The sequence below is a fragment of the Schistocerca serialis genome, chromosome 2, assembly GCF_023864345.2.
Source record: "Schistocerca serialis cubense isolate TAMUIC-IGC-003099 chromosome 2, iqSchSeri2.2, whole genome shotgun sequence".
Lineage (NCBI taxonomy): Eukaryota > Metazoa > Arthropoda > Insecta > Orthoptera > Acrididae > Schistocerca > Schistocerca serialis.
In genome coordinates this window covers 395,725,117-395,797,205 of record NC_064639.1, presented here as the reverse complement: position 1 = coordinate 395,797,205, position 72,089 = coordinate 395,725,117, and positions in this window count along the sequence as shown.

Genomic DNA, 72,089 nt, shown 5'->3' with positions numbered 1-72,089 from the left:
TGGGGCCAGTGTGTCGTAGACAAATGCACAGCACCCACTAGGACTAGATCGTACACACAGAGGGCCATTACTTGCCTGCAGATTAATCTGCTTTCGTCGTTGAGGACTATGGTGCGCCATTGTACCTTTCAAGTGGTCCTCTGACGGAACCAGTCGATCCGTGCACGTCGATTCTGTGGCGTGAGTGGGTGAGTGGCTAGAGATGTGCATGGCCATACTTCCACTGCTAATAACCGTTTCACAGCAGTTCGTGTCGACCCGTCTGGGCTCACAAGCACTCTTATCTGCGATATGAGAGCTGTATTATCTGCCACTGCTGCCTTACAATACGACGATCCTGGCGTGAGTCTGTGCTGTGTGGACGTCCAGAACCTCCTCTACGGATGTGAGAATGTTCACCTGACGACTGATACCAATAGTAGGGAGATGCTGGGTTATCAAACTGATATGTAAACTAATTAAATTATCAGTTAATTACCGCCAACCACGGTCAACCTCAACCCCCCCTCACCCTCGCCCAGATGATGTAATATCTTTTCCTCACACAGCTCGGGGGTCCCCGCGCCCTCCCCCCTCCCCGACCCTTCCCTTCCCCCACCTACATACGGGGATTTCGAATTTTTGACGGAATTTCTTTTCCCCAGGGCTGTGCTGATGTCCCTCCCCACCTCCCAATCGGGGACCGGCAGCAAATAAAAAATAGCGGTACTCTTTCCGGGACTCGAACCCTGGTCCTTCTCGATGGAAAGACCAGGTGCGCCCCCTAACGCTTGGAAAATGCTCAGATGCAGGAGAGGTAGGCTGGCTTAGTGTACTTTATTTATTTTGGTCTTGAAACTGAAGTAAAGATCGGCCCTAATTACGTAATTGATCATACAGATCTGTCCTAATTACGTAACTATATGTATAATGCTACACAAGGACTGCCTAAAATCGAAATACAGTTCAAAAATTAACGGTGCCAAACAACCCCGGTTAACATGCTTGGAATAAATTTCACAATACCAGTCAAAACTAGCGGCAGAGCACTGAAACTCTACCCCTCATCTACAAGCTGGCGCGAAAAATAAAATCGCTACGGTGTAAGGTGCTATCTTTCATTTTTTGGCGGGAGTGTATTCATGTAGGTAAGAAAAGGGAGTTGCCACGCTTTCAAGTATCTAGTTCCAACTACTTTTCAAGGTCATCCATGCACCCACTCTCACATCCGGAATATATGCACATAAACCGTTGGACGTACGAAATGTCTTCGGATTTTTGGTTGTCGTTGTAGTTGTGGTCTTCAGTCCTGAGACTGGTTTGATGCAGCTCTCCATGCTACTCTATCCTGCGCAAGCTTCTTCACCTCCCAGTACCTACTGCAACCTACATCTTTCTGAATCTGCTTGGTGTATTCATCTCTTGGTCTCCCTCTACGATTTTTACCCTCTGCGCTGCCCTCCAATACTAAATTGGTGATCCCTTGATGCCTCAGAACATGTCCTACCAACCGATCCCTTCTTCTAGTCAAGTTGTGCCACAAACTTCTCTTCTCCCCAATCCTTTTCAACACCTCCTCATTAGTTATGTGATCTACCCATCTAATCTTCAGCATTCTTTTGTAGCACCACATTTCGAAGGCTTCTATTCTCTTCTTGTCTAAACTATTTATCGTCCATGTTTCACTTCCATACATGGCTACACTCCATACAAATACTTTAAGAAACGACTTCCTGACATTTAAATCTATACTCGATGTTAACAAATTTCTCTTCTTCAGAAACGCTTTCTTTCCCATTGCCAGTCTATATTTTATATCCTTACTTCGACCATCATCAATTATTTTGCTCCCTAAATAGCAAAACTCCTTTACTACTTTAAGTGTCTCATTTCCTAATCTAATTCCCTCAGCATCACCCGACTTAATTTGACTACATTCCATTATCCTCGTTTTGCTTTTGTTGATGTTCATCTTATATCCTCCTTTCAAGACACTATCCATTCTGTTCAACTGCTCTTCCGAGTCCTTTGCTGTCTCTGACAGAATTATAATGTCATCGGCGAACCTCAAAGTTTTTATTTCTTCTCCATGGATTTTAATACCTACTCCAAACTTTTCTTGTTTCCTTCACTGCTTGCTCAATGTACAGATTGAATAACATCGGGGAGAGGCTACAACCCTGTCTCACTCCCTTCCCAACCACTGCTTCCCTTTCATGCCCCTCAACTCCTATAACTGCCATCTGGTTTCTATACAAATTGTAAATAGCCTTTCGCTCCCTGTATTTTACCCCTGCCACCTTCAGAATTTGAAAGAGAGTATTCCAGTCAACATTGTCAAAAGCTTTCTCTAAATCTACAAATGCTAGAAACGTAGGTTTGCCTTTCCTAAATCTAGCTTCTAAGATAAGTCGTAGGGACAGTATTGCCTCACGTCCCTAGGTCGGCTTCTACTAGTTTTTCCATTCGTCTGTATTCGCGTTAGTATTTTGCAGCCGTGACTTATTAATCTGATAGTTCTGTAATTTTCACATCTGTCAACACCTGCTTTCTTTGGGATTGGAATTATTATATTCTTCTTGAAGTCTGAGGGTATTTCGCCTGTCTCATACATCATGCTCACCAGATGGTAGAGTTTTGTCAGGACTGGCTCTCCCAAGGCCGTCAGTAGTTCTAATGGAATGTTGTCTACTCCCGAGGCATTGTTTCGACTCAGGTCTTTCAATGCTCTGTCAAACTCTTCACGCGGTATCATATCTCCCATTTTATCTTCATCTACATCCTCTTCCCTTTCCATAATATTGTCCTCAAGTACATCGCCCTTGTAAAGACCCTCTATATACTCCTTCCACCTTTCTGCTTTCCCTTCTTTGCTTAGAACTGGGTTTCCATCTGAGCTCTTAATATTCATACAAGTGGTTCTCTTTTCTCCAAAGGTCTCTTTAATTTTCCTGTAGGCAGTATCTATCTTACCCCTAGTAAGATAAGGCTCTACATCCTTACATTTATCCTCTAGCCATCCCTGCTTAGCCGTTTTGCACTTCCTGTCGATCTCATTTTTGAGATGTTTGTATTCCTTTTTGCCTGCTTCATTTACTGCATTTTTATATTTTCTCCTTTCATCAATTAAATTCTGTTACCCAAGGATTTCTACTAGCCCTCGTCTTTTTACCTACTTGATCCACTGCTGCCTTCACTATTTCATTCCTCAAAGCTACCCATTCTTCTTCTACTATATTTCTTTCCCCCATTCCTGTCAATTGTTCTCTTACGCTCTCCTTGAAACTCTGTACAACCTCTGGTTCTTTCAGTTTATCCAGATCCCATCTCCTTAAATTCCCACCTTTTTTCCGTTTCTTCAGTTTTTATCTACAGTTCATAACCAATAGATTGTGGTCAGAGTCTACATCTGCCCCTGGAAATGTCTTACAATTTAAAACCTGGTTCCTGAATCTCTGTCTTACCATTATATAATCTATCTGAAATCTGTCAGTATCTCCAGGCTTCTTCCATGTATACAACCTTCTTTTATGATTCTTGAACCAAGTGTTAGCTATGATTAAGTTGTGCTCTGCGCAAAATTCTACCAGGCGGCTTCCTCTTTCATTTCTTAGCCCAAATCCATATTCACCTACTACGTTTCCTTCTCTCCCTTTTCCTAGTACTGAATTCGAGTCACCCATGACTATTAAATTTTCGGCTCCCTTCACTATCTGAATAATTTCTTTTATTTCGTCATATATTTCTACAATTTCTTCGTCATCTGCAGAGCTAGTTGCATATAAACTTGTACTACTGTAGTAGGCGTGGGCGTCGTGCCTATCTTGGCCACAATAACGCGTTCACTATGCTGTTGGTAGTAGCTTACCCGCATTCCTACTTTATTATTCATTATTAAACCTGTTGTGTCTAGGCAAGACAGCCTAGACACAATGAGAGGAAGCCGAAAGGCACGCGCCTAAACTCACGCAGGCTGGCGTGAGGTCTGAAACAGGATACGTAATGAATGCTATAAAGAAAAGAACGTAGCTTCTGGAATACTTAACTTTAATCCATAATTGGTGAACATTTATCTTGTTGATACAGTATTATCATCATAATATAACTTGGTGATGGCGCCTTGCTAGGTCGTAGCAATTGACTTCGCTGAAGGCTATGCTAACTATCGTCTCGGCAAATGAGAGCGTATTTGTCAGTGTGGCGTCGCTAGCAAAGTCAGCTGTACGACTGGGGCGAGTGCTAGTACGTCTCTCTAGACCTGCCGTGTGGTGGCGCTCGGTCTGCGATCACTGACAGTGGCGACACGCAGGTCCGACGTATACTAACGGACCGCGGCCGATTTAAAAGCTACCACCTAGGAAGTGTGGTGTCTGGCGGTGACACCACAAAACCTACTCCTGCATTACCCCTATTTGACTTTGTATTTATTTTTGGTATGTTAGCAAATAAGACATGTTAGCAAATAAGACAGATAAATACTCTTGTAAAAAACCGTTTTAACCTTTGCATAAACATTTAACAAAGAAAACAAGTTTTTCCTTATTTTTGTTAGCTACAGTTTTAATATAGTCTAATTTAATTTTTAGCTAATAAATTAAATCCGCATCTGAATCATCTATTTCTTTCTACAACCAGTAACTTGACAATACAAAAAAGGTATATTCTCGAATTCTAAGACATATCTAATTTTCTGTCTGTAAAATAGATGTTTTATGGCTTTAACTATTAGCTCAGGTCCTTCCTGCAGTTCTTCTACGCTAGGGCATTCGGGAATTTTAATTTTACCTCTAATATTCTCCATGACGCAATTGTTAAAGCGTTGCACATCTTCCTGTGTGTACGTCGGCAACTCTTCCGCTGCACATTTACAACTTCTGCAAACAAGTGTCCATTAAACGCAGTTATCCATCAGTTTTAAACTCGGCAAATGGCTGTTCTGTTGCTAGGTGGACAACATCCAGCTCGCCTCAATCAGATAGACAGACAGAATATAACTATTCTTTTTAAGCCGATCCAAATGGGAATAGAGCTTAATAAACACATTTTACGTGTGCTTAATTACATTGATTTCCACCAGTACTCCAAATCGTGCCCAGTTTCCATTGCTGTTTACTGTAAATGCCAATATTTTGTATTCTCTCTTCGTAGCCAAATTTTTATATGTACTGTGTTTACACCCATATGTAAACCTGGTCTGCATATCCCTAATAGCTTCTTCCTTTTCCAATTGCAACTTACATTCCTATTTTATGGCAATTTTCTTCATATACTCCAATTTTATTTTCTTTACTTCGAGGTCCTCCATTTCCAGTTTTCTTTTACCTACAATTAGTATATTAACTACATTTAAACGAGTATTTTCTTTAATGGGGAATGGTTTCAGCCTGTTTGATACATTGGCTCTTTTTCTTAAGAATTGTTGTGTATTGCGGAGAACAATCTTCTAGACTAAGAAATAAATTTCTCCTGCTTTAACACAACACTTCTGTGTAGTACTTATATTGGCTTTGTTGGAGTCAGAGTTAAGAGCCTCCGTGTAGTTTACAGGTAGATAATTAAAACTGTATGGAGTCAGAGCATAACTTTTAATCTTTTCTCGGTCTTGAGAGCCCAGCAAACTTACGTGCACACCAGTCTTATTTCGGGTGGTCTTATTACCCCAGCAGACAAATTGCAGAACTTTGTTAAACTCTACACAGCAACTGTTCTGTAAACTACTAGTTAGCTGACACTACATGGACGCATTTGGCACAGAGTAAAGTGGAGCACATTGTGAATACTGCTTGTTAGCCTTGCACTAGGCCGAACACACGATCCATTCTGTAGTTGTATGTTGTAGCCTCCACCCTGGTAATGCCATGCTCCTTACACAAAGTAGATTTAAAAGTTTCCTGCAGTCGCGTGTCTGGACACTTTACAAAGTCTTTAAATTGGTTACCAATAACTTTGTTTATTTCCTGAATTGTGAATTGCCATATAAATTTGTTATATATCTTTACTCTGCAATTGGAGCTCATACACGTTAAACAGTCTATTCCAACTGTCTTACCGGTGTCGAGAATCATATTGCTGCTTCTCTGGCGGTCTCCTTCCAGGAGGAAGTCGTTGGTCGATATCAGGTAGTCGCATATCTCCATTTTATTAATAATTCCGGCAAAGTCTTGCGTTTTGTCTAAATCCGAAAGTTAACAATCGTTTATAAGTAGCTGCTGCAATATTCCAGGCAACTCTTCGATTAGAACATCCAATTTAACGTCGGCTAATTCCACTCTATATGGTATAGCCACGGGATTTTTATACTTCTTTGAAATCGTTTCCAGTGCATCCTTACCGATTTTATCCAATATTCTTCTTGCTGTCATACTGTCGCTTCCATGTAGGAGAAATGATAGCTTCGCCTTGACACCATGTCTTGCGGTGACGAACTTCGAGAATTTACTACGCCGCGCGGGATTGGCCGAGCGGTCTCGGGCGCTGCAGTCATGGACTGAGCGGTTGATCACGGCGGAGGTTCGAGTCCTCCCTCGGGCATGGGTGTATGTGTTTGTCCTTAGGATAATTTAGGTTAAGTATTGTGTAAGCTTAGGGACTGATGACCTTAGCAGTTTAGTCCGATAAGATTTCACACACATTTTTGAGAATTTACTACGTTGATAATAGTTAAACGAGCCACACACCTCCTTCTTTTACATTACAGATGTCCTTTCTCTAGCTGCTTCTGACAGACCCCTTGATCACGGATTTTCACTACCATAAAGTTATCGCAAAACAGTTATGTTATAGGAATAAGCACAGTTAAATTATTATTGCTAGGAAGTGTACCATTTTCGGTGTAATTTATGTTCCCGACGTCAGAAACAATATTGTCCAGTTTCTCCATTAGTAACCATAACCCAAAGCGTTCGTCGGTAGGTCTCGTCCTCCTCCCTAATAGCTGAGGCATATTAAGCACTTTGGAGGAATCCATGTTGAGACCTTCAACTACCACAGATGAATGATCGGTTGCGGCTGCCACGTCTACTTTTATACTCTAAAGATCTACGATGGTCACGGTCACGTGATCACGTGATCATCCGGTCAAACACGCTAAATCTAAAAAATGGTTCAAATGGCTCTGAGCACTATGGGACTTAACGTCTATGGTCATCAGTCCCCTAGAACTCAGAACAACTTAAACCTAACTAACCTAAGGACATTACACAACACCCAGTCATCACGAGGCAGAAAAAATCTCTGACCCCGCTGGGAATCGAACCCGGGAACCCGGGCGCGTGAAGCGAGAACGCTACCGCACGACCATTAGCTGCGGACCACGCTAAATCTGAATGTCTTTGCAATCCAATTGAAACTCCTAGCGTAATTGAGCTATTTTGTATGCAAGGTGTCCTTGGAAAGGATAATATCTGCCCCTTGCGACTAGCGTGTATTGTCTTCGATGATCTGGATTGCACGGTGATTGTCGAGCAGGTGCCTGTAGCGAACTCTGACGTCAAACAGCGATAGATACAGTCTTTGATGTATGCTTACAGGTAATAAACTTATCAAACTCCTCTCCCTCCCACACAAGCATCTCGTCAGTTGAAAATATTTCAGTAAAAAATTAGGAAATTAAATACAACAAAAAATAAAAATATTAAAGGAGTAAAAAAAGCCTTTTTCCTGCCAGCTTGTAGGTAAAGGGTAGAGTCTGAGTATGTCTGCCACTAGTTTCGAGTGATATTGTGAAATTCTTTCCCAGCAGGGTAACACCAGTTGTATGGTATCGTAGAGTTTTGAGCTGTATTGCGATTTCATGCTTCCCTGTGTAGCGCAATGCACATAGTTGTGTAATTAGGACCGATCTTTACTTCAATTTACCAGCAAAAATAAATAAAGTACATTAACCTTATCTTCCTCTCCGACATTTCGACAGTTTTCATGTGTTGGGTGGGTGGAGGTGTAGGGTGCACTTCGGCTGTCGATCCAGAAGGACCAGGGTTCGAGTCCCAGAAAGAGCAACCCACCAATTCTCAGGTTGTGGGTGGCGGGGAGTCAGCATTGCCACCTCTGAGTGTACTTCCTTTTCGCTTTCAGTGTAGTAACTATATTATTATACATGAGAGTTTTTTATCTTCTACAATAAAAATAGTCGCAGTATGTAATACACTGAAATTCACTTAAGCTTATAAACTGAATGAATGTATTATTCAGAGTCACTGTTCACATATGCATGATCGGGACATTTATTGTTGTTGTTCCCTATTCAACAGCATTGGTGTCGCTTTGTGAACTTCATCATTAATTAATTCAAAATATCTAATTGGAATAAGACATTCTCCATTTAATGTAACCTAACTGTGTTTGAAAACATTGCAGAGCCTTGGGAAAGCTGCGACGGTCTAATAGAAACAGTAAATTCACACACTGAAGACTAGCACTGTTCTCCACAGTTAACTGAAACTAGTATTTGCCCAGGAAAATTAGAGCACCAAACATTTATGGCCTGTCGTAGTATCACACCCAAAGAAAAACTGTATTCCATTTATTTCACATCGCTACGTCCAGCATTCATTATTACGTTTTTCCAATCATCCATAATACCGCCTCCTTATCACGTGACTCTCCTCTGACGATTCATGCACCCTCCTCCGTAAATCCACATATACATCGATGAGTCGATATTTGCGGCTCAGTCGAGCCTGTCCGTTACCAGATACAACGCTCTAATGAAAGAAAATGGAAACCATCCGGGCGCGTAATCCAAACATGTCAATCTATTACAGGGCAGTTTGACATTGCGCTCCTTTATTTTTTTTACTTAATTGTATTGTAATGTTGCTCTTACTGTTAACCCAACTTGTGCTGTTAAATGGTGTTTGACCCAAACCTCTCACTTGTATACTTTTAACAGGAACTTGAGATGTTACATAATGTCATTTTGAAAACATAAGCGCTTTCATTAAACTGTCCTTTGAGACGTGTGCCCACTCTCATCCTTTTCCAAACATCCATAGTCCGCTATTTGGTGATTACCATACACAGTGCTAGGTTAAATTCTGTGCAGAACGTTTAAAAGACAATAAATCCTACCGCATGGAGACAGTCACCGCGGCACTAAATCGCTCGCGAATTCCTTCCCCGCAGTTATGAGGGAAGTGGGAAGAGTAGTGTAGCCACCGACCGGCGAGCGACCAGCCGTAGCCCTCCAAAATCCAGGCCCCCGGCCCCAGTATTGATAGTTAATGCGCTGCCGATGGCGTGCCTAACGAAGTGCGAGCCCAATAAACTGGCCACCCGATAGCCCCATCTGGTCCCGGCGCGGCGCCACGCATTACGCTGTTACCGCCAGTAGTCTCCCCATCCACTCTACAACTTACACTTCTTTCCTTTTTTTTCTTTTCAGAAGGTGGACGGTCGATTGCTCATACATTCTCGCCCTCATGGAGTCTGTTTCGTGTACGGACGTTTGTGCTTCGTATTTGCCAACACCTTTTGCTTTAGGTAATTACTTGGTCTACTGTGAAGTTTCAGAGTTCTTACGTAACGAGGAGAAAGTTGGAAAAATCATTGAAGTTCAGAAGGAATTAAAAAATTTGAAGTGCGCCAGAGACATTGTGATTCGGTCAGAGACGCAAAGGACCTAGGAGACCAGTCCAATGGAGTGGTTAGTTATTCTTTTTACAAATTTACAGTTTCTGTTCTTGCTACAATACACTATTTACGTTCCAGACACGTATCACATTTTAGTATAAAGACGTCTTCAGTGGATTTTTTAGTTACTTACCTTCTCTGCCCAAAAAAAAGTAATCGCGTCGTCAGAATGTTGCACTAAAAAAATACATTTGTTTTCATAACATGAATATTTATAAACTTACTACAGAAAATAATCACACCAAAATACCTGAAATGGATAGCGTCATGAAAAGAAGTAATAAGATGAATATGAACAACAGTGAAACAATTGTAATAGATTGTAGACGGTTCTCAGGGAATTAGATTTGGAAATGGCACACTAAAGATAACAGAAGAGGTACGATTTTTCGGCAGCGAAATAGGCTACTACGGCCGAAGCAGAGAGAATGTAGGAGCCAAACTGGCAATAGAAAGAAAAGCATTTCTGAAAAAAGCTGTTAACGTCGAATATGAAGTGAAGTGTGAGGAAGTCTTTTCTAAAGGTATTTCTATGGAGTGCAGTCTTGTACAGAAATAAAACATGGGCGACAAACAGCCCATCCCAGAAGAGAATAGAGACTTTTGAAATGCGGTGCTACAGAAGACTGAAGGTTAGATGGGTATTTCGAATAAAAAATGAGAAAGTACTGATTCGAGTTGTGAAGCAAAGACTTTTATAGCACTGCTAGAAAGAAAGATGGAGTAAGTTGGTAACAGATATCTTCAAGTATTATGAAACTGCCAGTTAGGTAATTGATGCAAGTGTGGAGGGATAGAAATTATAGTAGAATGAGACCAATGTTTGAATAGAAGAAGCAAATTCGTATTGATGTAGGTTACTGTAGTTTCGCAGAGATGAAGAGGCTTGCACACGAGAGACTGGCGTAGATAGGTGCATCGAACACAGCAGCATTTACGCTCTTAGAGAATTTACGCATTTCTTTTCAGGCGTCTGTACTGGAAAGCTAATTAAAAGTTTCCAAATCATCCTACCGGGTACCTTCCTGTTTGTAGTTCCCTCTTTTCACTTTATAGCCTTCTTCTTCTTCTTGATGGAGACGCCATTCGCTATGATCTTCGGCAGTCCCTTAAGCCTTCCACATCTTCATCATCTTAGTTATGAGTAAGCACTGTTGTCCTTCTGTTGGCTTGTTTGTCATGGGAATCTGTAATGCGGTTACCTGTTACACTTGAATTATAGATGTAATAATCTCGTAACTTCGCTTTGTAACCGGTATTTAAATGCAGAATTGTTATAGAGGAACCGATAGTGTTTTCCATCCCAACATCTTTCTGGTTTATACCTTCTAAATAACAGCAACAGTGCGTATCATAAGCGTGACTTTTTAATATTATAACACATTTCTTGTTAAATAGTGACGGCACACAAAACAAAACACCTTTCTGTGGCTTGTTGAAGCAAACTAAAACTACGAGTTCTGTAAGTGAAGGAAACAATTTTTGATCAGTACTCTTACTGACACGAGTTACACGCTCAGTCCCTGAGGATTGTTCGATACCGACCGGCTGTCGTGTCTTCCTCTGCCAAAATGCGCATAGCACTCTGCCAGCCGTTGTCAGTTTTCCAGATCTTGCAGCCAGTACTTCTCAGTCAAGAAGCTCCTTAGTTGGCACCACAAAGCTGAATGCAACCAGTTTTCCATCTAACCATTACAGAAAACATTTCACTATAGATGAAACATATTGTTTGATCCACACACAAAACCAATAGCCATGATTGAGACGCGTCTAGAGACTACTACATCCAACCCACAAGATAAAAGCGCCTCTCCGAAGTCATGGATTCCATGAAAGCCTTTCACCCCTTTATATCTTTCTATATATTTATAGTTATGTGGTTTTTCCCCATAAAATACTGATTTTGGGATAGCGTTATCTGTAAACTGTAATAGGGTGCTAGCTGGCGCTATTGTATGGGAAACTGACAATTACTTTTTGATACGCAGCAAGAAGGAATCATTTAGGGCCGTCCTACCTGTCGGTTGTACAGACAAAACCTAGAGCCGATTCCAATGTAGCAGTATATATATACTTATCTTATTGCTATATCTGGGGCTAGAACGGTAAACCAAACAAAAATTTTGATAAATGAATGCGACATGAACGTTTTATTTTTATTTTCTTTCTCTACAGCAAGAAGGCGAGCAGGATGTCTGAGATCCCGTCCTTTTTAGAGTCGAGTTTTTGTGAGCCAGTCATCAGACGATCTGGTAGTGAGGCAGTCGGGCAGTTAGATTTTTCACCTGGGTATAAAAGGTAAAGCGTCAGCTGTGGCATCTGCCTTAGAGTCAAAGCAAACCTCCCAAAACCGTTGTTAAGAGCCAGAGGGAGTGGAGCTAATTTTAATCTATTTCGCTGATACTTGAGTGTATTTTTAATTCCCAAAGTAGAGCGGGCTGTTCTTCATAACCCACGGTAAGGTCATGGCATTTTAGATGAATACTAAGCGAACTGTTGGTGATGTAGAACGAGTCCGTGTTAGGAGTATTTGGGAGGGAATCTTAAATCTCAGCATTTACCTTGCAACCAAGAGAATTTTCCCGAAAACCTACATCTACATCTCCAAGACTACTCTGCAGTTCGTAGTTAAGCGCCTGGCAGGAAGTCATAGAATAGTGGGAATGGGTGCGACTTCTAATTTAATTCCCTAACATGGAACGATCACACAGATAATGTTGCAGGTAGAGCAAACCAAAGACTGCGATTCATTGGGAGAACACTTAGAAGGTGTAACAGGTCTACTAAAGAGACTGCTTACACCATCCTTGTCCGCCCTATTCTGGAGTATTGCTGTGCGGTGTGGGATCCGCACCAGGTGGGACTGACGGATGACATCGGAAAAGTATAAAGAAGGGCGGATCGTTTTGTATTATGGCGAAATAGGGGAAACAGTGCCACAGACATGATACGTGAATTGAAGTGGCAATCATTAAAACAAAGGCATTTTTCGTTGCGACAGGATCTTGTCATGAAATTTCTATCACCAATTTTCTCTTCCGATTGCGAAAACATCCTGTTGGCTCCCACCTACATTGGGAGAAATAATCATCACGATAAAATAAGAGAAATCAGGGCTCGAATCGAAAAATCGAAGTGCTCATTTCTCCCGCGCGCCGTTCGAGAGTGGAACGGTAGAGAGACAGCTTGCAGTCGGTTCATGGAACCCTCTGCCAGGCACTTTATTGTGAATACCAGAGTAATCACGTCGATGTAGCTGTAGATTACGTACGAGACAGAAACATGAAAGCCAAATGTATGTCAAAGTAATCAAAATATCCACGGGAATGCTGCCGGTCTATAGTGTCCAACAGGCACAATATTTCGGCGATCATACATGTCGCCATCATCAGGTGAACTGACGGACTGAGCTCCTGTGAACGTGCCGGCACGGAGATCCGTACGCTATGGCTGCTCAAAGGGAACTGGGTTCGGTCGCGGCGGCGGCCGATTTAAATACCCTCCGCCCGCGGCGCGCTCCCTCCGCCGTCCGCGCCCCGCGCCACGGTCGCGCGGTGGAACAGATTGCGACGGCGTCTGAGATGAGGTCGGTGTGTGTGATGGCTCTGTCCGCCGTGGTCGTCACAACTATACGTTTGCTCGATTTACTCGGTTGCTGGTGCGCGCGCTGCTAGGAAGCTGGTGCCCCATATTGGAGACTGGAACAAACGGCATATAAACATACTGTTTGTATATAGAAGCATTCGCTACCTGAGATGCCCGTCCATTATGAATTGCTCAGTCGCCGTAGGAGAGACACTTGCGGGCGACTGGCAGGCAACTCACCGAGCGATGTGGCGCAATGGTTAGCACACTGGGCTCGCATTCGGGAGGACGACAGTCAAAACCGCGTCCGCCGATCCAGATTTAGGTTTTCCGTTATTTCTCAAAATCGCTCTAGGCAAAAGCCGGGATGGTATCTTTGAAAGGGAACAGCCCATTTCCTTCACATCCTTGACGCAATCCGAGCTTGTGCTCCGTTTCTAATGACCTCGATGTCGACAGGACGTTGAACCCAATCTTCCTTCCTTGGTTGGCAAGAAGTCGGACTGGCAGTGGACGTATGCGGCCTGCCGGTATACAACAAAACGAGGCTGCTTTCCGCCTCGTATCACTGACGAGTTAACGAGACATTGCCCTGTATATATATTTGTTTTGTAAATAAAACCGCCTTTTCTTGCTACAACTGTAGTTTATTTTTCCGATACGCTTTTCACCTTTTTCTTACTGTAAGGCATCTTCAATGGGATTTACAGTTTGTTGGCGTCTGCGTTTCCTGTCATCTTGTCTGGAGGTCGCACTACTACTTCATCGCTGTATATGTTTTAAAGACGTAAACATTGGGAGTTCATTATGTGTTTCCCCCGTTTGCGAAACATAAGCACAATTTTATCTTCCGAACCTTCTGTTTCCAGGATGAAACACATAATGAACTCACTATATTTACGTCTTCAAAAGCACAATTTTCGAACAAATAGCTATAACTAGTGGCAAAAGAGTAATAGTGCACCACAAAAATAAAGAGAAACAATGTGAATAGTGTGAAAGAAAAAGTTCTGAACATAAATTTGTGCTTATGTTTCGGAAATGAAGTGGTAGTGTGACCTTCATACCACATGAGACGAAAACGCAGATGTCAACAAACTTGACAAGTCCCATTGAAGATGCCTTAGAGTAAGAAAAAGGCGAAATGCGTCTGGGAAAAATAAACTACAGTTAAAGCAAGAAAAGGTGATTTTATTCACAAAGCAAATATTTCTGTGCTTGCTACGGAGGATGGCCACGCAAACAAACCTGATATACACATGTGTCGGTACTGAACTGTCTCGAGCTAGTTGGACGTAGCAGGACGACTGACGTGCTTCGTGTGAGGCTCCTTGGTTGAGGCAGTCAATCAGATGTTTCGCCATAAGGGTTTGGTCTGATGCAGCTGCATTTCGCCATTTTGTTATATTCATTCTCTTACTTCTGTCTGTGTTATTGTCGACCACGTGCTCATCATTTGCTGGTCGCTGTGCAGTTTTCACTTTAAAATTCGAAACTGTTGGCGAGATCGCTACGCGCTTTTGGCTTAAGTAACGCTTTGCGTGCTCGCTTTTCTTTGGTGTCCTACTTGGAATTGCAACTTAGTTTTTGTGTATGGATTAGAGTCGTGTACCCACGTGAACAGGGATATCCAAGAGTTCTATAGGCATCCATGTTCACAGTCATACTAAACCACCTCCTCAGTCGGTAACAGATTACTACGACACCTTTACGCCATTATTTTAAGTATACTGTGAAATAAATTATTTTTAACACTTAGTTTCGTTTTGATGATGATCAGTGACCTTCAACGCACCAGTCTGTAAAAGGAGCGGTATTGCCAATAGAGCAAGTTATTACCAAATCTGGCATCAATATCTATTCACCGAAACTTCCTTCCTCAACCATGTGCTTATGCTACGATCTCACGCCCCATTTAAATGTACCACTAACCGCAAATAGATTGCGCATACCCAGTCGTTTCAAGTATTAATCTACAGAGAAGCGCCAAAGAAACTGGTAAAGGCATGCGTATTCAATACAGAGATATGTAAACAGGAAGAATATGGTGCTACGGTCGGAAACGCCTATATAAGACAAAAGTCTGGCGCAGTTGTTAGATCGGTTACTGTTGCTACAATGACAGGTTATCAAGATTTAAGTGATTTTGAACGTGGTGTTACAGTCGGCGCATGAGCGATCCCTGAGGTAGTGTTGAAGTAGAGATTTTTCCATACGACCATTTCACGAATGTGCAGTGAATATCAGGAATCTCGTAAAACATCAGTCTCCGACATCGCTGTGGCCGGAAAAAGATCTTGCAAGAACGGGACCAACGACGACTGAACAAAATCGTTCAACATGACAGAAGTGCAACCATTCCGCATATTCCAATGATGGGCCATCAACAAGTGTCAGCGTGGGAACCATTCAAAGAAACATCATCGATATGGGCTTCCGGAGCCGAAGGCCCGCTCGTGTACCCTTGATAACTGGGCCTGGGCCCGTCGACACCGACATTGGACTGTTGATGAGTGGAATCATGGTGCATGTCGAATGAGTCTCGTTTCAGATTGTGTCGAGTGGATGGACGGGTACGGGTATGGAGACAACCTCACGAATCCAGGGACACTGTATGTCAGCAGGGGACGGTTCAAGTTGGTGGAGGGCTCTATAATGGTGTGGGGTTGTGCAGTTGGAGGCGTTGGAGGCGTATAGGACCCCTGATATGCCTAGATACGACTCTGACAGGTGACTTGTACGTAAGCATCCTGTCTGATCACCTGCGTCCATTCATGTCCATTGTGCATTCCGAAGGACAATGCGACACCCCACACGTCCATAATTGCTACGTACTGGCTCATGAACATTCTTCTGAGTTTAAACACCTCCGCTGACCACCTAACCCCCCAGACATGAACATTATTCAGTATATTTGGGATGCCTTGTAACGTGCTGTTCAGAAAGGATCTCCACCCCTTCGTACTCTTATATATTTGTGGACAGCCCTGCAGGATTCATGGTGTCAGTTCCCTCCAGCACTACTTGAAACATTAGTCGAGTCAATGCCACGTTGTTGCGGAACTTCTGCGTGCTCACTGGTGCCCTACAAGATATTAGGCAGGTGTATCAGTTTCTTTGGCTCCTCATTGTATATTATGTCACGTTCTGTATGTTTATGTATGTAACCATTCAGGAGACTGGTTGCAAATAGGACAGGAAACACAGCCAGCATTCTCCACAAATCGGCTCTCACAAAACGCTGTGTAAAGTTTTGTTTTGTTTTCAGAGATTATTTTTGTCTACTTAAGTAATACTAAGGGTGGTTACAAATTACAGAAATTACGCAAACATTTATGTGACATCGACAGTTTTCTATAAGTAAATCTGCATTACACCAAGAGTAGTAGTTCACTTATCTTGGTTATGGTACCAAATAAGCGTTTCATGAGTAATTATTTCCTTCTCCTATTCAGCAGCCTGTTTTCCATTCCTCCTGTGAAAACGAACTGTTGCCGGAAGATGAAATTAATTCAGGTGCGTATTCACACGAACTTTTCGGAGAGACGACTGCAAAAAGTTTGCAAACTATACTGGTTTACGTTACGACATACAAAAGACAACAATTGTCTTTCAAATGTCACAACGACAGTAGCAGAAAATGGTGTAACGCGTGAACAACACGTCATAGGAGAAGGAAATCTTATAATCATTACGGATTGGACTCGTGTAGTAAATAAAGGATCAGAAGAAAGAGTTATAGGAGTAGAAGCTTTCGGTGGTCGGAAAGGGAGAGGATAAAGAATGAGTTCTGCAATAAATTTCAGCTTGTAATAGGGAATAAACTGTTGAAAAAACGCAAAAGAGGGAGGTATACTTGGAAACGCCCTGGAAACACGCGAATATCTCGGATGAATTATATTCTCGTCAAAGATTCCAAAATGAGACATTAAATTGTAAGACGTACCCGAGAGCAGATATAGAATCAGACCAGAATTTAGAAGAGTAGATTGAAGTTAAAGAGAATCGTCTGGAAGAATCAGTGTGAAAAGAATTTGGATATTAAAGTATTATGATATGATCACGTGAGTTTGAAGTTCTCTGATGCAGCAGATACAGCGATAGCGATAATGAATACTGATGTAGGCAGTTAGATTGAATAGGGGTGTACTTCTCCAAAAAGGGGAATCACAGAGGAAGGAGACACAAATATAGTTGACTCAGAAGAAAGCTTGGGCAACAGAAGAGAAACTTCAATTGATCAATTAAAGAAGTAAGAACAAAAATGTGTGAAAAAAAAAGGAATAGCACAGTCATATGTCACTAAGGAACGATGGTCGTCGGAAGGATTGATTCAGTACGTTGAACGTCGAAACAGCCTTCGGTGAATTAAAAGCAAATACGTCAGCATCAAGAGTAGACGACTAATTCCACTGTTAAACGCATAGGAAAGAGCAGATGTGTGGAAACAGTACACCGAAAGCCTCTACGAGGGGGAGAAACTTTCTGATGATGTGACAGAATAAGTAAGTTACTAAGTAAAGTATAGTGGAGGAAATGGAAGAGTCAAACTAAGACTGAGATGAAACAATCAGTTATGGTGGAAGACTTCGATAACGTTTCATCGAAATTTATAAACTCATAGTGGGGGGGGAGTGGCAACGAAAGGATCATTCACGTTGGTGTATGGGATGTATGGCACTCGAGAAAAATCATCAGACTTTCGGGAAAATACACTGTAAAAAGGAATTGACCAGATGGGACGGAAATCAATAGATGCTATGTATGTGTACAAACAAGAAAATGATTACGATTTCAGAAAAACTGGAAGATTCGTTCAGTAGAAAGAGCTACACAAATTGTGCGGGTCGACCTTATGTTGGTCCACCTGTATGCGAACAGTTAGTTGTTCGGCTTGACATTTATTAGTAGGGTTGTTGGATGTCCTCATGAGCGATATCGTGCTGAATTCTGTCCAATTCTCGCATTAAATCGTCAGAACCCCAAGATTATTGGAAGCCTGATGGATACTTTGCCAAATTCTGTCCAACTGCGCGTTAGATCGTTAATATACCAAGATCGTTGAAAGCCCCAGCCCATAATCCTGCAAACATTCTCAATGTGGAAGATATCCGATGTAGGCACGAGGTGGAGCAGCAGGAACTCTGGCCGTGTGCGGGCTGGTTATCTTGCTGAAATGCAAGCCATGAAGGCAATAAAATGGGACGTAGAATATCGTCAACGTACCGCTGTGCTGTAAGGGTGCTGCGATTGACAACCAAAGGTGTTCTACTATGAAAAGAAACTATCCCCAGACCATCTATTTGGTTGTCGGGCCACATGGCGGATGACAGTCTGGTTGGTATCCGACCGCCGTGACGGGCCGTCTCTACGCACGTCGTCGGTATGGAATCTTACTGACAGAAGCAGAATTGTCTCAGTGATGAGTCCCGCGTCGAATTGGCCCAGTTGACCAGCGAAAATGTGTCTGGAGACGCCTCGGGCACGATTGTAGCCCTCCATACGGTTTAACAATCAGGAGCGATGCTCTGGGGTGCCATTTTTTTTGCGTAGCAGGACCTCTTTATCTGTCGTCCGCTGCATCGTTACACACGGGGATACGTCGACGATATTTACTCCTCGATCTGTTGCCCTTCGTGTCAAGCAATCGTGACTCTCATTTCAGCGAAATAATGCCCGCCCGCTCTCGGCGATCTTTTCTACTGCTTGTCTCTTTGCTTACCAGACCCTGTTGTCCCCAGAAACATCGCCTCTCTCCAATTTAGAATTTTCTCATTGTGAAAATATTGAAGGGCGATGTTTTAATTGTTAGAAACCATTCAAAAGCACAAAATATTTGTATTCAAGACATCCGGTTTCAACAGTCTTAGCTGTCGTCTTCATCTCTTAAACATTTTTGTAAGACCTCAAGATGGCAGCTAACACTGTTGAAACCGGATATCTTGAATAAAAAATATTTTGTGCGATCTTGACTTTTGGATGGTTTATAACAAGGTTTGGAGCATTGTGGGCAGCGTCCTGCAACCATCTCGAGATTTTGACGATCTAACGTGCCAATTGGACATAATTTGGCCCAATATCCCTCAGGTGGACATCCAACTCTACGAAACAATGCCAAGCGAAATAACTGCTTGCATAAGAGCCAGAGGGGGACTAAAGTGTTATTGAATATCTCAGTTTGTGAAGCTCTTTTCTTTGAATAAATCATCCAGTTTTTCTGGAGTTGGAATAATTTATTTGTCTGTAGGAGTACAACTACCAATTTCCTCCCCATTCGGATAATTCCTTCGTGGTGTGACTTTATTTTCCTTTTTTTTCTTATTTCTGTTCGCTTAAAGTGTATCATCGAAAAACCTCCGTACATACCAAGAGCAGATAATTGCGAAGACTGTTGTACCGTCAGCTCAACACTTCATGCATCGAAGTTTCTGGCACAAAAATGATAAACACAGCAATGGAAAGAAATATGAGGATCTGTTGGATGACGACACTTTCACTTTAGGAATAGTAATTGTAACGCCTCTTTTGTTAATGGAAGCAAGATACAAGCAAAACTTAGAAATGTTAATAAAATTTTTCTACGTGGAATAAACTTCCGTGCGTTTGGCTGGTTCAAATGGGTCTGAGCACTACGGGACATAACATCTGAGGTCATCAGTCCCCTAGAACTTAGAACTATTTAAACCTAACTAAACTAAGGCCATCACACACATCCATGCCCGAGACAGGATTCGAACCTGCGACCGTAGCGGTCGCGCCGTTCCAGACTGAAGCGCCTATAACCGCTCGGCCACACCGGCCGGCTTTCGTGCGTTTAAAATGGTAAAATAATCTTCGAAAGTTTTAGAAAAAAGGTATGACACCTGTAAGAAAAGACGGACTTTGTACACTACGCGCAAAATCAAGACTGAAAATAACAATGAAAGAACAAGAAACGGAAATGGGTATAAGACAAGGATGCAGTTTTACAGCCCTGCCGATCAATTTGTACATCAAAGAAGCAAAGTTGGAAAAAATTTGTGTTTAGGAGTCGGATTTAAATTCAGGATGAAAGAATATCAACGATAAGATTCGTTGACGACATTGAAACTACCAAAGAAAATGAAGAAGAAATAAAGGACCTGTTTAATAGAATGAACAGTCTGATGAGTACAAAATATGGTTTGAAAGTAAACTAAATAAGACGAAAGTTGTGAAGGGTAGATGAAATAAGATAAACGGTAAACTTAACAGTAAAACAGCCTCCGAGAAATAGATGATGTCAAAAAGTTATGCTAACTTGGAAGCAAAATAACGCATGATGAATGAAGCAAGGACATGAGATTCTGTCTAGAACAGGGGAATGGGTCATCCCTGGCCAAAAGATGTCTCTTAACAGAAAATATTGCCTTTCATTTGAGCAAGAAATATTTGAGAATGGAATTTGAGAATGGTTGTATGGAGCAAAGACATGTGGTAAACGCGGTCTGCCAATCCACTAAAGAGATGTGCCACATGGCTTCAATAAAACGAGAAAAATGAGTTCCTGGTATAATGAAAGGAGAAGAAAGTAACCTAAATTAAAATTACTCAGTCACATGCCGTACTCTGAGGTGCGAAAGGCATCTTTGATCATCCAGCCACTTACACTGATCATCCAGAACAGTTTGACCAACTACCTGATAGCTGACAAGTCCAATACTGGGACTATTCGTCGTGGCATGGAAGCAATGAGGCCTTGGTATGTCTCGGGAGGGAGTTGGTACCACATCCGCATACATGTCACCTAGGTCCATAAGTGACGGGGAAAGGGACCATGTGCTCTGACGCCACGTTCAATCACATCCCAGGTGTGTTCGATCGGGTTCAGGTCTGGCGAGTTGGAGGACCAGCATATGAATAGGAACTCCCTGCTGTGTTCATTGAACCACAATATCACACACATGGCCTTCTGACACGGCGCATTATCTTATTGAAAAATGTCACTACCATCGGGAAACATGATCGTCATGAAGGGGTGTACGTGGTCTGTAACCAGTGTACGATAAATCTTGACCGTCATAGTGCCTTGCGTGAGCTCCACTGCACTCATGGATGCCCACGTGAATGTTTCCCAGACCATAACCGAGCCGCCACCAGTTTGTCTCCATCACGCATTACAGGGGTCAAGGAGCTATTCACCTGGAAGAAGACGGATTTGCGCCCTCCCACTGGCATAATGAAGAAGGTATCACGATTCATCAGACCATGGAACGCTGTGCCATTGCCGCAACGTCCATTGTCGATGGTTAAGTGCCCATTTCAGTTGTAGTTCCCAATGTCGTGGTGTTAAATTTGTCTCACGCATGGGTCTTCGGCTATGTGTTCGGTGCACTGTTTGTTCAGACACACCTCTGCTCTCCCCAGCATTAAAGTCTGGTGTCAGTTCTGCCATAGTTCGTCGCCTGTCCTGGTTTACCAGCCTGCCCAGCTTACGACGTCCATCTGTAACGAGGGGTGGATGCCCAAACCCACGACGTCTGAACGGGGTGTCACCTTAGTTTCGCCACATCTGGAAGACACTCACCGTAGCATTTCTCGAACAGCCGAAAAGTCGTGCAGTTTCTGAAATGCTCGTGGCGAGCCCTTGTTCACACTCAGATACATACAACGCCATGCCCATTCTACATGCAGACAGCACGCTCACTGATAACACGTGGACGGTGAGTATGCCTAAGTAGCAGTCATTCCTCGCCTGGTCAAGCTGCGATCGCCTGGTCGGGTTATATCGATAGTAGGTCGGTAATAATTTTCTTGGTGATCAGCGTACCTTAATGAAGTAATTCGTCTCGACATTGATGTAGACTATATCGAAGAATAGGACTGACTCCCAGACAATGTGCTTCTTCAATGTTGAACAAATACAACGCTGATAGTTAACTAAAAACAAAACGTGACAACGTTTGAGGACGCTTTGCCTACTTTGAGCGCCTGATGGCTATGGATGAATGTCAGTATAATACCCCGAGACCAATCAGCAGGCTACGATGCTTTTGTCTTCTCTGGGGGGTGATATTTTGTTCTATTTTTCACATTACACGACATAGCAATCAATACCTTATCCATTTCATCTTAACGTGAAGAACCAGCAGCAAAGAAGGAATTTCCAGGCCGATTCCTAGGAGTTTTGGTAGCCAAAACAAGGAATTCTTCACACAGTTTAGCAGCTTTTTATTTTTATTATTTTTTTTAATAAGAGGTGGAGCCCCTCCACGCCCATACCAGCATGATGATCAAACAAAAGGTCTACTGCCCTCTCTACATAAGGGTTAATTTTCAATACAGTGAGGTCTCGCAGGATGTGGGTACTGCGATGTTTGCGTACGTCTGGTTATGGTTAACCATTAATACGCGATCATCTGGAGATAGATTGGGTCGAAAGTCGAACAAAGGGTAGCGGTTTGAAGGGTAGAGGGGGGGGGGGGGGGGAAGTGCCAAGGAAAGAGCCAAGGGGAAAAACCTCTACGATAGCTGGGTCGGGTTGTAAGAGCAGTAGCCTGCCTGCGACGCCTTTGACGTTGTGCGATGCTGTTACTCGGCTGCTGCCGCTGGGTGCCGGTGTGGATTTCTTGGTCAGCGTCAGTATACCTATAACAGTTAGGTTTATCATCGTTTTATGTCCGATAGGTCATCTATCAGATTCACAGTGTAGGGTAACGTTGGCGATTCGTTTGTGCGTCAGTGTGCGAGCTTGTCGGTCTCCCTGCTGTAGCATGTTGGTCGGTTTTAATAGCAGCTGCCATATCCAGTCGACGTTGTTTATACGCAGGGGCTTGTCGACATTTGTCGCTTGTTGGTGTATGTTAACTTGCCATACGTGGTTATGCCCTAGGTAGTAGCTACCTGGTCACTTTCTGCCGCGATTACATACAGAAGGAAAAAATCCTGGATCGACTGTATCACCTTCCAAGAAGATATTACGGATTTTTAACTACCTATCGTACTGTTGGCAGAGCTGACAAACCTCAGTTATTGTCACCTTGTGTGAAAACCATGGTTGGCTCTAAAATCGAATCAATTTTTCTCCCAGTATGCCGCTCTAAACTTCACCCTGAACCGACTCATGTAACGTTGACACCTGAGATGTCGTGTGGACTTACCAATGGTACATGTAGAAACCGAAACAGTTCAGAAAATGTTTCTTTCGCCTCCTTTACAAATGCAGCCATTTGTACATTGACTAGTGTGATGGTAGAGCTTACAGATAGTTGTGGCATACTAGACAAATGATAAAGTCGACCGTCTGGACTGCTTTGGACATAATTATCAACTTTTGTTAATATAGCATTTCAACACAATAGCACATGACCAACCCTTGCTGAGAATGACGATGGTTTGTCACTAAAGGAGAAGCGCCGTTTCCTCTGTCATAAGTTACTGGCTTAACATGCTCTCGAGCACAACGACTTTCTTTCTTCCTTGGTCCATACTGGGATTCATCCCATCACACAGTATTGCAGTTGTTTGCCATTCATAACTGACAAGTATATACAGAATTTGGCGAAGCGTTCAAGTTGTCGACGCTGGTTGACTGAATCTATCATGGAGTCAGAACCAGTGAGAAACAGAGTAGAGCTGTAATTTCCGGGAACACTACATCTCATGAACTCGTAAAAACTTTCTTGATCTGGTGAACAGTGAATATTGTCAGCAGTAATAAATCTAACTTCAGCAGCGTCAGTGTAGTAGAAATATTTGTAAATTAATAATAATAATAAAAGCCCAAATTTTATATTCAGGCTGTCGTTAAAATTGATTCTTTGCCAGGTGCACCAAACTGGCGTGTGTACTATAAGTTGGAAATATTTAAGAAATGGCGTGTGCAGGACTTGAAATTAGAGACGAGCACTTCTACGTGGTGAGTACTGTGTGAGTCTCAATCTGTGTATGAGACAAAGGATAAAGAGAAGTACTCATCCAAGGTATCAGTTGAGGACTCGCGTGTGTGACGAATATGATCTTAATATTACTTTGCGTGTTATGTTTCCGTGTGACGCTTGATTCAAACTCTAAAACTCTGAGAGAGAAGCAAGGTGAGTCGTCCGTCTATCCAGCAACGCCACCTGGCTTGAATTGCACAGGAAGACGTGCATATATCCTCCAGAGTTCGTAGTAGGAAAGAAAAGTTACGAAGTGGGCTAGTGTCGTGTGAAACTGGGATGAATACTAATTGAAGTGGAGAAACTGAAAGTAAAGTGATTCTAACTTTGTGACTATTTTTTGTGATTGTATTCTATGTTGCCAGTGTGATGTATTTCACGTAATTATGTGTGGTTTGCTTGGGAGAGTAGCAAGACAGGTTCAGAGGCAGTGGGTTATGCATGTTCCTTTTTGTTCCGCTCGGTCTAGAGGAAATTTTCGTGATGATGAGTGTGCGAGTCGAAGTGTGAGATATAGCAAAAGATCCGCCATCCTATCCAGAAAGTGCACTGTAGCGTTAGATCATTACGAAACCATAAGATAGAGAATCACCAATGTAAAGACATGCCCACTGGGCGGAGATTCTCATGTGTAATTGTTGTATAAAATGTAATAGTGTGTTTAGGTTATCTTTGAACCATAATAGAATTTATTGGAATAAAAAAATATAGTGAAAAGAAAAAGATTGGTGGCCTTGTTCTTCGAATAGTGTGTAGTCACGATATCCAGAATTTATAATGCGTGCGCCATTTATATTCAATGCGATGGCCACGTGTTGATCAAAGCCGTTGGGTAAGAAAGAAAATGTGGTATTGCCAATGCATAGTGAACAATCAGTGTTGTGTAAATTACTAATAGTCAGATGTGCATTATCCGTTTCCGTTGCGTAATATTCAAACAGGGGAATAATTTGTAGATTAATTGTGAGTACTAGAGCTCATAATCATTGATGTTACTCGATAAATAAGAATTAATCCAATCGCTTGGCAGACCACTCATCTTGCAGGCCTGACTGCTCGATGCCACAGTATGAGCAAAGCATGTGGGTGCCTCTCAACAGAATTTCATGAACACGGAAGCAGAGTGAGTATAAAAGTGACTGCGGGTAGTCTCCCAGGAAGATGGCTTAGAAGCAACTTGTCGGCAGTAGGCGGTGGGCTGGTGGAAGTTTATGTGGGCCACAACAAGTTGGTGGGAACTGGAGCAGCCGCCTTCACGCGACTATTGGCGGCTGCAACACACAGGGCTCGGTGCGTGTTAGCCGCCAAGCTCACTTGACAAGAAAACGTTTGGTTACAAATCTTCTTTAGCCCTCTGTTACTACCTTACAGCATGATACGTTTTGCTGTGGTGTCTGCAAGATAAATGGGACTCTTCTGACTATAGAATCTCTGGCTCCCGCTGCTTCCCGACAGTGTGTCTGATATACGCGATGTAATCTCACATTTTCATGTTAACTGCTAACGAGAACACTTTCAGTATCTTCTCCAGTGAACTCTTTGGCACAGTTGTTAAGATTCTCCCATTCAGTAGTGGGATTCCGAAATCCCTGGCGACCAGGATTTCCAAAGTGTCCTTAAATTATTACCGTCCTTCCCTCCTTTTACTGATGTTTCGAAACTTGTCATACTAATCACAAAAGCGAAAGAAAATGTTGCATCAGAAATTTAAACAGTAGATTATTTTGCTACTGATAGTAATATTTTTACAATCAGTTGGTAAGTGGGTATACTGCTGTTAACACATGTAGGTTTCTTGACTTAATCTAGTGTTTATAATATTAATAATTGTTATTTGTAAATTATATCAGTCAGATACAGGACGACTTACCGTTAGTTATTGCTGTAATGATAAATGGATGTAAAGTTTTGATGATGATACATGCCCGTCGGTGAAATAGCACAAAAAAATTAGAATTAACGTACATATTCCTGTCAAAAGTTGCACATTAAGTGAAGTAATAGTGTTCTTAAATAATTATCGTCCTTCCTTCCTTTTACTAATTTTCGAAACTTGTCATGCTAATCACAAAAGCGAATAAAAATGTTGCGACAGAAATTTAAATAATAGATTATTTTGCTATTGATAGTACTATTCTTACAATCAGGTGGTAAGTGGGTATACTGCTATTAACACATTTAGGTTTCTTGACTTAATCTAGTTTTATAATAATAATAATTGTTCTTTCAAATAAATTATATCAGACAGTTACAGGAAGACTTACGGTTAATTATTGCTGTCATGATAAATGGATGTACAATTTGGATGATGATACATGCCCGTTGGTGGAACAGCACAAAAAATTTAGAATTAACGTAAATATTACTGTCAAAAGTTGCACAGTAAGTGAAGTCATCGTGTCGTAAAAACATCAGATAGGCCTTTGTCCTTTCAAGTATTATAACGAAACGAACACAGTCGTCCCGAGTTCAGAGTGAATAACTTAGATTCCTGTATCATTTCGATTACGTGGGTGCTCTGCTGGTTTACTTTTATTGTTTTTTAACTATAGACAATTTATGGTACCATCATCAGTATCCGCTCATAGCATACATTCACTCCTTTTCCTTCAGTCTTTTTCACGTGTGACATCCATTCTTCCTTGCAATATTACCAGTGATAAACCATTCTTCCCCTTTTCTTGTCGGTGAAAGTGGACTGAAACGATGGTATGGCATTGCTGGCCGAGAGTCCCCACATAGGGAAGTTCGACAGACGAGTTGAAAGTCTTTTCAGCTGACGCCACATTGCGCGACTTGCGTGTCGATGACGTTGCAATAATGAGGACAACACAACATTCACTTTCCGAGCGGAGAAAATCTCCGACCCGGCCGGGCATCGAACTTGGGCCCGTTGCATGGCAATCAGTCGCGCTGACGGCGCTCAAACGGCACGCTTCTTAGCGACATTTCTTTATTTTAAACGTGGAAGTTGAGTACTCTTATAATGGTCGGACAACGTAAAATGAACACTCGCTGAATACTGTGCAGGACCACAACTTTTTCCAGAAACATAAAGCCGTCAACGTGTTTCTGTCATGGGAACAAAGTGGAACAAAGTTCTTGACTCGCGAGAAGTCTGATACTGTAGAGATATTTCCAGTTGATTTCTGTCAAAAGAAACACAATGATTCGGCTTATGCAAATTACGGAAACCGTGTCATTTCATCCTCGTGCTTCTCAAACCAGTCGAGGACATGGACATAAGTGTAAGAATACGTTTTAGCATCTCAGATGCCTTCTGAACGATAATACTCACCATTTCCTTGGCGTTTGACAAAACACGCACCTCCTTGATCGCACCAAATGGCAAAAGCATCACGGATGTCAGTCTTTGTTGACTGGGTAGGGATTATGAGAACCAGAAGATCCTGAACTGTGGACTGGTAAATGTCGCGGCCTCTGGTCATGCATCAGAGACCACGGTGCCCAGATGGTTATGATGGTACAGACCACCATAAAAAACCTTAACTTCAATTTGTGCTACATGCACTAGAGACACATGTCTGCTGACGGGAAAGGACTACTGGTGGGCAACGCCTATCCAGATAAGTGGGGCTCTGCCTGAACAAACGTATAATTTCCTACCTCATGGAATGTTTATGGTTCTAACTCATTTATACACGTACCTAAGGGTTTTGATGTGCCTTTTGTCATTAATCACATCCAAACAGGTGAATTCATGTAAGTAGTCAACCAAGAGGTCTTCGAAAGCTACCTGAAATATTGTTACTAACAGCTCATTTACTACAGCGAACGATTTATGTGTTATTACTACAGAAGAAGAAAGATCATTAGAAAAGCTGTCGACTTCTATACAGCTACAGAGGCAACTGTGGGTCATCAAAACCAATTAATAATCTGTGAAATGATACACTTCTAACGATAATATAGAGGTAATCAATCACAGAAACACAACTCACCAGGGCAAAATAGTTCCGAAACTGCAGTGGATGGATGAAGGTGCTATTGAAGTTAAATGTGTTATGAAAGCAGTAAACGGTGAAAGAATTTATCCTGACATGCAATCTACGTGGGGCGTTCGATAATTGACGCAACACATATTTCTCTGGTAATTTCGGTTGAAAAGATTCGGAATTTGTTATGGGACATAGTAGAAAGTAGAGGGAATAGCGGGGCGTCGCCCCAAAGTACCGTTAGCCAAGATGGTGTCGATGACGTCATCCAAGATAACAGCCACGTCGTCATCTGATGACGTCATCAAAGATGGCGGCTTTTGTCATGAATTTTGAATTTTAGCGGGAAGTTAGAATTTTGGCCAGAAGATAGGTCAATTGGGCTACCTCCACTAATCTAACCCCTTCCCCTCCCCTTCCCCCCAGAAAATGGTGGGATGTTCAAATTCTATCAGGGCAATGCAACACACCTCTACTAACCTAAGAAAGTGGTAGGAAGATAGGTCACTTGGGCTACCTCCGCTAACCAGTCATCCGACCGCCACCTCTTCCTGGGAACTGCTGGGAAGTTTGAATTTAGGTAGTAAAGAAAGGTCACTTGTGCTACCTCTACTAAACTAAGAAAATGGCAGTTAGGAAACGGCACTTGGACTACCTCCACTAATCTAAGTCATCCGACCGCCACCTCATTTTAGGAAATGGCGGGAAGAGAATTCGACCTATGCTGGACATAAGTCTTTATTTCGCACGCACTATTAAAACAAGTAAAGGCAGTACCACCATCAAGATTAGCCGCCATGGGGTCCGAAGTCCAGCTGACCTAGTACACAGTACTACCACAAGAGGGTGCTGTCATCTGTTCTGTGACATAATCCAAGATGGCGGCCTAGGGTGGGAGACATGGCAGGAAACAGTGTGGTCACCATGGGGCCCAGAGTCCAACTAACCTAGTACACAGTACTGCCACCAGAGGGTGCTGTCGTCTGTTCCATGACATGACCTAAGATGACCGTCTGGAGGGGAAAATTACTCAGCCTGTGCTGGGCTGCTGGAGACAGGAAGGAGTGTACTTCATTTATTTTGGAACAATTTATTTGAGGATGGATTTTAGGTAGTATGTTTATCACACTGATATAAAACACACATTCTTAAATGCTTGGGTTCAAGCCACCCAGCCTACAGACCTGTAACCTACTCATAAATTTCCGAAATAATGCTCTCTGACACGTAAACAACTCCTAAATTACTGAAATAATTTTAGTAAACAGCACACAGACATGCAAACCCCTCCTAAATAATGCAGTACATTGATGTGCAGACACTAAATCAACTCATAAACTGTCCAATTAACGCATAGCACAGCCCACAGACCTGCTCGGAAAATAAAGCAACAGACATTCAAGCAAAGTGCGCAGGCACCACCCGCCACTCCCTGTCCACTGGATCACACAGGATGCTACCGCATCACCTTCTGGATGCACTGGCAGCCCCTGCGAAGTGATGTGGCTGACAGCTGCCAAGCCACACATAGGTGACAGTTTGGGTCCCTTTCATACTTGACACATAAGAAATTCCTCTTCAAATACATCATCACCTAGGCACGATTGATAATGCGATCAGGCAAGTGCGAGTAACTGTTTTCTGAGTGCAGACGCTCTAAGATCGCATGCCTTTCGACGCCGCTGCGGGCTGCCTCGCCAGATGCAAGTCAGTGCGAGCCATCAGTCTCATGCCACTGCTGCCTACAGCGAGCAGGTGAACATTGAGTCTTTTTTTTATGTATACAGTTAGAGTTTTTCGAGTGTTATACTGACTTCACAGAACTCCAAGGCATGCTCGCTCTTGTCCCATACATGAGACGCCTCTGGACAGCATCTGTTTTTACTGTTGCTGATGCAGTACCTGCAGATACTGACATGACAGAATAGCACAGGGTGCATTGTTCCTAGGGAGCCTAATTGGACATGCGAGCTGTATCGAACCGTGCACATGTATCCAACTTGCCCGATGCATTGTGTGAAATGCTCATCCTGATATCAGTATATGTCACATTCCCATTAAAGTTCTCGCCGTTAAAAACCCGTGCACACACGGGAAAACACCATCAATCAGAAAAGGATTCTTGTTGATTGGAAAGAGAGCACTCTCTAACCACACATGGGGGGAAGCAAACATCTGTCTTACAGAAGAGAAAAAAATAGCCGGAATTTTTGGTATCCTACTGCTGCAGGTTGGAGATGTCCTAATGCCACAGGTGCGGATGAGTGACGGCATCCCCACCAGAGATCGATGGCCTGCTTCAACTTTTCTTTGAACACTTGCTGCCTCTGAACTTCCATACGTATTTTGCCTCCATCTTGTACCAAACAGTTTGTAGATGCTCCTACGTTCCAGCACAAAGGATGTCTTGTGAATGGATAGAGCATTATGATTGTATTTTGTACAGATCACCATATTGCACCGACAATTAAACCCTGCAAAGTGGCCTGCAGATCGTCAAATACGGTAAGACCCTAACTCAGTCACTTCATACCGTGTCGATGTAGTAAAAATACAATTCGTATCCTGCACCATACAAAATCAGCCCTTTTACATCATTCATACATGTTCCGTAAAGACAAGCACCACCAGATATTTCCCTGCGAAGTCGGCGGGTGGCCAGAACACCCTCAGTGGACCGAAGTCACTGTCAGAACTGTTCTACAAATTCGGACTCGGTCACCCTCGGTACAAACGCGTTATTGTTTCTGGTGTGGACCTGCTTGCTTGCTTGCTTTCTTTTCTACAACCATCTCCAGACTCTGCGATTACAAGGGCACATGTATTTTGGCGTGGTTTGCCATAATATTATACCATTTTGGTGGTATAATATCAAGCACACAGCAGGATCCTACCGATCACTCGTGAAACATAATTCTGAATATATACACTGGAGATTATTTCTCTACAAACCCGAAACTTTAGCTAAGTGGGGCGCGCTGTAAACCACTCACAAACTACAAACTTGTCACGCCTGCGAAGACATTTACGCGGAAACTCGAAAAAATAGAGGAAACTGATATTTCCACTCGCGAATACCGATGTCGGTGACGTAGGAGATTTCAAATCATTCCTACAATTTACGAGGTCATCTAAGGTGTTTCTCACTTTCTAGAGAACCGGCAAACGTGTCTTCCACATGTTCGATGCACACATCACAATCGATCGTCTTTCAACTAAATAAAGGAGCGAAATGTGCAGAAGCAGTCAACCAAAGAATTTACATGGGAGGTAATAACTGTCCAGCGATAAACACACCTCCATATTCAATCTCCTCAAATTTCCACGCGATCATGAAAGATATCCATCACATACTAAGCATTAGTTCGCTATTCGGTTGTCCAGAGGACAACACAAGTAAGCCACCTACATTCTGACACTCCAGCAGGCCTCTCCATCCGGACAGCTCCCACCATTATTGGGAAACGTGAATCATCTCCGCACAGGTCACTAGCGCTGCATGCCAATCCCGCACAGGTAGAATCATCATCCTAAGAAATCGGTCACATGCATTTTATCCCTGTACTTACACCTAAATGTTATGTTCCCAGTCTCAGTTGAATGACATTCAACAACGAGTAAAGTATCTGAAATACACCCCGTTGACAGCTGTGCCTCTGGAAATAGAAATATCAGTACCATTTTTATGACTTGACATACTCTTCCCTTTGATATCACAGTACTCGACGTCAAATCTATACCTTGCTTCCGAACGGACATAGTCATTTCCTTTGCACAAGTCGGAACACAAACACATAGTTTGTAAGTCTGATGCTCAAGGCGAATCTACCAAGGACCTCCTACTACTATGTATAATACTTTGTTGCCGGCCGCGGTGGTCTCGCGGTTAAGGCGCTCAGTCCGGAACCACGCGACTGCTACGGTCGCAGGTTCGAATCCTGCCTCGGGCATGGATGTGTGTGATGTCCTTAGGTTAGTTAGGTTTAAGTAGTTCTAAGTTCTAGGGGACTGATGACCACAGATGTTAAGTCACATAGTGCTCAGAGCCACTTGAACCATATTATAATACTTTGTCAATAACTGATCGCTGGCGATACGAAATAATACTGACCGAAAATCAACGATGGGTGGACATGTCTCGTAAGTTTTTCTTGCAGGTGCTACCACCGTGTTTTAGAAAGAGAGGTTTAATCGTCTTACAAACCGCCAAATCTTAAAAAACCCGATCCCAACATGTGCACACAAGTATCCATGTTAAAAGCTATACCCGCTTTATAAATCCATGTATGGCATTACCAACGAATCAAGTGGGTTTTCCAGACAAATACCGAGATGATGATCTTAGGAGTGTATATTATTAGACCAGCAGTCCGGTTACACGTAGCCCACGATGCAACCTCGTCATAAAATCACTGAATTTTTAAAATGATTCGGCTAAGGAACGTGGTATAAAACCGCTACTTGTAACCCCCTCACGCCGCCGCCACTAGATATATCTCCAGTACTTGTAGCGTATTCTGTCTCGATGCTATGTCAGAGGTTCTGCGATATATCCACTGAGTTATAGGCGATTACTGATTGAGAAGGATCACAAACAGTAGTAGTGGTGTGCTGATAAAGGTCGTAAGAAATGTACACTAGCTTTTCAGATCTCCGGTGTTAACGCCACATTCGTCAACAGGGTATATTTCCGATACTTCGCCCATTGTCGAATGTCATTCAACTGAGACCGCGGTCGTAACACTTAGTTGTAAGTACAGGGATAAAATATATATGTGACCGATTTCTTAGGATGATGACTCTGCATGTGTGTGCTTGGCATGTAGCGCCGGTGACCTGTGCGGCGATGATTCACGTTTCCGTTAACAGTGGAAGCTGTCCGAATAGAGAGGCCTGTTGGAGTGTAGGAATGTAGATGACTTAACCGTGTTGTCATCTAGACGACCGAATAGGGAACAAGTTCTTAGTATGTGTTGGATAGCTTTCGTGATCGCGTGGAAATTCGAGAAGATTGAATATGGAGGTGTGTTTATCGCTGGACCGTTATTCCCTCCCATGTAAATTGTTTGGTTGACTACTTCTCCACATTTCGCGCCGTGGAAGACACGTTTGCTGGTTCTCTAGAAAGTGAGGAACACTTCAGATGACCTTTTGAATTATAGGGATGATTTGGAATCCGCTACATCACCAACATCGGTATTCACGAGTGGAAATATCAGTTTTCTCTATTTTTTTGAGTTTCCGCGTTAATGCCTTCGCAGACGTGACAAGTTTCTAGTTAGTCAGTGGTTTACTTCACGCCCCACCTAGCTAATGTTTTGGGTTTGTAGAGAAATAATTTCCAGTGTATATCTTCAGAATTATGTTGCACGAGCGATCGGTAGGATACTGCTGTGTGTTTGATATCGAGAAGTACCGTGAAAGTTGTATAATATTATGGCAAACAATGTGAAACTATGTGTGTTCTTGTAAGCGCAGAGTCTGGAGATGGTTGTAGAAAAGAAAGCAAGCATGCAAGCGGGGCCAAACCAAAAACAGTAACTCTTTTGTTGCCGAGGGGGAACGAGCCCGAATTTGTTGAACAGTTCTGAGAGTGTCTGCAGTCCACTGAGGGCGCTCTGGTCACTCGTTTGGGGTGGATGACAGCCGATATCACAGGGAAATATCCAGTTCTGCTAGGAGTGTATATAGTGCTGTCTGTCTCCTAGGTATATTTACGAATGATGCAAAAGGGCTGATTTTGTGTGGTGCAGGATATGAATAGTATGTTTACTACATAAACATGGTACGCAGTGATATATTGCTGGGTTGGAGATCTGTTTTGCGCTCTAATATTGAAGCACCTGTCCTCAGTGGGAGAGCAACGTAATTGAGTAAGTCTTTCCATATTTGACGACCTGCAGGCCACTTTACAGGGTTTACCTGTCGGGGCAATATGGTGTTATGTACTAAATACATAATGCTCTATTCATTCACAAGACATTCTTTGTGCTTGGATGTAGAAGTGTCTACAAACTAATTCGTACAAGCTGGAGACAAGGTATGTATGGAAAGTTCTGATAAAGCAAGTGTTGAAAGACAAGTCGAAGCAGACTATCCAGCTCTGGCAGGGATGCCGTCACTCATCCGCCACTGTGTCATTAGGACATCTCCAACCTGTAGCTCTAGGATACCGAAAGTTCCGGCCATTTTTTCGCTTCTGTAAGACAGTGCTTCGAATTCCGTTTGTGTAATTGTTCTGAGTCCCCTCTGTCTGTGCATAGAGAGTGTTCTTTTTTTTATTTTAACTATGGGACTTAACATCTATGGTCATCAGTCCCGTAGAACTTAGAACTACTTCAACCTAACTAACCTAAGGACATCACACAACAGCCAGTCATCACGAGGCCGAGAAAATCCCTGACCCCACTGGGAATCGAACCCGGGAACCCGGGCACGGGAAGCGAGAACGCTACCGCACAACCACGAGCTGCGGACAGAGAGTGATCTCTTTCCAAACAAAAAGAATGCTTTCATGATTAACGATGTTTTCGTTATTGTGCAGAGGCTTTCAGCCACGAGAACTTTAATGTTTCTGAGTTGTATATTGATAGCACGACAAACATTTCATACGATGCGTCAGCCAGGCTGGGTATACGTGCATGGCTAGACGCAGCTCGCATCTCCCATTAGGATCACAAGAAATAATGCACCTTGTGCTATTCTGTGAGGTCAGTATCTGCTGGTATCGTGTCGGCAAGGGCAAACACACATGCTGTCCAGAGGCATCTCATGTATGGGACCAGCTTGAGTGCCCCAAGGAGTTCTGTGACATCAGTATAACATTCGAAGAACTCTCACTGTATACCCGAAAGTAGACCCAACTTTCACCTTCACGCTGTAGGCAGCAGTGGCATGAGAGCACTGGCTCGCACTGGCTTGCGTCCAGTGCAGCAGCTCATGGCTGTGTCAACTGCGCATGCCCTTGGAGTGTCTGTGCTCTGCAAATAGGTATTCACTCTCATTCTGTTGCATCAGCAGCGGTGCATACTTGATGTATTTTGAGAGAAATTTCTCAGGTGTCCAGTATGAAAGGGATGCTGCTGCATCATGGATGAGGGACCTGAATAGGCACCTGTGTGCAGCTTCGCAGCTGACAGTTGCGTCACTTTGCGGTGGCTGCCAGTGCATCCCAACTTCTGGGAGCATGTGCAGTAGCCTCTTGTTTGGTACAGTGGACAGGAAGTTGCCTGTGCTCGTTGTTTGCGTGTCTGTTGCATTATTTTGTGAGCAGGTCTGTAGGCTGTGCTATGCGTTATTTGGACAGTTTATGAATTGATTTTGTGTCTGGACATCAGTGTACTGCATTATTTAGGATCAGTTTGCATGTCTGTGTGCTGTGTACTGAAATTATTTCAGTAATTTAGGAGTTGTTTGCGTGCCTGAAGAGCATTATTACGGTAATTTACGAGTAGTTTACAGGTCTGTAGGCTGGGTGGTGTGAATCCAAGCATGTCAGAGCTTGTGTTTTCCATCAGTGTGATAAATGTATTATCTAAAATCCATCTCTAAATAAATTGTTCCAAAATAAATAAAGTACACTCCTTTCTGTCTCCAGCAGCCAAGTGCAGGCTGTGTCACTTTCCTCCAGATGGCAATCTTGGGTTATGTCACGGAACAGATGACAGCGCCATCTGGTGATGGTACTGTGTCCTATGTCAGTTGGTCTCCGGACCCCATGGCGACAACACTGTTTCCTGCCATTTCCCCTGCCATCTTGGAATACATAATAGAATGGACGACAGTGCCCTCTGGTGGCAGTACTGTGTAGTAGATCAGTGGGACTCTGGACCCCATATCAAAAACACTGTTTCCTGCCATTTCCTCCCACCCCAGACAGCCATCTTGGATTACATCATGGAATAAATGACAGCATACACTGGTGGCAGTACTGTGTACTAGGTCAATTGGACTCCAGACCCCATGGTGACTACACTTGATGGTGGTACTACCTCTAATTGTTCATATAAATAGTACTTGAAAAATAAAGACTTATGTCCAGCACAGTTTGAGTGCTCTTCCTGCAATTTCCTACGATGAGGTGGCGGTCGGATGACTTATGTTAGTGGAGGTAGCCCAAGTGACCTATCTTCCCACCAAAATTCAAACTTCCCGTCAAAAGCCGCTATCTTGGATGACGTCATCGCCGCCATCTTGGATAACTGTAGTTTTGGGTGGTGCCCCCCTTCTGGTCCCCCTACTGTAGAATATTCCCTCTTCAGTACCTGCCTGTAGTTTAATGAAGTTCAGTTAGGTGGCACGGTGACTCCATACTTAGCGTTCAAAGTGGCGTCTGTAACGAAATTGTCTTTGAAGCAGAGAGCTGTCACTGAGTTCCTTTTGGATTATGAATATAGAATAGCAGATAATCATAGGCGCTTGTAGTATGTCTACGGAGACATGATGGTGAACAAAAGCATAGCGAGTAGTTGGGCGAGATGTCCGTCATCACCAAAAGGTCGCACAAACGAGCCTAATATCTGGCGTGCCGTCTGATTGCACAGGGGTGTGACTTCTGATATGGTGAAAAATGCAGACACTTTCTTTCGATTTGATTGATGGATCATAGCCAGAACCTCGCTGCACAGCTAGACGTTTCTGTTCGTAGTGCCGACACATTAGTCCACCAGCTGGAGTACTAAAACGCGTTCCGGCCAGAGTGGCCGAGCGGTTCTAGGCGCTACAGTCTGGAACCGCGCGAACGCTATGGTCGCAGGCTCGAATCCTGCCTCGGGCATGGTTGTGTGTGATGTCCTTAGGTTAGTTAGGCTTAAGTAGTTCTAAGTTCTAGGGGACTGATGACCTCAGACGTTAAGTCCCATAGTGCTCAGAGCCATTTGAATTTGAAATAAAACGCGTGTACCCTCTGGGTTCCTTGCCACCTAACGGAAGACCATAAACAGCCTCGAAGGACCATCTCTGCAAAGTTGCCTGCGCGCTAAGGGGCTGATTGTGACAATTTTTTGTCGAACATCGTCAGTTGCGGGAAGCAAAGGTTCATTACTTCTAACAGTAAACTAAACGACAATCCATGAAGTGGTGCACGCCATCTCTCCCCAGCAGCCGACCGGAGTGGCCGAGCAGTTCTAGGTGCTACAGTCTGGAACCGCGCGACCGCTACGGTCGCAGGTTCGAATCCTGCCTTGAGCATGGATGTGTGTGATGTCCTTAGGTTAGTTAGGCTTAAGTAGTTCTAAGTTCTAGGGGACTGATGACCTCAGAAGTTAAGTCCCATAGGGCTCAGAGCCAGTTGAACCAGCAGTTTTCCCAACACCCTTAGCCGGTTAAGTTGTGACGACGATCTTCTGGGTCTCTGATGCCCTCCTTCATAGTCCAAGGATCAACTATGATGTGTACTGCACTAACCTCAGAAAACTGAAGAAACGACTTCACCGCGTCCATCACCAAGAAAATGCAAATGAACTTCTTCTCCAAGACAAGTCAAGGCCTCACACCCAAGGGGTGCTCACAGAACTTAATTGCACTGTTCTTCCTTATCGATCCTACAGAACGAATCCCGCACCTTCGCAATTCTACCTGTTTGGCCGAATGAAGGACGCTCGACGCGGGAAGCAGGACGTGGATGATCAGGTTCTTCAAGCAGCACGGCGTTGGCTCCGACTTCGACCAACAAGTCCTCTCAGTAAGCTGGGTAAGGCAGTCACATTCATCGGAGTTATGTTAAAAACTGTGTTTTGTAGCCAAAGGAGAGGGGAATAACATCATATACTGATATCCTGAATAAAACCAACCTGATTTTACTACTTATTGCACGCCCCTCTTACGTAAGTTACCTGAGTACGTAGCGGTATTTGGGCGTACGTACGTAAACCAACGTAATTGCAACAGTTTTAACAATCATAATCGCAATTAAAGGGTAGGCTGCATGTGAGAGATACAATCTGTCTGACCACAAAGAAAATACATAATGTGTCGCTCTACACATTTGTGTGAATTTCTCCCAGCTACACCTAATGAAGAATAAAGAATTCCCTGTAGTATTAGGGAAGAAAGGCAGGAAACAGGCGTCACTCAGCGTAACCGATAATCTGAGGCCAGAAAGGAATTTGAGGTCATCCGTTGGTGAAGTTATTCACCTCTACAAAGATGCGGCCTATATCGAATACTAGGGTCGGCAACCAGATATTATAGCTTATGGAAGCCAGACAACCAGCATCTATAAATTGAACCGCAAACCTGCAGCACAGACCACGCGAAACTTTTCGAGCTTGGTCTATTATGTCAGTTCTGGAGAAACCGTATATTCCCCTAAACCCCTTACGTCTGCAAGTCGGCAAAGTTTTGCTGTCAGTTGCATTATCGCCTTCTTTGTTTATTGCTGACATGTTAGTGACATATTTTGTGGTCTCCTAGACCGCTCCTCGTGAATTACGTACCTTTTTTTCAGTTTAGTACAAAATGTGCTCGTAGGATCGTGTCAGATTTAACGATCCTAAGTTTGATGAACTCCTTTGTCAGTGGATGGAGGAAGATATCAGTGATATAGATCTCTTTCTTGATCTAGAAAGAGACGGAATAGACGACGATTTTACAACAACCAGTGATCATACAGTAGTTCTGTTAATGGAGTGTCATTCACAGGAAGAGTTTGAGGACAATTGTGATGGGTCCTCTGTTTCTCCAATAAGGTACGTAAAGTGTTGGTTATAATCAAATATGTTCTCCTTGATGACAAAGAAAACTGTAGACTCCAGCACTGAAAGTCACTTTTGTAGACTTTATTTATGATCAAGGGCGATTTTCACGTGTAATTAAGAATTTAGCTTTTTGTGAAAGTTTACTTCCTGCAGAGATAGTATAATTTCTCAGAATATAACATTCAGTTCTCTAGCAGTACTTTTCTGTGTAGTATTTAAAAATCCGTACAAAACGTGTGATTTTTTGTGGTAAAAAGTAAATTACTGCAGTCTTAATTTATTGCGGTAAGGTCAACAATGAGTATTTAGACAACATAGAGGTAATTCTAAAATTAAATGTTATTTATATTAAACATTTCAAATGATTTGTGCCTTAAATCTCGGTTTAAACATGGGGACTCCAGAGACGCCACCTCTTAGTGTACGTTACGGAAAAGTCACTTCTTGAGTTAAGGGCCAACAGTAACAAAAATGGCAGTAGAACACGTTTTTGAGAAGAGCAATGCACTCCTACGATGGGAAACAATGAGAAACAAATAATATTTGTGATATAACAGTCTTAACTCCGGATCATTTTTATTGTTCGTATGACGTCTGTACCAGGGAAGCGGCAATTACTGCAAGTACGAGTACGTTAGTTGGTTAGCTGGTTTCATGTTTCATGGACCACATTCTGCGTTCTAACGCACGTGATCAGGCTACAAGTGGAAGCACAGGGATGACCAATTTGTATCTGTGTGCAGGAGACACGTGACGCTTCTGCACTACTAGCAAAAGCCCCACAAAAAATGTGTCCTTAGTGAGAAGAGAGATACAGGGTCTACGTGAATCTATACTGCTGTTCAGTGCTTAAGGTCAAACTCTTAAGTGCCAGAACGCACGTCTTCAACCATACCATCAACCCCTGCTTCAATAAATATCACAAGTTTCGATTTTTTAAAAAAACTTTTGCAAATATTTACAATGAGAAATCAATGTTTACAAAATACTATTCTCAAATTGAGTTTTGTGAGACATATTCTCTTATAATCAAAACACAAGATTTAATAGGGGCTATGTATCTAAATATAACATCATCCTCACCCTCCCTGCCCCCTCCCCCACCCTTTGGCTTCAATAAATATCACAAGTTTCGATTTTTTAAACTTGTGCAAAATTTTACAATAAGAAATCAATGTTTACAAGATACTGTTCTGAAATTAAGGTTTGTGAGATATAATATCTTACAATCAAAACACAACATTTTGTAATCAAGTGCTACCACCTGTCGCTTCAGCACTTTCACTTTGCTCCCTAGTTCTGCTAGAGACATATAAGCAGAAGTCAGTGGTCTTCGTATCTGTGACGTCATGTTTTCAACTGCAGCCAGCCGCAACGTTCAGTTCCACTGTAGCTGCTCGGTAAACATGCACAAGGGGTGGAGGTGGGGCGTGGTTAAGAGAGTGTACGTGGCCCCCTCCTGGATTGTGGGAAAACGGTTTTTATGTATTACAGAACTCTCTCACTTTCTAGCAATGGTTATCAGCGATTATACTGAACTGTACGTTTAGCATTGTTAGCACGCCGGCAAATACTGTTAGTTTATCCATCACTATGAGTATTGGATTTTGATAGTAGCCAATGGAAACCTCGTAACTCCATTTTCTTAAGTTTTTCAGGTGAGACAAAAACGTTTCGTAAAAAATAATACAAAATGCTACTGAGAGTAGCTACATGTCTAATTGTATGGCAAAAGCCAAGTTATTGACAAATTAGAGAACTTGATTAAAGAATTACGAGTTTTCACATACAGATGGAGTTAACAAGGCTTTCATTGCCTACCATCGACTTTCTTGTTTGCAACTCTGTGAGACGAGAAAATTCCAGAAATGACACCTACTACAAATGCTTATCTACAACCATTCTCCCCATGCGCCATTGGTGAATGTAACAGGGAAGGGGGAATTAATTGGTTTCAGAAGTATCCCCCACCGCACACCGTCAGTTCGCTTGCGGAGTGTTGATGTAGAAGTATATGTTAACGGCAAATTATGGTGGTGGTAAGTTCCTGTGGGACCAAACTGCTGAGGTCATCAGTCCCTATTCTTACACCCTACTTACGATAAGCTAAGCTAACTTACGCTAAGGACAACACACACACACGTCCTAGACCTACGGCTGAATAAAGCTACTACTACTACTACTACTACTACTACAACCATGCCCTCCGACGAGGGGAGCCGCGCGAACCGTGGCAAGACGCCCTGACCGCGGTGCTACCACGAGCGCCGGCAAATTTTGACGACCACAAGCGTCAGCAGGGGTTTCTCTTTAGACAACGTAACACTAGCCATTCGGTTATGGAACACTGGCTTCATTCGTTTTTTAGTCGCTCTGTTTTCCATAACAATAAGTATGCTGCTGTTCCGCGGATTAAAAGAAGGTGGAAAAAGCTACTCTTGTGCACCGTGCCGAGTTCCTTTATTGCCTTCTTCGAAGTATTTTTGTCCAGTGTTACGAGGAGTTTCCCCGTCACAGTCTTCTTAACGTAATCAACAATAACGGAATATGTGGTACGGTGTCCACTCCGCTGCGCGTTAGGAGTTTATAACGGATCTTTTACGTTGGGATAAATTTATTTTATTTTTTGTTAGATGTTTTCCTTAAACAGCTGAATAAATTGGAATTAGAAATAATTTAATTTAGCAGAGTAGAGAAGATAAAGCCAAAGAGATGTCCATTCGGCGGACATTGTCGTAACGTAACGTCATTGCGTTGATCGGTTGTTAAAAAAATGGTTCAATTGGTTCTGAGTACTATGGGACTTAACATCTAAGGTCATCAGTCCCCTAGAACTTAGAACTACTTAAACCTAACTAACCTAAGGACATCACACACACCCATGCCAGAGGCAGGATTCGAACCTGCGACCGTAGCAGTCGCGCGATTCCGGACTGAAGCGCCTGGAACCGCTTGGCCACTACGGCCGGCCATAATAGTTACGAAAAAAGGGGTTAACGTCAGTGTTAATTTCAATTGTCGGCGACAGGATTAGTTTTGAAGGATACGTGAAAACGGACGTAACGAAAGTTGTTCGCATATCATCCTTCAACGTGACTTTTTATTTAATTAACGATTGCGAGCTCATTAAAAGCTATAATCTCATGATTGGGATCAATCCCTCTTTTCTCCGAGATAGTGATGACTCATTAACATTTACTTCATAAGAAAAAGGATTATTAATAAAAGTGATGTTAAATGACAATTACGTGTTATTCCATTAGTGTGGAACCGACTTAATATCTCTGAAATGACATTGATATATGATTTGTGTTAAATACGAAACTGAGCTAGGAAGTAAATTGAAATCAATGAACATTTGATACTGAGACTATAGAAGCAGAAGCGCTTAAGGTTTCTCTTCTCTAAAATGGCAAAATAGGTACGAACTTTAACTCAATAGTCCACATTATGTATTGCGAAGACATTAGCATTTCATACTTATTTTGACGACACACTTTTGAACAAAGGAACGTTGAGTCTCTGTACGAGTAATAAAATTAAATGTAAAAACATAATTAATAACTGCGAACTCCGCATTAAAACAAACTGTATTGCGTGTTGTCATCGGGCAATAACTGCTCAACCCTGGGGACTTGAGTGGTGAAATTAGAAGTCGGGCGTATAAAACAAACTTAAAAATCCATTCAAGCTACAGTGGAGTCGGCACAACACGACGTGGGCAGTTACAGATGGCGCTCAGCGTGGGGCCCGAAAAGGTAAATAAAATTACATAATATTGACTATTGCAGTGTGAAGTGTGATTATTAGTATTAATTGACTGTGAACAGTTAATTGTTCGGATTGAACTGTCTGTTTCACGTACACGATTACGCGCGTGGAACACGGCGATTAATGCCGGAAATCACAACTTCGGATCGACAACTACGAGTGACAGATCGACAGAGGTACGAACCCATGATACGCAAGAGAGCGTACAGATGAGGGAAGAGACATTATTGACATCCGGATTTGCCTGAAATCACTGGTTGAAGTAAATATTGGACAGTACCCATTATGCTTTAAAATAACTAATATTAGTGGTGGGTAAATGAGGTAAGTTCGGAACTTTGTATTTTCTCAAAAGGCTCTGAGCACTATGGGACTTAACATCTATGGTCATCAGTCCCCTAGAACTTAGTACTTAAACCTAACTAACCTAAGGACATCACACAACACCCAGTCAACACGAGGCAGAGAAAAGCCCTGACCCCGCCGGGAATCGAACCCGGGAACCCAGGCACGGGAAGCGAGAACGCTACCGCACGACCACGAGCTGCGTACTTGTATTTTCTATTGCAGTGTATTATTTTTCTGGTGTTATAGACGATATGTTAATTGATTTGGTTAGGAGGTCCCAAGTGTGATTATTATGCCTAAGGAAGTTTATATGTTAAGGTCTAGAACAGGAGCAAATATTGATCCTGCAATCATGGAAGGAATAAGTGCTGATAATGATAATCATGTTGAGAATTTAGATAATAATGCAGTTGATTATTTGGTAGAAGTAAATGGGACAATGATGACCGAACCTAACCCAGTAGATAAGCACGAAGCATCAGGCAGTGATGCGGTAGAGACCGTAGGAAGAACAGAGGAATCTATTGAACCGAGTGGCAAATTTAGTAGGCCACGCGGTAACATAAGCCTAGAGATGTTATTTGACTTTCTGCTACAGTCGAAAGATTCAGATCAGAAATTCAAAGAATATACCCTTGAAGCTAATAGACAACGGGATCTTAGAGAACAGGAAGCTAATAGACAACCGGATCTTAGAGAACAGGAAGCTAATAAACAGCGTGAGGTCAGAGAACAGAAATTCAAGGAGGATATTCTTGAAGCTAATAAAAATATCCTTACGGAAGCTATTTATGACTTAGAGGGTAGAATTAAGCAAAGAAATGAATTTTTTATTTCAAAATTAGAACAGTTAACTATAGGATTAAAAGCATCTGAGGAGAGAATCGATATTTTACAGGATTGTGTTACCACTTTAGAGAGTGAAGTCAAGGAAATGCATGTTGATCAGTCGAAGGTAGTCGAACAGATCAATCAAATAGCCGAGCGAGTGGAAAACCTACAGATAGGAGTATATTGACGAATACCTTAGTAAGCAATCAAGTAAAATTGAAAATGAGTTTTGTGCTTGGTTAGATAATACAGCTGGGGAAGTCAAAGTGCAAATGCACGAAGGTATCGAGTCTGCGTGTCAACAGGCAAAACAAAACTCAGCGCAAGGCGACAGCGGTGACGACTTTGAACAACCGAATGCTGAATTTACAGCTATTAAACATAAAGTAATCGCTGAATTACCTCTATGGCAGGAACAGGTTGATAGACGAATGTCACTTAAAGAGGATGGGTCAGCACAACCTAGAACGTATAATAGGACATAATTTCAGCTCATCAACTTCAAAAATATATCACAGCCATGTCCATCTTAGTAACACAAAAAGGTTTGCGTTGAAGGCAATCATCAGGCATGCTTATCTATTAAAAGTTACAGTAAGAAAACAAATATAAATATTGAGTAATAATCATAAATTCTATGGAATATAATAAATGGAATGTAACTTGGCTCTGAGCACTATGGGACTCAACTGCTGTGGTCATAAGACCCCTAGAACTTAGAACTACTTAAACCTAACTAACTTAAGGACAGCACACAACACCCAGCCATCACGAGGTAGAGAAAATCTCTGACCCCGCCGGGAATAAATGGAATGTAATAAATTGATTGTGTCACCTAGAATTTTTAGTTCTTGTGGCCTGACGCGTGTCAAAACCGATAAACTAATTTATATCGAGAATGACAGATTTAGAGTCTCGCCCCCTGCCTCTCTGCCTCCCCACTCCGTCCGCTAAAAAATAAAATTTCTCCAAACGCCTATCGCCTATTGTCCATTATTAACGAATAAAGCATTTTACGATGAATAACGATGAAGACAATTCGGACTTCCCGAAAAGTTAGTACAAAACACCATGTGATATGGGACATTGAGTTGGATGTTTAGTGTGATTTAAATGTCATTTGCGTTGTTCTTACTGAATCGTATTACAGCTGAGACGTTCTAAGTTCATATTAATTATTACAAGTAACCTAAACATTTGAACGCGAACGTCGCCATAACACGTCAAGTACTGCGACGTTCACCGGTTCCGGCAGACAGTAGTTTGTTGCTGCGCCGGTTTGTTAGATTTAATACAAGTGTACGATTTTAAATCGCTGGTATCGACTTGTTCCAGTGGGTTCAAAAAAATTTTTCTGTGAGGTGCCGGAACACCGTTCCGGCGCTTTCCAGCAGAAATTAAGCCCTCAGAGATACACCGTCCCCTTCACTTAGAGACTGCCGCTCTGTCAGTGTCTGTGCATAATAAGCAGAGCATGTGTTCTCTGTATCAGCCCCAACATGAAGTTATGGACGAAGAGGCACTCACTGAACTCATCATGTAGTTCCAATGTCTATTCGTCCGAAGTAGCCGGCTGAAGTGGCCGTGCGGTTCTAGGCGCTGCAGTCTGGAACCGCGGGACCGCTACGGTCGCAGGTTCGAATCCTGCCTCGGGCATGGATGCGTGTGACGTCCTTAGGTTAGTTAGGTTTAACTAGTTCTAGGTTCTAGGGGACTACTGACCTCAGAAGTTGAGTCCCATAGTGCTCATAGCCATTTGAACCATTTAAAATCGTCCGAAGTGAGGATTTAAGCGGAAACAATATGCTGTGGAGCTCATCAACTATACATACCAAGGATTTACCTACATGATAATCCGCACTTGTGAGATTTATCCATGTGACGACATATAGCTGAGATGTTCCTTACATTGTACACTCTTCACTGCTGAATACGAGCTCGGTTTGGAAAGAATTAACAGAAGTGTAGTAAAAATTAATAATTTACTAATCCACTTCCCCTGTCCCACAATAATTGGTTTCCGTCATACAGGGTGAAGAAAACTCGCCTAATCGGACTTTGCATCGTGATGTCTCGCATACTAGTAACACAAAGATTTCCTTAAGCACTTTTCATTCTATGCACATTTTCGGCAAGAAATGATGATAGCGAACGGCAATTTGACAGTGGTACAATATAGTAGAAAAAGTTTTGTGAAACAGTTACCTTAAATTATGTGACTATGAGAAACAAACCTACCAACAGGGCAGAAATAATGGAAGCATGTAATTCGTGGTAAGAGAAAAAAGGACTTAAGGCAAAATACGTCTTCAAAAATGTGTAAAAGAAAAGATTGTAGTCTTATTTCTGTGTTAGTGTTAAACAGTTTCACATGATTCGCATAAACCTGTTTCTAGTTGCTTTGTAACGACTAATAAATAAGAAGTATCCATCGTGGTCCAGGTACGCGTCATAACCGATTGCCCAACACAAATAGACGGAACAATAACGAACAAAATGAGATAAAAAAGTGGAGCGTCTTTACTTGGTAATCAAAACGTCCTACGTCCCAGTTTCGAAACCCACCACTGTTTACATTTTGATTAACAAGCAACATTAGCGGCCGAAGACTTCCGGCATAAGAAGTCACCCTCATTCTGCCAATGGCTTTGTCGAAGAAGGCGGAGGAGCGGTCAGAGGTTCAGAGCACTCTGGTATACTAGGGGTGGGAAACTGCCCCTGAAGGCGGAAGAATCAGCAATGATCAATGGCATGAGGATGCAGAAGGCAATGGAAATCACTGCATCAACGACACATAGCGAGTATCCACAGGACATGTAGCCTGTAACTGAATAAGGGTCATGAAGATCTCTCCATTGGTAAGAGATTCCGGTTCTAGGTGTTTCAGACCGGAACCGCGCTGCTGCTACGGTCGCAGGTTCGAATCCTGCCTCGGGCATGGATGCGTGTGATGTCCTTAGGTCAGTTAGGTTTCAGTAGTTTTAAGTCTAGGGGACTGATGACCTCAGATGTTAAGTCCTATAGTGCTTAAAGCCATTTGACTTGAAGAGATTCCGGAATAATCCCACATTCGGATCTCCGGGAGGAGACTGCTAAGGAGGAGGTGACCACGAAAAAAAGCTCGTATAATCAGCGGTAATATCAACAGCAGCAAAACTGGTATAACGGCAGTAGGATTCGTTATGAATAGGAAGCTAGGGTAGAGAGTATGTCACTGTGAACAGTTCAGTGATAGGGTTGTTCTTATCAGAATCGACAGCAAACCAGCACCAACAACGATAGTTTAGGTATAAATGTCGAAGTCGCAAACTAAAGATGAAGAGACAGAGAAAGTATATCAGGATATTGAAAGGGTATTACAGTAAGGAAAGTGAGATGAAAATCTAGTAGTCATGTAATGCAGTAGTCAGGAAAGAAGGAAAGGTTACAGGAGGCTATGAGCTTGGGGGAAGGAATGAGATGGAAGAAAGACTAATTGAGTTCTGTACTAAGTTTCAACTACTAATAGCGAATACTCTGTTCAAGATTCAAAAGAGGAGAAGGTATACTCGGAAAAGGCTGGGTGATAAGGGAAGGTTTCAATTAGATTACTCCATGTTCAGGCAGAGATTCCGAATCAGATACTGGATTGTGAGGCATATCACAATATAGTAGCGATGGAGAGTAGGCTGAAGTTTAAGGCATTAGTCAGGGAGAATCATCAGACAAAGAAGTGGGATACGGAAGTACTAAAGAATGGCGAGATATGCTTGAAGTTCGCTAAGGCTATAGATTCAGCAATAAGAAATAACTCAGTAGGCAGTACAGTTGAAGAGGAATGGATATCTCTAAAAAAAGGTCATCACAGAAATTGGAAAGATAAACATAGGTACAAAGCTTGGGGGAAGGAATGAGATGGAAGAAAGACTAATTGAGTTCTGTACTAAGTTTCAACTACTAATAGCGAATACTCTGTTCAAGATTCAAAAGAGGAGAAGGTATACTCGGAAAAGGCTGGGTGATAAGGGAAGGTTTCAATTAGATTACTCCATGGTCAGGCAGAGATTCCGAATCAGATACTGGATTGTGAGGCATATCACAATATAGTAGCGATGGAGAGTAGGCTGAAGTTTAAGGCATTAGTCAGGGAGAATCATCAGACAAAGAAATGGGATACGAAAGTACTAAAGAATGGCGAGATATGCTTGAAGTTCGCTAAGGCTATAGATTCAGCAATAAGAAATAACTCAGTAGGCAGTACAGTTGAAGAGGAATGGACATCTCTAAAAAAAGGTCATCACAGAAATTGGAAAGATAAACATAGGTACAAAGAAGGTAACTGTGTAGAAACCATGGGTTACAAAAGAAATACTTCATTTGATCGATGAAAGGAGGAAGTACAAAAATGTTCAGGGAAAACTCAGGAATACATAAATACAAGTCGCTGAGGAATGAAATAAACAGAAAGTGCAGGGAAGCTAAGACGAAATGGCTGTATAGAAAATGTGAAGAAATCTAAAAAGAAATGATTGTCAGAAGGATAGACACAACATACAGAAAAATCAAAACAACCTTCGATGACATTAAAACCAGGGGTGGTAACATTGAGAGTGCAATGGGAATCCCACTGTTAAATGCAGAGGAGAGAGCGGATGGGTGGAAAGAATACGTTGAAAGCCTCTATCAAGGTGATGGTTTGTCTGATGTGAGAGAGAAAGAAACAGGAGTCGATTTAGAAGAGATGGGGGATCCAGTATTAGAATTAGAATTTAGAAGAGCTTTGGAGGACTTCAAATAATGCAGAAGAGATAGATAATGTTCCATCAGAATTTCTAAAATCATTCAGGGAAGTGGCAACGAACCGACTATTCGTGTTGGTGTGTAGAAGGTATTAGTCTGGCTACATACCATCTCACTTCCAGATAAATATCATCCAGACGATTCCGAAGACAGCAAGAGGTGACAGGTTCGAGGATTATCGGGCAATGAGCTTAACAGCTCTTGCATCCAATTTGTTGACAAGAATAATATACAGAAGAATGGAAAATGAAATTTTGGATGTGCTAGCTGACGATCAGTTTGAGTTTACAAAAGGTAAAGGCACAAGAGAGGCAATTCTGATGTTGCGGTTGATAATGGAAAAAGAGTTCGACAATGTAAACTGGTGCAAGATGTTCGAAATTCTGAGAAAAATAGGGTTAAGCTATAGGGAGAGGCGGGTAATACACAATATATACAAGTGCCAAGAGGGAATAATAAGAGTGGGCGACCAAGAAAGAAGTGCTCAGATTAAAAACGGTGTAAGAAGGAGATGTAGTCTTTCGCCCCTACTGTTCAATCTGTACCTCGAAGAAAAAGTAATGGAAATAAGGAAAGGTTCAAGAGTGGAATTAAAATTCAAGTTGAAAGGATGTCAATGATACCATTCGCTGATGGTTAGGTTAGGTTGTTTGGGGAAGAAGACCAGACAGCGAGGTCATCGGTCTCATCGGATTAGGGAAGGACGAGGAAGGAAGTCAGCCGTGTCCTTTCAAAGGAACCATCCCGGCATTTGCCTGGAGCGCTACGTAGGCAGTAAAATGAGTAATGATGGACGGAGCAAAGAGGACATCGAAAGCAGACTAGCAACAGCAAAATGGGCGTTCCTGGCCAAGAGAAGTCTACTAGTATCAAACATAGGCCTTAATTTGAGGAAGAAATTTCTGAGAACGTACGTCTAGAGAACAGCATTGTGTGGTAGTAAAACATGGAGTATAGGAGAACCGGAACAGAAGAGAATCGAAGAATGTGAGATGTGGTGCTACAGACGATTGCCGAAACTTAGGTGGACTGATAAAGGAAGGAATGATGAGGTTCTGCTCAGAATCGGCGTGGAAAGTAATATATGGAAAACACAGATAAGGAGAAGGAACGGGATGATAGCACATCTGTTAAGACATGAGGGAATGGCTTCCATGGTACTAGAGGAAGCTTCGTCGTTCCTCATGCATTTTCTATGACTTGTTCGCCAAGCACAGAGCTGTAGATGGCAGATACTGTAGAGGACGTAGGTTGCAAGTGCTGCTCTGAGGTGAAGAGTGAAGACTGACGAACAAAAAAAATAAAAAATAAAAAAAAAATAAAATCCATGCAGTACCATGGAGAACCATAACAAGTAGACCTTCTTCCACTACTGAGTCTCTACCTCCGGAGTTCTGATCAAACACTCTACCCACAGAACTAAGTTGCCAGTGCTGCTGTTCAGTACATATTATAAGTACACTGCACAACACATGTAAACGATCAGTTCTTTGGAAGGCAGTAGCTGGCCGGAGTGGCCAAGCGGTTCTAGGCGCTACAATCTGGAATCGTGCGACCGCTACGGTCGCAGGTTCGAATCCTGCCTCGGACATGGATGTGTGTGATGTCCTTAGGTTAAGTAGGTTTAAATAGTTCTAAGTTCTAGGGGACTGATGACCTCAGAAGTTGAGTCCCATAGTGCTCAGAGCCATTTCAACCATTTGAAGGCAGTAATTGTTTCCTGCTGTGATGTAAAATTTCGAAATTTCGCTCTGAGTTGCCTAGAACCCTCCCCTGTGACGATGCTAAAGCATGGTGCCCTGACCGAGCGATGTGGCGCAGTGGTTAGCACACTGGACTTGCATTCGGGAGGACGACGGTTCAACCCCGCGTCCGGCCATCCTGATTTAGGTTTCCCATGATTTCCCTAAATTGCTCCAGGCAAATGCCGGGATGGTTCCTTTGAAAGGGCACGGCTTACTTCCTTCCCCGTCCTCCCCTAATCCGATTAGACATACGACCTAGCTGTCTGGTCTTCTCCCCACAACAACCCAACCCCAACCCATGGTGCCCTGCATGGGCAGGTGGCACTGTGGCACTGGGAGTGTTGCTGAACTGGCGTGGTTTTAGAGCGACCCTTAGCCACTTTATTCACACATATGTCAATGTCGCATGAAGCAGGAGGGTTGAAAAAGTGTAAGCAATCTCTGCTGGTTCAGATGAAGTTCAAACTTCGTCGAAAGGATTTCAACAATCCCTGTAGCTGCCGCCCTGTACACCAGAGCAAAAATAGCGTTCACATTGCGCACCAAAGGGATGCGATCATACATTTTCAAAAGGCTGGTGGCCTGTGGAAAGGGTTGAGGGGTTGAGTCGACTGGGGGGGGGGGGGTGTAATCAGTGACAACGGTTGTTATGGTTTCATGGACGCTCTTTGTGCCACTCCCTGCGGCCATTTGTCTGAGATGTTTTCTCTTACCATCCGTAAGAAAACCGCATTTCAACCCCTTCTTCTGACCTTGAGTCCGAAGCTTGTGGTCTTGCGGTAGCGTCCCCGCTTCCCGCGCACGGGTCCCGGGTTCGATTACTGGCGGGGTCAGGGATTTTTCCTGCCTCGAGATGATTGGGTGTTTTTGTGTCGTTTCATCATCATCATTCATCCCCATCACGGTCGGAGGAAGGCAATGGCAAACCACCTCCGCTAGGACCTTGTCTAGCACGGCGGTGCGGGTCTCCCGCATCGTCCCCTACTCTCCTCGGAGTATGGGACTTCATCATCATCTGACCTGAAATATGAGTGAAATGTGAATAAGAGGAGGTGTGACGTTGTTCCCATCTTGTGTCACCAGTCCAACAATGAAACTGTAATTGGTCCCTCTCGAGTGACGTCAGCAGGCAAACAACTACCGGCAGCGCCAGTCAGCTCGTTCTATGAAAGCAACGTTGGGCTGGGTTGTTTGGGGGAAGAAACCAAACAGCGAGGTCATCGGTCTCATCGGATTAGGGAAGGGCAGGGAAGGAAGTCGGCCGTGCCCATTCAAAGGAACCATCCCGGCATTTACCTGAAGCGATTTAGGGAAATCACGGAAAACCTAAATCAGGATGGCCGGTCGCGGGATTGAACCGTCGTCCTCCCGAATGCGAGTCCAGTGTGCTAGAAAGCAACGTTGCGGACAGGTTTAGATAGTACGTGCTTCCATAAATTATTTTTAACCCTTTACAAATATACTTGAGAAACAAAAATTTAAATACGATCAAACAAATACGCAACTAAAAACAACCCTGCACTAGATGCAAAAATTCAATTCGGTAAACGAAGATACCTGCGTTCCGTTAATTTTTAACTGTATGAATCACCTGTTGCAAATTGGAGGAAGTGCATCTTCAATTTTAACATGGTCGAGATGCTGTCCTGCTGTCCACATCACATTCTTCTTTGCTGCGTTTTTCTTGCATGCTTGCAACTGCTTATCTTTATTCAGGTAGTATCTTAGTGCACCAGAGGAAACTCTGCATTAGTGATTTAGGTCAAAGTTTTAATTACTTTGTCGCACTTAGAAATTGTATGTCCATGAAACTCAGAAAATGTAATTTCAAACTGTTTTACTGTGTTCACTCAGACTGTTGTTCGACTTGCAAGAACCCATCGTGAAACAGTAGATAACCAGGAATTAGAACTTGTTCCAGTAATTGAGCACGTTACAGTTCGTGATCCCAAAGATTTGTCCGTGGCTCGGTACTTAATGCAAGACAGCTTGCCATGTAGTGTACAATGTCTGTATCAGAAGTTTTTCCTTTATGTCGAGGACTGTTGTCACGAATACTTCTTCTTCCATTAAGAGTGCTATGTCACAACTATTCGCACACGGAACATTCACTTGGTTTTCCTCTGCCACGTCAATACGGAGTTCAGTGGTAAACAGTTTTATGAATTCGTCATCGTGCGTTTCTGTGTCTGCAGCAACTGTACTACTGATTCTCTCATGAAAACCGAAGTACTACTTGATAATCGTACGTGGTCTGAATTTCCTTTTAAAACAAGAATCCAAATTCTGTTCTGGACCTCATTGCTGAAGGGTTGTTACAGAAAGCACCAAGACCTCGAATTCTCGAAAAATAATTTTCCAGACACTTTTGATTTAGTTAGGATGTTAGAATACACCTTTTCTTACTTCTTCAAACAGTGCTAAAAGTGAAGTCATGGGAACGATAAACCCGTTTTGAAACGGCAACAAACACTTTCCGCCGGCCGGGGTGGCAGAGCGGTTCTGGGCGCTACAGTCTCGAACCGCGCGACCGCTACGGTCGCAGGTTCGAATCCTGCCTCGGGCATGGATGTGTGTGATGTCCTTGGGTTAGTTAGGTTTAAGTAATTCTAAGTTCTAGGGGACTGATAACCTCAGAAGTTAAGTCCCATAGTGCTCAGAGCCATTTGAACCCAAACCCTTTCCGTTTTCATAGCGTATGTCATGTCAAACATCTAGAAATCACCTTGGTGTTCTCTTGGCTTGGAAGATTTAGACCGAAACCACTACATAGAGGCGTGGCATGCTCAAACGGAAAACATCGCACACAACACTGACTAATTCAAAGGAAACACTCTCACGTTCATTTCCTAGTACATTTAACAGAGCTTCAGCGGTGTGGCTTGAAAATACACGAGTGGCCATCCTAATGTTTTGTCGCACTCTGCGTATGACGCTGATCTGAGCTTCTGATAAGTGGAGCAGGTCACTGTTCCTTGTCACATCAAAATCATAGTAAACTGGTTTCTTCCAATATTTGCATAAACCACGAATCGTCGCAACTAGCTCATTGCTGTGAAGTCCTAAAAACTCAAATACGTACAAGCTTTTCGAGAAACGGCCTTTAAAGTTAGTGAGTTAGCAATATCCTGGGAATCCATTTAATCCGTCTGTTGGCATGTTACAAACAGCGAATTTATCCCGGAGTGAAACGATTCGACAACACGTTTTCTGCTCTCTTCCTTAACACACTTTCTTCCACATTTGTACTTAATTTTCTCTTTTATAACAACACGCACTGACAGCTTTGACCCTTTTCAGCGCTGCATCACGTTTTTTTAGGATCAGTTCTAACACTGCATTTTTCTTCTTCAAAACTCCTATATCTTTATTCAGTTTGTTGATTTCTCTGTCCTGAAGTCATAAATCAGTGAGTTCACAGATGGACACTGTATTTGTTACTTGGTCCATTCTCCTCTTCTTTGGGGATACAGATTCCAAGGTTCCAACTGCTCTCTTTCGCACATCTATTTTTTCATAGCGTAGAGTCCGCTCACGTATAGCCTGCAGGGATAATAAATAAGGTGATTAATTTTTTTGGTTCATGCTCTTTGTTTTATTAATAATATTTGAGGGATAATAACTACGATTGCACGCAAAAAATAAATGCCATTTGAGAAGATTTAAGTTAACGAAATTAACACTGTAATTTAGTTTAATCAGTTCAACAACAAATGGCAGTATATTCAGCTTGCATACGTCGTCGATAGATTCACTGTTGCTTTCAGTTGTACGTACATCTCCACGCCAATTTGATAAATGCTGTTGAAACTGCATTTGCTTCCAGCTCCTTTTCTGTCAGCAAACCAAGGAGCTCTTTCTTTAAATCACGCTCGTAATCTCCGGTAAGAAAATGAATTGAGCAAACTTGTGCATTTTTCACATTGACTGTATCCGCTCGCTTGCAATGAGTTACCCACTACCTTTATACTGTATTTTTAGGGAATCGATGATAAATTACATCACTAGTTTTACGGTCATAATTTTACAATTCGCAACCTGCATAATTACTCGTATATTTACTCGTCTCTTTCGCTCTCTCGCTACGCCATTACAAAGATTATTTAGCCTCGCGTTCACTCTTTATTGTACACTTTATTGCACACTGGCGGCCGTCTGCCGGATGACGTCACAGTGCGAAAGGCAGCATGGGAACTTGGCGTTAGAGCCGCCTGGAATGGTCTACCGTCCACGATGGCGTTAGGGAGAATTGTGGTAAAATTTGGTGCCAATGTGACATCATTAACGCACCTTACATCTCACGTGAACTTTTGAGCTCCGGCCGGTTTTTCGCATGTGTCGACACCTTGAAGTTTGAAGTGCCGCCGAACGTAAAAGCGATGTCGCAGGGTGCGGCGCTTTAGTACTATCACAGATGAAGTTAGTAGGCGCCTTGGGCCAAATTTAAAACTTATGTATCGCTGTGGGAGACAATTAGGGGGTTTCGAACATTTTCTCACATAGTGTTCATTAATCTCCGCAAAACTCTTCTGAATGTAATGCCACCGTGTTTCATTCCACACTTACTTACTGAGCGCTACTGTACGATTCACGAATAGCGGCCGTTCGCGCAGGTCGAGGCACGGACGGGGATCGTACTGTTGCCGGTTCCAGGCGACAGTTGCTGTACGCGCATCCGCGTGCTTTACGTTTGAAGAAAGCGTGCATTACGCAAATTATGTCTCTCGATACCTTATGTAGAATCCGTCACTTACTATCCCCATCAGTGATGACAACTCACAACAAATAGGATAAGTATTAACAAAATAGCTCGCTTCGCTCACATTTAAGGCTTGCATACGCTACGACATTTACGGCTAAGCGCTCAGAACACTACTGGTTGGAGGAGAATGCATATCGTCGGTGTGGAGAGTGAGAATAAACTCAGCCTCCATCAATGGTAATTCGAGCTATAGCTATTTAAGTAAGTAAACGAACCAGTCAAGAACTGTATAGCCTTAGCAAAGGAAGCAAAATTAAACAATTTCCTGTTCGCAGCGGTGAAAGCTTTTAGCTGGCGGTAGCAAAGTAACACCAAATCTTTTCTGACTGTCATCAGAGAATAGTGTCAGAAGAGTATTCCATATGCAAACAGTCTACGGCAAACAAAATATGAAAAATGTGTGTGAAATCTTATGGGACTTGTCTGCTAAGGTCATCAGTCCCTAAGCTTACACACTACTTAACTTAAATCATCCTAAGGACAAAGACACACACACCAGTGACCGAGGGAGGACTCGAACCTCCGTCGGGTACGGCAAACAGAGAAACCTGCTAGCAACGGTATACAAGTGTAGGTTATCAATTCACCTCAATGTTCTTGTGCGCCTGTTAGATGGCTATTTAAAATATCGCGTTTATCTACGTTTCAGCTTCTCATTCTGTGGTTGCCGTGCTACTAGGCTTAGTAAGAAGCAAAGAAACACAACATTTATTTAAATGAATGACACTGCATGAAAGGAAATCTTGTTTTTGCTGTCGTTGCTGTTGTCGTTGATGCTGATGTGATACCAAATACTGGTTTGGTACAGCTTCTACGCTGGTCTATCCTGTTTTAGCCTTCTGCTCTCTGAATAACCACCGCAACCTACACTGATTTAACCGCGCTTGCTATACACTGATCAACCAGAGCGTTACGATCACCGACCTACTATCGACATAAACCTGTCCACGCAATAGCAGCATCTCCTGACGAGGAATGACTGCTGGTACCACACATGTACGGTGTATATAGTATCAGTGAGCGTGCTGTCCGTGTATAGAAAGGGGGAGGACCGCGATCTATCTGAGTCTGACAGAGGACAGGTTGTGATGGCCCTGAGGCTCGGTACGAGCATTTCAGAAACTGCGCGACTTGTCGGGTGTTCGAGGAGTGCTGTGGTGAGAGTCTTCAACATGTGGCAGAACCAAGGTGAAACCACGTCCAGATTTCGTGGGGTTGAGCAGCCACCCACCATTACAGATGTCTGACGTTGTAGGCTGGGGAGGTAAAACAGGACGGGTGGCAAACTGTGGCAATGCTGGACAGAGTACAAGTGTGTATGGAAACACAGAGCACTGAACATACCTAACGAGGGCCACCGTATCCGACGACACACGCATGTGCTAATGTTAATACCACGGCATCGGCAACTACAACGGAAATAGGCAGGTGTCCTTCGGCACTGAACATTGGCGTAGATGCAGAGCGTTCAGTGGTCTGATGAATCCCAGTACCTTCTTCATCAAGGCGATGAGAGAGCACTAATCCATCATCTGCCTGGGAAGCAACTCCTTGACACCTGTACTACAGGAGGGAGACAAGCTGGTGGCGGCTCTATTGTCCTCTGGGGAACATTCACTTGGACATCCACGTGTACAGTGGAGTTCGCACAAGGCACAATGATGGGCAAATAGCATCGAACGATCGTGTGTCTGGACGGCAGTGACATTTTTCAACAAGGTAATGCGTCACGTCACAAGGCCAGGAGTGTGATGGAGTGGTTCGTCGAACACAGTAGCGAGTTCCAGTTGATGTGGTGACCCTCCAACTTGCCAGATATGAACGCGATAGAACACATCTGGGACGTGTTTGAACGTTGCATCATAGCTCATCACCGCACTCTACGAAATTTACGGGTGTCATGTGACTTGCATGTGCAGATATGGAGCCAACTACCTCCAGCGAGCTACCAAGGCCTCATTGCTTCCATGGCACGACGCACGCTACTGTTATCCTTGACAAGATGGACATACCGGCTATTAGGTAGATGGTCATAATGTTCTGGCTGATCAGTGCAGATAGAACTGAAGGTCATCAGCGTACATTATCTGCAGTAGGACAAAACGGGAGATCACTCACATAAAATCATAAGAGTATGGGACCTAATATCGCGTCCTGAGGGACGCCTTTAATTACGTTTCAGAATTTTTCCTTTGTACGCATCTAAGAAATGTCAGTAACCTTGCAACAGTGCAGTAAGCGAGATTGTAAGAGCATCTCACAACGATGGATTTCTCTTTGAAAAATTAAGAGAAAAGTCAGTAAGTGCTCACAGCACTTAAAATTAATCAATATATTTAGGACCACCATGAAATATTGGTAGTGAGGTCACGCTGGAATAGAATTTTCAAAAGTCTCTTATATCACAACTTGCAATAAAGTAAATTATACTGAAGTTTTTTCATTTCGTAATGATACTTTCAGAAGAAAGGTTGCCATGCTGCAACATGTGGATTCAACATTCAACGACGTTTGCGAATGTGGTTGCTGGTTGTGCCACCTTTCTCACATTTGGGTTAACGAAACGTCGACTGACACACCAGCCAGAATTACACGCTGAGATAAATGTTCGTAGGTAATGTGGAGTAAATTGTGGTTCCTTTAGTGACTGGTGAGCGGGGGAATGGGAGGGGATGGGGGAGGGAGGAGGGAGAGGAGCGGACGGGTTCGTGGCGAGCGTCTTGCAGCCTCCCTTAATGTAAGCCACAACGACTCCATTATTCGCTGTATGAAGGACTTTTATGAGATCTGGGGGTTGTATAAAGAGGTTCTCCTGAGCCATTAAGCTCAATTCGTCTCCCGGTTGGTCTTCATTTTATAAATCTCATAATCCTTTGTTGCGCTTGCTTTGCCTGAAGGCACGAAATGACTTTCTTGATCTATGGTATCCTTCAGGTGGAAAACTCTTTATCAGTGAATTTATTGATGCCTAAGTGAAGTTTAAGTGACCTCTAAATTTGTGAAAGCGTTTTAGGTTCAAGACATCAACTATTTTCCAGAAAATTTTCAGAGTTTTACACTTTTCAAAAATTAAAGACGTGCTTGTTCTGCTGTTACACCATACGAATACTCGACCTGGTTTTAAGCAAAAGATACACAATCAAAAACCTCACGAAATCACTAGAATATAATTCTTTTTATTTATCGTAAGTAACTTTGCCTGAATACACATAGAATAAAGTAAGTTCATTTCCAGCAAACGTTTGGGTAAATACGTAAGGGCCACTGGGAGATGCTGCTGAAATTAAACTTTATTCATCTCCATTGTCGGCCAATCTATCATCATCTGGTAATATCAAATAATTTACAACAACTTCTACGGTATCGTTATAAAAGCCATCCCGCTGCACTGAAACTGTTTTGGGCAGTAAAATACATTAATGAAGATTGATATTAGTACACTCTCTATATTCAGGTTCTTTCCTCCTGTGTGGAGCACACTGTGGATAACGAGATCACTGACGGGCCAAATCATTGCGACCACTAACCACAGCGAGATAGGTTGGAGCTTGATGGCGTTGTGGATAGTTGACGCAGTAAGGAAAGTGTGCAGGGAGCTAGACTAGGTTTCTTGCGTCAGTCTCCTGACAGATCTGATGTGGCCTGCCAGAAATTCCTCTTCTAAAACATCTTCTTCATCTGAATAACGCTTGCAACATACATCCCCAATTACTTCTGGATGTATTCCAATCTCTGTCTTCCTCCACAGTTTTTACCCTCTACAGCTCCTTCTAGTACTGTGAATGCTATTTTGTGATGTCTTAATAGACCTTGTGGTATTGTTTTTTATACTTTTTAGACAGAATTTCCATATGTAATGACACTGTTTTGTTGCGATGACATGAAGAATAATACCACCCCACGGACATCATACAGTTGGCAACAGAATTGCAAGCTTCTGTCTGACACCAATAGCAGCTGTGGGTGGGTTCTGGTGTACCCAATGGTGCGTGCCCACTAAGCCACACTTCCAGCGGCTCGGTACCACAAGCGCCATCTGCCGCTGCAATACAGGACAGGTAGCAGCAGCGACTTGGCCTACTTAGGCTTGGAGCCACTTCAACGTGTGTTGCTACGCAGATACGTCTAGTTGTGGCTCCAGTACGATCATTTGGGCTTTAGCACAGAGAGACTTGTCGTAGCTGAGATTGATTAAGTGAACTCTATTTCATGTTCCATTATATGTAATCAGTTTGTGTACACTTGGAGAAATACAAGTTAAGTAAATCTTTTATTTATTGTGTTAACTTGTTCTGTAATCATTTCTGCTCCTGTTAAGCTTTCCTACAATGACAGTTGTCACACCACCCCACAGTCTATCCGTTCTTAGCATTGTGTATGAAGTCGTACACAGCACACCTGGCAAAGAGAACTACACGTATGTGTGGCTGTCATCAAGTCTATTTCTTCCTGTTCTGTCGTGTTTTTGCTTCGTTTGTGCTGTTATTGATTGTCTTTTCTGGGAACCCATTGTTTGCCTTACTTGTGCCCCTTATATTCAAGGTTGCACAGTTGCTGCTTTCGCAACCTTCTTACTTTTCTATGTCCTCAATTGTCTTGTTATTTTGCGCATTGTTTAGCTGCTATGGGTGCCAAGACGCAATCATTTGCTGCACTGCCTGCAATGGATCTAACTCAGTTTCTTGAGTTTCAGAGTGAACAAATGGCACAACTGCTTGAAGTGGCCGGCCGGTGTGGCCGTGCGGTTCTAGGCGCTTCAGTCTGGAACCGAGTGACCGCTACGGTCGCAGGTTCGAATCCTGCCTCGGGCATGGATGTGTGTGATGTCCTTAGGTTGGTTAGGTTTAAGTAGTTCTAAGTTCTAGGGGACTGATGACCGCAAATGTTAAGTCCCATAGTGCTCAGAGCCAACCATTTTTTTGCTTGAAGTGACGAATCGCTTCATGACGCCGCATGTGTCTTCGCACATAACGCCGCACCGAACGGTAGCGCCACCACCTACATCGGCTGTGTGTGTGCAGCCAGTTCGTGAGTTTGACGAAGTGAAGGAAGACTGGGCCGAATACCTCGGACAATTCAACATAAACATCGTAGCATATCGCGTACAAGGCACTGACAGGTATTCTTATTTCTTGCCACAGCGGAAGTGACTATCGCTTGTGCAACAACTTGTTTCCAACATCCTGCTCTGAACTAGCACCATAAGAGCACCTATTACGGGCGCTTACAAAGTGTTATGAGGACAGGGTGCAAGTGGTTGCCAAGAATGTAGTCAGGTTTTTATCGAAAGGGCGGGGAGGAGGTGGGGCGGAGGCATGACTTGTTAAAGAGGACCTTAAAATGGTTCATCTTTTTGATTTTATTCTGAAAATTCATTTAGTTATTTATTAGATTTATCTACATAATTTGCCTTCAGGAGCCCTTAATGTAAATAGTATTCGTTCCTCTTGTTTATGCCCTTCCACGCAGTGATACTATCGAGGTATCTGCAAATTACTACAAAGGCTATGCCAAACATAAAAGCTTGCTTTGGCAACCCAAATCCGGGTTTCCCTTTCAGAATTACATATCCCTCTGATTCCATCGTGCTTTCGTCCCTGAATCTTGTTTCCTGTTGTGCCAGTACGCCAATCGCAAGTTCTCTCATACTGTCAAGAACTTCATTTAGCTTGCCCACCTTATTCACTGTTTGTATGCTTATGGTTCCCGTTTTGAAAGTCTTTTTCGGTCTGATTTTGTGCCCTTGAGTTAGATTGGGTTTTGAGCTAGTGACAGGTTCGCAGTTTTGTTCCGGACATGATGCAGGTTCCCCAGAATCCGATAACCTGCTTGCGTTGACCTCGGTCTATGAGGGATTAGTCCCCTGGGGTATATTTGTAACTACCACATGCTTCATGACAGCTTCACAAGCCCAAGTTCGGACTTCGCCTACCGCATTTGAAGTAGCGTGGTTACAACTGCGGTGGTTAGCCCCAGAGGATACAATCAGGCCGCCCCACAGGGATCAGTCGCCTTTTGTGCCGCTCCACTGGAGTACAGACGCCTTGATGACCGTTGGGATTCGCCAAATCTTCGTTTGAAAAGACTGTCCATCTTCTTCCACCCCTCAAGCCATTGACCTTTTCACGCTACGATTTTGATTGAGAATGATAAGGCAAAAGGATAAGCTTAGGACAGGATAGGATGGGATACAGGATGCTGATAGTTCGTTGTGGGACACACTTTGTTTGGCTCCTCTCCTTTGGCCTGTCCGGGTAGGGCCACCCTTGTGGTAGCTATGCTACGGCCGGCATAGCCCTTCGGATCCAGAGCACGCAAAACACCTCGCCCGCACGGACAGTGCTACGTTAAGGCGGTGTCCCCTGAGGACGCTCTCGTGGTAGCTATGCTACGGCCGGCATAGCCCTTCGGATCCAGAGCACGCAAAACACCTCGCCCGCACGGACAGTGCTACGTTAAGGCGGTGTCCCCTGAGGACGCTCTCACTTTCTCTTTCTCTCTCTCTCTCTCTCTCTCTCTCTCTCTACATGTGTATATAAGATTTTTCTTTGGCACTATTGGGAACGTTGGGAAGCAACATTGGGAAGAGGTTGACGTGAAAGAGATGATTTTTTTTTCTAAACATATCCTTACAACACTATGTATTCAGTTTCTCTTAAAAAAGGTATGGAACACTATATTGGAATCCGATAGAATTTGTGGCTAATATCTGGGATCAAATTATCTTGTTCTAGGGCAGAGAACTATATTTAATGCTGAGCAGTAATTCTAATCAATCATTTAAGTCAATGCAAGCGCTTTTCCCCAATGCTTCATTACGTCATCAAAATGCAAAAACCATGTACTGCGCACAAAAATTCAAGTTTTTAAGAAGAAACATTATTAACCATGAAATGATCAAATTACGGAAGACAAATGTTATCCGATCCCACGATGACAATAGCAATGAGGCAGCTCATACTGAATTCAAATCATTGGCCATTAAACTCAATATACTGTTTCTAACAGTACCTGAAAACACCGGGCCTTGAAATAAACTTTAAGTATCCGGTAACAGAACCCATTTATAATGTTGGAAATAAATAAGTAAACTCTAACTCCAGACTCTTCTCCTTCCTTATCGCGACCGAAAATTTCTTGGAAAATTGGCTTACAACAGAATATTGAACCTAATTTTTGAGAATAATCTTTCAATGGAGCTTAGTTTGGTTTCCATAAAGACTTGTCTGATGTGGAAACTACCTTTGATCTCACGAACTCAGTTCTGATAGAACTATACAATAAAAATTTCTCTGTTGGTCTTTTCTGTGATCTTGCTACTCCTTCGATTGTGTAGATAATAAAACTCCACTCAGGAAATTACATTGGTATGGTTAAAGGCACTCCTCTTGTAAGGATGGCGTCTTATACCGACAACATAAAACGGTGATACATTAACAAATAATAAGACTAAATTAGGATAAGGAAAACATTAAATACGGTGTCTCGCAAGTTTTTTCCGGCTCCTGTTCTTGGCCCATATAAATGTTTTACCTGGGACATCGGAGGGACCTTCTTAAAATGTGATGGTTGCTGATGACAAGAGTACTGATAAAGGTGTCTTACACATTAATACAAAACACAGGAATCAGAACAGGGCTACAACTGCTTCACAGCAAACACCTAAACCCAAATCGTACTAAGACACCTAATACGCAATTAAAAATACATAGAAACGTCAGAAGAGGTATCAGTAGAAAAAAATAATGCTGTCTACTAGATGAAGCTCCCTGTGTAAAGTTTATAAGCATGCAGATAGATAATTAATTGACGTTTACATCGGAATGAGAATAAATTAACCAAAATAGCTTGTTCTGCCTGTACTGCACCTAGATATCTCTCTCACTGAATAGAGCCGCACACTGGTTTGCTAGCATAATATGAGTCAGTACTGTCTTATGGCATAATATGACGTAAATGTACTGCAGTAGCGATTTTGTGTAAATCTCATCCTAAAATCCCGTAGCGATTACTAAGAACCCAGAGGTTTTTGAACACACACTCTAATACCTACTAAGTTAAGACGAACAGTGCAATTCACGATCGCAGTACGAGAGATTAATATATATTTTCCTTGTTGTTAAGCATCGTTATTCAGAATATACAGTTTAGTTTCATACTGTAGTGCAAAAGTCGGTAACAGGTAGTAGGCATACCCGATGCAGGAAACTGAAAACGGGATAGTGTGCTACAGTCGTTAACACAAGGCAATCGTATTCGTAAAAAGAAACGTTCAAATATTTTTCTCGGGTCTTTCTGATTTCCTTATCACCGGGTTCTCCGAAATTACTGCAGGAAAATTTATGGATAACTCACTAAGCAGGCCACATGTTTTCTTAAATGACCATCAGTTTGCCTTTAAGAAAGGTAAAGGTGTCAGAGAGGCAGTTCTGACGTTGCGCTTTATAGCTGAAATAAGGCACCTCCATGCGATTTGTCTGTCTATAAAATGTGTTCTACAATGTGAAATAGTGCGAAATGTTCGAAATGCTCAAAAAAGTTCGTGTAGTCTGTAGGGAAAGACGGGCAATAGTAAACACTGATCAGCCGGAACATTGTGACCACTGACCAAACTATCGATATAAAACGGTCCAAGCGATAGCATCGTCACCTGGCAAGGAATGAGTGTTAGTCAGACACATGCACGGTGCATGTAGTATAAGTGAGCGTGCTGTCCGTGTCTACTATGGGGAAGGTGCGCGATGTATCTGAGTTTGACAAGGGGCAGGTTGTGATAGCCCGGCGATGTCAGACATCCTAGGCTTTGCCGACTGATGAAACAGGACAGGTGGCAAACTGCGGCGGAAATAACATCAGACTTTGATGCTAGACAGAGTATAAGTGTGTTTGAATGCACAGTGGACCGAACATTGGGCTTACGCAGCTGATGACGCATGAATGTGCCAATGTTAACGCCTCGACATCGCAAATTACGACTGAAACAGGCAAGTGACCGTCGGCACAGGATGTTGGTGCAGTGGCAGAGCGTTGCATTATCTGATGAATCCAAATATCTCCTTTATCAAGCCGATGGAAGGGAGCGAATCCGCATCTTCCAGGAGAACAGCTCCTTGATACCTGTACTGCGTCATGGGGATGGCTGTATTATGCTCTGGAGATTATTCTCATTGGTATCCATGGGTGCAGTGGAGCACATGCAAGGCACCGTTATGGCCAAGGAGTATCGTACACTGTATTTGAAACTGACTGAAAACATGTGGGATGTGACTGAACGTGGCTTCAGAGCTCATCGCCCCCCTTCTCGGGGTTTACAGGAAATAAGTGGCTTGTGTGTGCAGACGTTGTGCCAACTCCCTCCGGCGATCTACCAAGGCCTCACTGCTTCCCTGCTACAATGCGTCACCACTGACATTCGTGTCACAGGTGGACATACCGGATGTTAGGCAGGTTGCCATAATGTCTGGATGATCAGTGTACAATATGTGCAAGAACTAAAAAGGAACAATAAGAATGGATTACCAAGAAGCAAGGGTTCGGATTAAATAGCTTGTAAAGCAGGAGTGCAGTCTCTCCCCATCACTGTTCAATACATACAGTGAAGAAGGAACGATGGAAATAAATGACAGATGCAGGAGTAGGATTAAAATTCAGGGTGAAAGAATATCAACGATAACTCTCACAGATCAGACTGCTATACTCATTGAAAATGAGGAAGAATAACAGTACCTGTTGAATGGAGTAAACGAGTTAATGAACACGGAATATGGATGGCTAATATACCGAAGGAGGACGGCAGTAATGACGAGTAACAAAAATGAGACTAGTGGTAAACTGAACATCAACATTTTGGACAATATAGGGAAACAGTTTTGTGAAGGAATGTCGGCAACCTTCGCATTTATCGCCCCCAGCGAGTCGAGAGGTCTCAAGAATATCTTTGGAGGAGAGTGCAGTGCGTAGGCGAAGAACGTAGTGCAGTTCTTAGGCAGACAGTAGAGCACGAGGTGAAAGTGGAGGTGGGCTCTGACAATACAATGTGTTTGGGTTGGGTTTCGTATTTTTAGAATTTTTGTAACTAGTGCAACCAAACGAATCTAGTAATAGCAAATATTAAAATCGTTGTAAACTGTCAAATTACTGTATTGATATAAACGCCGCTCCACAAATGCATGTTACTCACGACGCAGAGTTGCAGAAATTCTGGAAAGCAAGTAACGTCGAATCTTAATTGTGTCAGTGACTTACAGCAAAAATTCTACAAATAAATGTGATTTAGTAGCGGTTAGACCGTTTACGGTGAATTACGAGCCTTATCTGTAGACTGCGAGCAAAGAACATGCAGTGATTGATGGCCAAACCTATGTTTCTAGTCGCCACTGCCAAAGACGACAGCGAAAAACCCGTAAGACGCCCAACGTCCATTTAGAAGTTTAATGTGTGAAACAGTATAATAAAAATAGCACAACGAAATTAGCAGCTTTGGAGTAATTATAACTCAGAAAGATAAAATTAGAATTTCTTTCCATGAGAAGGACTTAAGTGAGATCCATACTAAGTTAACAGTAGTGCAAAAAACGTTACGAGTCCTTCCGGTTTCATTTTGAACAGCATTGAACAATATGTCTCCCTGGTTTCCTGTATACTGTATACTGCTAGAGTCAATGCCTGAAGTATTTGAGCTGTTATGCAGATGTGCAAAAGGAGGAACAGTATGTCACAGCAATAAATCAGCTAGGTACGATTTTTCCATTTGTACAGAGGATTTATTTTAATTGTACGGCAAATGCCGGTGTTGGAAACGCTCCGACTACAAGTTAAAATATTTTCTATATTGTCAAGCATCTTTATTTAACATATAGAATGTGGTTTTTCATTGTAGTCCAAAAGTCTGTAAGAAGTTGTAGACAGATCTGCGGTAGGAAATTGGAAATGGAGCAGTGTGACCCAGTCGTTAACACATAGCACTCGTCTTCGTAGAAAGTAAAGCTCAAATATTTTCTCAGGTCCTTCTGATTTCACTTATAACGGGTAATCATTTTGCTCCTCAAGAGCAAGAAGCAGCTGGCCGACCTCGCCAAAATTATACAGAGTAAACATTAATAAAACCGATACACTGCAGGCACAGATCCTTACCGAGAGAGCTGGCGCTGTGGTTAGTACACAGCATTCGGGAGGACGAAACCCGCGTCCGGCCATCCTGATTTAAATTTCCGGTGATTTTCCTAAATCGCTTCAGGCAAATGCTAGGAGGGTTCCTTTGAAAGGCCACGTCCGATTTTCTTCCCCATCCTTCCCTCATCCGATGGAACCGATGACCTGACTGTTTGGTCCCCTCCCCAAAAATCAACCAACCAACCAACAGATCCTTTCTGGGAATGGAAGAAAAAACGTGCTATGAACAAGCGTCCGGAATGCATCGTTTTAGCGGTTGATGGTGCTGAGAATGCCAGTTTCTCTGAGCACGTGCCGTGTGTCCCTTGTCTGTTGCAGGCTGTCACAGCGTAATGTAAGCAGCAGAACAGCGCGGTATTCATCTCCGGAACAAGGCGAGATGGTGTTTGCGTACAGTCAAGCGGATGGAAACGACTGTACCAAAACAAGTAACCTCATACACACCAACCACATCGCACAACATTCCAAGCTTTATTTGGGAGTTTGTGTGACCGTGGATCCTTTCAGACAGACGAACGTGAAGGGAGGTGGAGGACTGTGCGTACAGCAGATTTGGAGCTTGTACTAATGTTCCTCTCAATATCCTGCTCAACTTGGTCCTCCAAATCCACCGCACCAATCTGCTGCTTATTGTACGCCACGTGAGTCACATGGCCTGCAACACACAAGGAACACACGGCATGTGCTCAGAGGAGCTCTCATTCGTCAGAGCCAGCTACTACGGCAACGATGTTTCTCCGAACACATGTTCATAGGACATTTTGTCCTTCACTTGTCAGGAATCCGAGTTTGTCTGTGTTATTAATGTTCACCCTGCATATGTTGCTGTTGTATGAAATAAATCAACTAAACGATGCTTATTAACTTCAGTAATATTTCCTGGGTATGTGACCGCGTCATATGTAATGAAATGAACAACGTTTCGGCTGCTATTGCTAGTGACTGATCACTCTAACAAAGGCTGAATCGGCAGCCCACACGTTGGTAGTGTTATTACACACAATAGATTTTACTGAAATGGGCTCCAGGCGCAAAAGCCTATGCTCTTATAGTACGAGTTAAATTAAACGATGTATCGAATAGAAACAACACAGTATATGAGACTGCAATATCAATTTCCTGTATCTCCGAAGACATTACAAAAGAACAGTAATTACTCTCAAACAGTTCTATCGATTTTTGGAATTCGAGGCATGAAAACCGAATTCTTTGTGGAAATGGGAGAATATCGCTGGAAACGTCATAGTCAGATACAGCCATATCGATATGTGGCACTATGCTTACGGCAGTAGTAGATTGCTGAGAATGACGGAGGGAAAAAAAGTATTTTATTTCTCCGTCATTCTCAGCAATTTCATTATGAAGTCATGATTCTCATGAACTTCTTTTCAAACCATTTTTCTTTGTTGAAAGCTCATTTACTTCTTGATCAAAAAGTCTGCAAATAAAATGTACTGGTAACAAGACCCGTAACAGAAATGTCGCTTTGCAGCAACTCAAGGCGCTCCTGTGGCCTCCGACTTGTGGCTTAGGTATTTACAGCCACTTAGTCGAGGGTTTGCAGCAGGTTGACAGCAGCTCCAGCTAAGTCCTCTGACCGAGCACAGAGTCGGCCGCTAATTAACGAAGCCGTAGCCAGTCGCAGGGAGCAGGGCATGGCTTCCGGACCCCTTGGGGAGATGGCAGCAACTGTCTTGGTGGTCGAACGGACCAATGCGGCGCGTCTGTACTACGGAGTGAGGGTGAAGGACAGAGGATTAGGCGGCGGTTAAAGCTCAGCCGAGGGCAGGGTATTGCGCTCGCGAGTTCAGCAGTACAGGGCAATCTGCAAACAGTAAATTACAAACGCGTTTAATGGAGAATTTTTTCGATAAATTTACATGGCCAACCAAAGGGGCGTACGGGGATTGGAGAGATTAACGTGCACACGTAATAATGCGCCAATGTTCAATGTCCTCTGAAAGATGGCTAAACGTTTCTCACGGTTATAATGAGGTATTTAAATTTAATGAGGATAGGAAATCGAATGATGATAGGAAATTAGGATCATCTAATAATAATAATAATAATAATAATAATAATAATCTGTGATAAAATTAATATATTCATATACGACCCCTAGCTATTTAAAAGCAGCTTCGTACATGAGTCTCAACGTTTTTTGAAACTCTCAGTTCCCTAAAACTAAGTCCTTCCCAATTGACAAACATAGCTTTGCCACGCTTCGCCAGAATTTCACGGTCATACGCAAGTAAGCATAGACAGTGGAATAAAATTATAAGGGGCATTCAAACGAAAACAAGACGGAAAAAAGGAAGTAAACTGCTAATTATTTAAAAAGTAATCACCCTAACGGAGACAAGACGCTCAATAATTTCATAGACTTTCGTGGAAAAATTTGTACAGTTCCCTACTGCACCATAATTGTACCCAGGCGCTCACCTGTTTGTTCAAAAGCAAATCGATGGCCAGGAATGTCTTTCTTTAGGGCTACAAGGAAATAAAAATAACATGGGAAGAGATCTGGAGGATTATGGAGTATGTGTCAGGACATCCCAGCGAAACGTTTTCGACACAGTCGAAGCAATCGTGGCAAAATGCCCTGGTATAGCCCAGTTAGTAAAAGAATACGATTTGGAAAGTGTCTGCAGAAAATACGGCAACGAGGAGAGACAATTTAGTAGGACATGCGTTGCCGTGTTCAGGAAGTAGTTAAATTAGTGCTGGATGGAATGGGATGGAAGGAAATGTGTAGGAGTAAATGAATATTAGAGCTTGCAGATAGATTAAGGAAGATGAGTGCACCGGGAAGCAGAGGCACATTGCGTAACAAAGGAAGAGGAAGGACAGGAAGGCCATTCGACAGACTAAGCGCTTCAAAAAATCTCGCCAAATGAAAATTTCTGTTGAAGCTAATTCATTTGAAAGCTACAGTCTGTGCAGTCCTGAAGCATTGCCTGCACACCAACCGACGCAGCACCGCGAAACGGCATCAAGTAGTCGATGACCCATGCGCCAATGGAAAGAGCGGGCAGCGTCACACCTGCAGGAAGACAGAGTTCGCCACCCCGTGTCAACGCTGATTCAACCAGACCGCCATCGATAGTCGGACCCAGTTCGGTCACCGTCTTCGAGAGCATCAGTACTGACTAATGGGAAGACGATACATAGCTTGCGTTCTGCGAATAGTAATAGTGTATAACGTAATTGCACAGCAGGCACAGGTAGCAAGGAAAGTCATGTTTATTTTCTTTTTAGGAATTAAGTGCCCTATTAATTAGAATGATTAATGTACAGATTTTGAATTTCTGTCACCGGCCACCGCAACTTCTCTCCTTCCTTGTTTGTGTCCGACATAACACTGTGCCTGTACAATTGGTGAAGAAGTTGTTGGCGAAAAAGTCGGTTTCCCTTTCTTGAACAGTAACCATGCTTTGGCTGATGTTTTCTGTCCTTCCACAGCTTAACAGCCCTGGTATCAATAGTGTTTGGCTACCAGAACATTACAGTCCTTAAGATAAAGCTATTTGGCCCATATTTTGTTCTCAAAATACAATGAGGCTGCCACCTCCCACAAAAATAAAATCTTCAGATAAATTTCTTAAAATCCGTTAGCCTTTTTTCGTTTCAAGATATTTATTAGATAAAATCTCTTTTGGTTACGTTAAGACTTATTTATCTGTTCATATCTTCTGATTATCATACTTCCACTGGCACAATATGGTGTTATTTCAGTGAATAAATACAGCCTCTCGGATACGTTATAATCACAAGCTATCTTGGTCTTGTGAGACAACGTATGTTTAATTAGGATAGTGTGACAACATTCGTGGTTTGAATTACGAATAAAAGATGAAAGTGAATGCCTGAACTTCATTGTAAGAGATTAATCACTGCATCTCGTTGGCCTTGGAGTTTTCTACTTGAGCTTCGGTTGGTTATTTTACTAACAATTTAGCACTGTGTTTCAGAAAGCGGATAAGAACAGGAATAATTGCTTTTGAGTCCAGGGTATTAGGTAAGAAAGATAATCGACTCGCAGTTCAACTTATAATTAGTCCTTATAATTAAATTTTCCATTTTAACAAATTATAACGCGGAAACTAATTACCGTACGAGTACCAAACTTCGTAGCATTGATGTCAAGGATATGGGGAAGCGAAATAATACAGAATCAATTCAATTGAAACACTTTTATTGTGCTGCTACGGTACATCGAACCATGACACGTTCATAGGATTCATCTACCAACAAAAAGCGTTCGACAATGTGAAACGGTGCGAGATGTTCGAAATTCTCAGAAAAGTATGTGTAAGCTACAGATAAAAATGTGTAAAATACTATATTTTTTGGTAGCAAGAAATAACTCACGATTTGCTGCGATTGGGAAGAGTGTAAGACAGGAATGTATTCGGTATAAATCAGGCAGACGTTACAAACAGAAAAAGATATTTAATTCGAAAGTTCCTCAGAGGGAAGTTAGAAAACGGTCCGGAACAACGCGGTCTGATAAAAAAAGAGATTTCGTTCTGAATGGATGAAACAAATTTCGACACAAAGAAAGGCCATCTATTAAAAGCGACATTGATTTATTGTAACTCTCGTGGTCATATTGGACCTATACGTGAATAATAATAATAACTGATACGAATCGCTGATGACATTGCTATCCTGAGAGAAACTGAAGAAAGTTACATGATCTGCTGAATGGAATGAACAGTGTAATGATTACAGAATACGGACTGAGAACGAATTGAAGAAACACGGAAGTGATGAGAAGTAGCAGAAACGAGAACAGCGAGAAACTTAACATCAGGATTGATGGTCACGAAGTAGATGAAGTTAAGGAATTCCACTACCTAGGCAGCAAAATAACTAATAACGGACAGACCAAGGAAGACATCAAAAGCAGACGAGCACTGGCAAAAAGGGGATTCCTGGTCAAGAGAGGTCTTCTAGTATCTAACATGGGCCTTACTTTGAGGAAGAAATTTCTGAGAATATACGTTTGGAGTACAGAATTGTATGGTAGTGAAACATGGACTGTGGGAAAACAAGAACAGAAGAGAATCGAATCATTTGTGGTGTGGTGCTACAGACGAATTTTGAAAATGAAGTAGGCTGATAAGGTAAGAAATGAGGAGGCTCTGCACAGAATCGGAGAGTAAGGGAATATGTGGAAGACACTGAAAAGATGAAGCGGCAGAGTGATAGGACATCTGTTAAGACATGTAGAAATGACTTCCATGCTACTAGAGTGTAATGTAGAGGGCAAAAATCGTAGAGGAAGACAAAGACTGGAATAATCCTGCAATTAATCGAGGACGTCGTTTGCAAGGCTACAAAAAAAAAAAAAAAAAAAAAAAAAAAAAAAAAAAAAAAAAAGAAAAAAAAAAAAAGAAAATTCGTGGAGGACCACATAAAACCAGTCAGGAGACGGATAACTAAAAAAAAGAAACCAGATAGAAAAATGTTTTTTCTTATCTAGGCCTCTCATGGAAAACAGTACTGCGCCCCATTTTTCAGAAAGCTCCTCTACAACTCCTTCAAAATGTTTGATATCAATAGATCTTACGTCGTGACGAAAGCTTCCTTACGTCATGACGAAAGCTTCCTCACGCTGCCGAATTTACGCTGTTTCCAAATGAAGTGACAACTCTTTCAGTTTAACTGCAATGAAAATATAGTGTATATCTGATATTGTTTATGGACTGAGCTCGTCTGTTGATTGTTGACCTAGGAACAGCTATTTTACAAAATATTTAAGCGAATCTATTCTTTGTACTACAGCGTTATCTGTTGAATGTAATTATCTTCATCTGAGTCACAATGTATACATTCAGTGCTAAAGAACGATTCAGATAATTATAAATGTAATTTAAGATACAACAATCTACGTAAGAAATGCTAATTTTAGTAAAAGACAGAGCTACTGT